At 34.6% G+C, this 72,089-nt stretch overlaps 4 protein-coding genes across 8 annotated transcripts in view; 2 read left to right on the top strand and 2 right to left on the bottom strand.

Moving 5' to 3' along the window:
* Positions 1-5,652, top strand: part of LOC142610134 (uncharacterized) — a 10,441-nt gene extending 4,789 nt beyond the window's left edge. Inside the window, exons 6-8 of the mRNA XM_075781859.1 lie at positions 110-241; positions 2,815-2,943; positions 3,037-5,652. Coding sequence (XP_075637974.1) covers positions 110-241; positions 2,815-2,943; positions 3,037-5,367 — 2,592 coding nt within the window. The 3' untranslated portion in view covers positions 5,368-5,652. The remainder of the gene's footprint in view (positions 1-109; positions 242-2,814; positions 2,944-3,036) is intronic.
* A 24,703-nt stretch (positions 5,653-30,355) lies between these two features.
* On the bottom strand, positions 30,356-42,992 carry LOC142611269 (uncharacterized). 4 transcript variants are annotated; one of them, XM_075783346.1, is made up of 6 exons: positions 42,085-42,992; positions 40,508-40,561; positions 40,322-40,419; positions 35,064-35,316; positions 31,411-32,186; positions 30,365-30,863 (listed from the first exon to the last, which is right to left on the bottom strand). In XM_075783346.1, exons 5-6 carry the CDS (start codon positions 32,012-32,014, stop codon positions 30,658-30,660), a joined length of 810 nt encoding a protein of 269 aa, XP_075639461.1. In that variant the 5' UTR covers positions 32,015-32,186; positions 35,064-35,316; positions 40,322-40,419; positions 40,508-40,561; positions 42,085-42,992; the 3' UTR covers positions 30,365-30,657. The 4 variants fall into 4 exon arrangements, with proteins under 4 accessions (XP_075639463.1, XP_075639461.1, XP_075639460.1 ...); XM_075783345.1 differs by having other exon boundaries at positions 40,322-40,395; XM_075783348.1 differs by lacking the exon at positions 35,064-35,316 and having other exon boundaries at positions 30,356-30,863; positions 31,411-31,698; positions 40,322-40,395.
* A 134-nt stretch (positions 42,993-43,126) lies between these two features.
* LOC142611270 (small ribosomal subunit protein uS8my-like) lies at positions 43,127-46,579 on the bottom strand. 2 transcript variants are annotated; one of them, XM_075783350.1, is made up of 4 exons: positions 46,419-46,579; positions 45,089-45,235; positions 43,666-43,826; positions 43,127-43,479 (listed from the first exon to the last, which is right to left on the bottom strand). In XM_075783350.1, exons 2-4 carry the CDS (start codon positions 45,216-45,218, stop codon positions 43,381-43,383), a joined length of 390 nt encoding a protein of 129 aa, XP_075639465.1. In that variant the 5' UTR covers positions 45,219-45,235; positions 46,419-46,579; the 3' UTR covers positions 43,127-43,380. The 2 variants fall into 2 exon arrangements, with proteins under 2 accessions (XP_075639465.1, XP_075639464.1); XM_075783349.1 differs by having other exon boundaries at positions 45,089-45,252; positions 46,419-46,563.
* A 10,406-nt stretch (positions 46,580-56,985) lies between these two features.
* On the top strand, positions 56,986-57,947 carry LOC142609363 (uncharacterized). The gene has a single exon (XM_075780931.1). The coding sequence runs from the start codon at positions 57,104-57,106 to the stop codon at positions 57,710-57,712; it is 609 nt and encodes a 202-aa protein (XP_075637046.1). The 5' UTR covers positions 56,986-57,103; the 3' UTR covers positions 57,713-57,947.
* Positions 57,948-72,089: the final 14,142 nt, after the last annotated feature.

Raw genomic sequence — 72,089 nt, 5'->3', positions numbered from 1 at the left:
CTAATAAAATCTTTGAATGCATTTAAAATTTGTTCCTTTTGTGCACAAATTTTCCAGGGTATTGCTTTGTGAGATTTAGATTAACCTTTTATGTTATGTATACTTCCAGGATGATGATTCCATGGACAAGGACGGAAATGAGCTGGATGGAGAATGCTCCCGTCCCCAAAAACATGCGAAGAGTCCTGAACTTGCTCGGGAATTTCTTCTGGATGCAGCAACTGTTATTTTTAAGGAACAGGCATGTTCAGTCTGCTGATCACTTTTGTGCTTTTCTAATCTGTCCATATGGTTCTGTTACCCCTTCCCCCCCCCCCCCCCCCCCAAACAAAGTTCCCACACTCTAGTGTGACATAGCTATAACAAATGTGAGAACAAGTGAAGACATTACAAGTGGGTTCCCTATAGGTTTGCATTAATCTATAGTGTGAGAACATGAAGGATCAACATTAATCTATATCTCTTTGCACAAGTGATTGATGAGCTTACTAAATCAATTCAAGAGGAAGTCCTTTCGTGTATGCTTTTAGCAAATGATCTAACTTTAGTCGATGACACTAGATGTTAAGTTAATGTTAGAAATTTGGACACATAAAATTTAAAGGCTTTTAGTTAAGTAGGAGTAAAATAAAGTACATGAATTGTAAGTTTAGTAAAAGTAGAAACAAAGATGAAGGAGTTGTTTTGACTTGATGATAAAGAACTTTGAGCAAGAGTTTTCGACATCTTGGATCAACAATTCACAAAGATGGAGAAATTCAAGTAGATGTGAATCTAAAAGCGAGGTGAATGAAGTGGAGAAGTGCATTAGGAGTATGGCGGTTTCTGTGATCATGGAATATCTATTCAGTTGGGAATTTTTGTAAGACCAGCTATGCTATGTGGTACTGAATGTTGAGTTATTAAGAAGCAATATATTCATAAATTTAATGTTGCTAAAATGAGAATATTAAGATGGATAAGTGGAAATGCAAGGAAAAATAGGATTCACACTAAGGAGATTTTCTTAAAGATATGGGTGGCCCCTATTGATGAGAAGAAGAGGGAGAGTTGTTTGAAATTGTTTGTTCATATTTAGAGGAGAGTGATTAATGTTATTTTTTGTCTTCCTCTACCTCCTTTTTGTATTATTATTTTTACTTATAAAAAAATATATAAATAAAAGGGAGGAAGACAAAAAATAACATGAATAGAAGTAGTAGTTCAAAAGGACATGTTAGTTACAAAAGTAACAAAGAGTATGGTTTTGGAATTAACTGAATGGAGAAAAAGAATACATGTGGTCAACCCTGACTAGTTTGTTGAGGCTAACCCCAAAATCTTGGGATTAAGGTTTTTTGTTGTTGTTGTTGTTGTTATTGTTGTTACACATATGATTCTGTGTATATGGAGACAATGCGTGAGTTGTGGTGAGTGTGGATGGAGGAAAGACATTTATGATGGGGAGGTAAGTAGATGTTAGATGGTTTCCAATTACAAGAGGTGCATCAAGAGTTGGAAACTAAACCTTTGGTTGTTGAGAGACGGGTATTTTGTCATGTTGCTTGCAGATGGTTGCAACTTTAGCTGCCTTGAAACAAAATTCTATGTTGAATTGATGGAAAGCTTAAGAATATAAAAGGTTGTAGGATAGCAGGACTTGAAATACAAGGATTCTAAGTTTAGTGACTAGTCCTAGAAGGTCAAAAAATGAAATATTTACAAGGGGATACCTAGTCCTAGCGATCACTTTTACTCATTTCTAAATGGCTTAGCAGCTCCCCTTAACACTGTAATTCATTACCCATGATTCTTTTGGGGATTAAGTTGCAACAAAGTCAAAGCAGGCACCTTTTTTATTTGATTTTTTATATGTAAAAATATTACTTCATGTTCAAGATGATGAACACAAAGAATCATACAACAAAATGAAGTGAGTCTTGAAACTTAAAAATAGAAAGTCAAAGCAGGCACCTTGGTATTAGCAAGCAGTGATATTGTTGAATAGCAAGTGAACAAGTGTATCCATTTGGTTTGGGAGTTCATAAAGGAAAGTAATGAACTAGAATGGAATATAAGTTGCAATGAGTATAAGGAAAGAAATGAAACTAAGCTATCTTGTTGGGATGTATTAAAAGAAAGGAATGAGAAGTTACTAAGCTTGTTTGGGAGTACCATTAAAAAGAATGTAATTGAATCATTTAATAAAAGTAAGCAGTTATCATTTGTTATTATTTTTATTATTGATGAGAGACCAAAGCTATTAAGATAGATGAGAGAGAGTTGCTAGCCAGAAGAGAAAGAAAACCTAGATGAGAGAGTGTGTATATGTGAAAAGAGTAAAGTGAGGGGTATTACAGGAACTTTGTAAAATATGGAGGGCTTTATGAGGATTTTGGTCAACATTTCATTAAACTCAATTCTATTCCTTCTAATTCATTTCAATTTTAGGGGAACAAGAAATTGGGGTTTTAAGTGAAAAATGAGAAATTATTGTTCCCTCAGATGCCCATTCTATTAACTCATACTTAAACTTCCAAACAATGGAATGGCTCCCCATTCCCTCCTACTTAAACTTTCAAATCGTTAGGAATGGAAAGAACATACTTAAAAGATTTTTTCCTTTTCATTCCTTTCTGCACATTTCCCCCCTCCCAAACAGGCCTTAAAGTAATTTTTTGGTCCCAAACATGTTTTAGAAATTGAGAAGAGAAAGGACCAGAAGAGATGGCTGGCATCATGTACATCTTTCCCTCTAATGCTCGTGGAAGTGCAGTATTTGTGTGTGTGAATGTAACATGTTCTCCATCTCATTCTGTGATGTTATTCTTTCAGGTTGAAAAGGCATTCAGGGAAGGAACCGCCCGCCAAAATGCACACAGCATCTTTGTCTGCCTTGCGCTAAAACTGCTGGAAGAACGTGTTCATGTTGCATGCAAAGAAATCATTACATTAGAAAAGCAGGTCTTAATATTTTTTGGTACTTAAGCGTTGGATTTTATCATTAAAAGATTTCTTGAGGATATTTTTCTCACAAATATATGTTTTTCCCTACAGATGAAACTTCTTGAAGAAGAAGAGAAGGAAAAACGCGAAGAAGAAGAACGCAAAGAGAGGAGAAGAACAAAAGAAAGAGAGAAAAAGCTCCGAAGAAAGGAAAGATTGAAAGAGAAAGAAAAGGATAAAGAGCAAAAATGCTGTGACTCAAGTCAAACTACTGTTCCTACTGATGTCTCAAAGGAAGAATCATCACCAAGTGTTGATGAGGAGCCAAATAATCCTGTCAGCTGCCAGGATGCAGTTAGTGAAGTTGGTGATAACATTCTATCTAGGCCTGGATCTCCTGATATTCAAGAGGAGTTGTCAAATGGATATATTACTTCGATAATGCAAGACCACTCTTTTGATTGTCCCAATGGGGAGATTAACTATGTGAAAGATTGGAATGGTTCTTTTATAGCTGATCAATCAAATTTTTCTCGTCGGAGACCAAAATATCGGAAAGAAGTTCAACTGGATCCATCTTTGAAGTGGTCTGACAGACGCAGATTTTCAGCTGCAGAAAGTGGGGCAGTGGTTAGGTCCGAGCCAAGATATTATGGTGATAATTTTGAGACTCCTTCCAGAAGCATTGTTGGATCCAATAGGCAGTCGAGGATGAATGTTTCAAAGTCTAATGGTCGACATTGTGGCCCTAAGTTTCATGATAAGTTTTCCAGCAACAGAGTAAGTGACAGATATGACTTCCATTCTTGCAGCTGTAACCAGAACAATGAATACAGAGCAAGGGTTGATACACATGTTTCTACAATCAGAGTAATTCGGGAGACTAAATCTGTGAATAAGTCAGAGTCTGCATTGGATATGTCCAAGCAGTTTTATCGTGGTAACAAGTACAATCAAATGGAGTACTTGCGTGATGGTTGTGGAAGACCTAAAAGCAAAGTCATCTCAGGGAACAATCCTCCTGCAAAAGAACTTCATTCCAAGAAAGTTTGGGAGCCCATGGAATCACAGAAAAAGTATTCACGAAGTAACTCAGATTCCGACATTACCTTGAGGTCAATTACTTTCAAGGTTGAAGGGGTGGAACCTGATAATAACCTTATCAAGTCATCTGCTGACAAGTGTTGTCGTGAACACAGTGGAGATTCAGCTGATATTGATCAGGAAAATAGTAATTTGAAGGAATCAGGAAACTCTAGCATTGTAGTGGATGGGGCCTGTGAGAATGGACTTAATGTGGGAGCAAAGGGCCCTAGCAACTCAATTGCTTCTGAGGAAATTGGACTAAGTCCTATCAGTTCTGCGAATTCTGATAATTCTGCATCAAATGGGACCTTAGATCCCATTGTGAGTAGCACATCCACTTCTGATAACTCCTCGTCATGCCTAAGTGAGGGCGACAGCAATACAACCTCTTCAATCCATGGAAATCTGGAATCCTCTTCTACATCAGATTCAGAAGATGCAAGCCAGCAATCAGAAGGTAGAGAATCATGTGTTCAAAGTGGCTTCTCTGAGTGTCATGAAGTTAAAATGGAGAAAAATCAGAATTCAAATGGCGGGGAGGTTATTGGAAGTGGGGCATCAATTGGACTTTCATTGGATGGAGCAGGAACTGGAAGTATTTCTGTGGAGAAACCACCAACACGAATTTCCCAAAATTTTGACAATAATGGATTGTCTGCTGTCAGCATTGGTTCGCAACATCAAGGCATGCTACCTCCAATGCATAACCAAAATATACACTTTCCAGTGTTTCAAGCTCCTTCAACAATGGGTTTTTACCATCAAAACCCAGTTTCTTGGCCAGCAGCTCATGCTAATGGTTTAATGCCCTTCGCCCATCCCAACCACTATTTATATGCTAGCCCTATTGGGTATGGAGTGAATGGAAATTCACGCTTCTGCATGCAGTATGGACCCATGCAGCACATAGGTACCCCTCTATTTAACCCCAGTCCAGTCCCAGTTTATCAACCAATTGCTAAAGCTAGTGGCATAAATGCTGAGGAACAAATTCAGATCTCTAAGCCAGGTGCAGGACAAGAAGCTTTCAATGAAGTTAATACTGAGAAGGTGGCTCCCACTGGAGAACATCCAAAAGAAGCACCACCAAATGAAGAAGGTGGGAAAAATGACAATTCTGCCAAATTGCATACAGGCAACACTGGGTTTTCCTTGTTCCATCATGGGCCTGTTCCTATTTCAAATGGATGTAAATCAAATCTCATGCCTTTGAAAGAACGGATTATGGGGGATTTTTCTCAAGAATGTCCAACAGATCATGTTGAGAGTGACCATGTTTCAAATAAGAAAGAGAGTACAATGGAAGAATACAACTTGTTTGCAACAAGTAACGGCTTACGGTTTTCATTCTTCTAATATAATAATGAGAAGGTTAAAGGTGGCTGTTGTGGATTTCAGTTCCTATCTTATTTGGTAAGAGAGGTTTGAGTACTTTGTAATTCGGTACACAATAATCTTCAGAAATTGCAATTTTAGCTTACAGTTTCCATAGATGATTGTTTTCCAATTTGTCACATTGTTTTTCCTAATGTAGAGGAACCCAAAAAAAAAAAAAAGTTTGCGAGAGTGCATAATGTTTGAAGAGTTCTGTATGAGGTTAGCTTTTTTCATCAATGAAGCGTTTATCGGCATGAAATTTTATTCTTGGCTAGTTGGAACTGATATCATTTCATCTTGAACGCTAATAAATCATCAGGTAAATTACTTAGGGAGTTTGCTTGACAGATGAACATGGATGCATCTTCTAGTTATAAAAATTATATCTTCATTTTCTCGTTCAAATTCTTCAGGATCAACCGTATGCTGCTATGGGAGTATATAATTTTTTACCCACAGAATTTGCTCTCAAATGATTGTCATCTAAAATCTTGATGACTTGTTCTGGTGTCAGAAGACATTGTTACAAACTTTTGAATCCTGTTTTTTACTGCTGAAACTGATTTTCTGTTGATTCATAACTCTCGTCTTCTTCCTCTCAAGATCAAATTGTTGTTGATTCATAACTCTCGTTTTCTTTTATCATGTAGAAAATTATGAGTAGCTATAGACTGCAGCAAATGATGGGGAAGTACCAAGTACTGTCAATTGGATAGGTCAATTGTAGGGTTATATATGTACCAAATTGTTTATGCACGATAATACTTGATTGGGCAAAAAGTTCATTTATGTTCATTTGCAGGGTGAAACAAGGAGGATAGAAAATAAGTGAGAGAAAAGTGGGAAAAAAAAAAAAAATGATTTTATGGGTGTTTGGTTGGAGAGAATGGGAGGATAAAAAATTGGTGGGACCTAAGTGTTTTCTCTTTAGACCCATCAAAATTGTAGTTGCACAATTTGGGGAGAAAATAGAGGGGAGATGAATAGTTGCCGTCAATAACTGAACTACCCCCTCCTCCTTTTATATACTGGATGTTGCTTCTTCTTTTTTTTCTTTCTCTTGGGTCGTGAGCATGATAGTGCTTTGTTTTGCTTCTTTTTTTCTTTTCTTTTTTTTCTTATTTTTTATTTTAGGTTTAACTAGACATGATTTTTTTAAACTTTTTTTTTTCTAGGCATGATTTTCCTTTTTTTTAATAAATTTGGATGATTGTCTTTTTTTTTTTTTTTCATTATTTTGTTTTGACGGAAATACTATTTTCGTTCCTATATTTTCACGTGATTCTCACTTAGGTCCTAGTCTTTTATTTTCACCGCTTTTAGTTCCTAAAATCAAAAAGATGATCTCGTTTTTGTCCCTACCGTCATTTCACGAACGAAAATAGTCGACGTGGCAAACGGAGTGCATCGTTGGCACACTAAATGTTGACATCAGCATTAAAATAATAATATAATATTTTACTTTTTATCATTTTAAAAATGCCACGTCATCTTTTATAAACAAAAAATTAATTTATTAATTTTAACTAAATAAAAAAATTAAAAACAGAATTAAAAACCAAAAATCACATTAATTGAGATCTAAGTGTGTCTTAAACAAGAAAAACAAGAATACAAACACAAATATAAGAACACAAACCCAAAAATTAAAATCCAAAAATTAAGAACAACCTAGATCTAAGAACAACAAGAACACATACATTTTCTCTTTTTATTTTTCTTAGAAAACAAACACAAAACACAAACCCAAAAAACTGTGTTTGAATCCGTGTTTCCGTTAAAAACTCGGCCCCATAATCCATCTCCAACTCAGCCGAGTCCCCACCATCGTTGTCTCCTCAACTCACCTAACCAAACTCGTCCTCAAAACCCACGACCACGTTTTCGCAAGCTGACCGAACCTTCTCTCGGCTCAGCACCTCTCCTTCAATTGCTCAGACGTCACTTTCTCACCCTATGGTCCTTACTAGCGCCAAGCCAAGAAGATCTGTGTCACCGAGTTGCTTAGCTCCAAACGGGTCAACTCGTTCCAACTCATCAGGGACGAGGAGGTGAATCAGTTTTTGGGCTCCATGTCAGCTCAGTCTGGGTCGAAACTTGACTTAGGTAAGATGTTTTTCGCTCTAGCAAACGATGTGCTATGTCGCGTGGCGTTTGGGAAGAGGTTTAAGGAGGAGAGTGGGGAGGAAGAAGGGTAGAAGTGTCATTTGGTTGGGGTTTTGATCGAGACACAGGCTTTGTTTGCTGGGTTTTGTTTGGGTGACTTTTTCTGGGTTGGGACTGGGTTGACTCACTGAGTGGGTACACGAAAAAGTTGAGCAAGAACTTGGAGGATTTGCAAGTAATCTCTTATGTGTGTTTGAATCTGTGTGTTTTAGAAATTAGCTACCCTTTTTTTTTCTTCTTCTTTTCTTACTTTTGTGTTCTTCAATCAAATTAACAAATAATTGATTAAGATCAAACGATTCTAAAGTCCACTAGATGTTTTTGGGTTTTGAATTTTCTGGGGTTTTGTTCTTGTTAGTTCTTCCTCAAGGTAAAGCTAGATCTCAATTTATATGATTTTTGGTTTTTATTTCTATTTTTTCCTTTTTTTCATTTAGTTAAAATTCATAAGTTAATTTTTTGTTTCTAAAAGATGACATGGCATTTTTAAAATGCTAAATAAAATATTATATTATTATTTTAATGCTGACGTCAGCATTTAATGTGCCAGCGATGCACTCCGTTTGCCACGTCGACTATTTCCGTTCGTGAGATGACGGTAGGGACAAAAACGAGATTGTTTTTTTGATTTTAGGGACTAAAAGCGGTGAAAATATGGACCAAAATGGGAATCGTGTGAAAATGTAGGGACGAAAATAGTATTTCCGCCTTTTGTTTTAATTGAGCATCATTTTTTAACAAAGACATTTAAGTAAATTTGTACAAACTTACATTTTCCGTCCCTCTACTTTTCCACTACCAACCAAACACAAATGAGGGAAATTAAAATATTTTATATCCTCCTACTTTTTTTTATCTATTATCGAGTTTCTATCCTCTCACTTTTCATCTCTCCAATCAAAAAGACCCTTAAGGTCTCACAATTTTATATATCTATATTCTAATATATGTTTTTTAAATTGAGTTTAGATTCTATTCTATATTTAAACCTTGTTAAGGGGATTTTGTAACGTGGGCTAAAACACTAAAATGAGCCCAAATTTGTCGTTTGATTCATTGAAATGTGATTGTATTTAGGGAGTCAATCCAAAATTCCAAATATTTGATGAATAAAAGGTTGTTGGTGATATGGAAGAGAAGAATCAAAAAGCGAAGGGGTTGTTTAGATTTTGATGTTTCCATCACTCATCACTCAAAAATGGTGAGACCCACGAAGATGCAGCTTGTTTGGATTTGATTTCAAGTTTTATTTCCATCACTCAATTCTTATATTTTTTTAGTAATGAGATACAAAAACTGAAAACAAGTTTTAGGTGTTTTTGAGTTATGGAAACTGAGTTATGATGGCATTTTTGTAATTTTGCTTAACTTAGTGGTCCCACCTACATGTTAAGTCCCATCCATGGCAGAGCAATAATGCCCAACCAACAGCTTCAACACTATTCATTCTCAGCCTCCCTTGTTTTTGTTTTCGAAAGGTGATATTGCTCTCTAAAATCTATTGCTTCAATGTATCTTTTTTTTCTTCCTTTCTTCACATCTATTGCTTCTTTAGCTGAAATACCATCTTCCTTTAAATTCACCAAGTCCTTGGTCACCATAATGTCCATCCAAAGATTCACAAAACCCCAAACACAAACCACCCCCCCCCCCCCCAAAAAAAACTCTCACCTGCACTGTGGCCACTCTCAAAGAAGAAGACACTGACAAAGAGAAAGAGTCAATTTTTTATTTATTAAAAAGAATGAATAAAGAAGAAGACATACCTGTGGAACAATGGTAGCATGGGCAAAGGGTGGCTTCCACGTTTTTGAGTTTTTAAAGTTGAAAACAGAACTAAGTTTTAGGTGCCAAATTGGGTTTTGGAAATAATTGGGGATTATTGAGTTATAAAAAATGAGTTATAGAGTGATGAGTGAGCATTTTTTTTTTCACCCAAACAACCCTTAAATAACCGGTACCATAAATGCTTATAACACCATGTCTGGAATTGTTTTACACATATAGTGGAAGGACTTAGAAGAGAGAGAGAGAGAGAGAGAGAGAGAGAGAGAGAGAGAGAGAGAGAGAGAACTCTCTAGTATCTCTACTTTTACCCTTAAGCTTCGAAACGATGTAAATCTTAAGTGGTTGAGAGGGTTTTGTTCTGAAGTTGTGGTTTTCTAAGGTTGAACGTTAATGCCTTTGCTTTGAACTGATAGGGGGAATTTATATTGAGTTTTGGGGTGTTAATGACTGGTTTTTAGTTAATAGATAAGGCTTTTGACCTCCTAAGTGTTGAACAAAAGGTAATTGCAACTGCCATTTGTTTGGATAATAGAACGACTTTGCTTTTAACACAAATGGGGAAAGACCTTGACTAATTTTGATTGGGTGCTTTTTTTCTAGTCCCTAGGAATGGCAACGGGCCGGGTTTTTTCATACCCAAGCCCGACCTGCAGGCCCGGACCTACAACCCGGACTTGGCCCAATTATTAAACAAATTTTTTTATCGGGGCCCAAACCAGCCCCGGCGGGCCCCATTTTAACCCAACTAGATTTGGCCCCAAGCGGCGGCCCAAATCGTGGCGCAACCAAAAAAAAAAAAGAATTAAAGCCCATTAAGATTTACCTAGAATCAAGCCATATAATGTGGCCTAAATGCCAAAATTTGGCATTTGGGCCACGTTATATGACAGCCAAACCATAGGTTAATCATAAATCAATAAATCACTTGTTAATTATAAATCAATAAGTCATTGCTAATATCATAAATCAATAAATTACCTGTTAATTATACATCTATAAATCAATAAATCATAACTAAGATTATAAATCAATAAATCACCTAGCTAAAAGAACCTGTGAGGTTCCGAGGACCCAAGAGCCCGAAGACCCGAAGAAGGGAAGGTCGACATGCAGTAGGTAAGATGGAGCAAAGGAGTAAGGGAAGTTACCTGAAAATACCCGAAGATGATGTGGCATGGGCATTGCTGACATAAGGGTTACAAATATCCGAAGGTGGTAGGCTCATTTAGAGGGATGCATTAAATGCTCGGCAACAACCATTCTGGCCGCATTAATTGGAAGATACCAGTTCAATCCGTTGCATTAATGTGGATATGACCTGAACAGTGTTGAACGAAAAGTTAGAACTCTGCTCCATTACCGACAGACAGGTGTCAGAGGGAAAAACATAGTAGATTGTGAGGTGTAGGGCCATGATGAAAGGAGCAAATAGTATAAATAAGAGTCGGGACACTATAGAAAAGGGAGATTTTTGTTGTTGAACCCTCTCTACCAAATGTATTGTCTGAGGACCTTAAGTGAATAAAGAAGCAGCCACGTTTTTAAGCTAGTTTTATGAGTTTTTGGTCCTTACAGAACCATTTAATCATAAATCAACAAAATCATAGCTAAAATCACCTGCTAAACATAAAAATTAAATAAATCCAACAAGTCTAAGAAATAAGTATCACAAGTCCAACAAGTCCAAGAAATTAAAAAGCTACAAAATAAATTCCACAAGTTTAGAATAATTACAAACCAACAAATTAATCCATTAAGTCTAAGAAATTAAAAAGGCTACTAAATTAATACAAAAAAATCTAATCCTCAACAGCTATGACAGAACCCCCATTCTCTTCATTAGGCTCCCCATCATCAAGAATTGATTGTGAATTAAAAAAAGGAATAAACTTCATCAAATTATAACTAGCAAATATAAAAATACAATTTTGATTTTATAAATACAAATTAGTCAATTACTAACCGTTGATTTCACTCCATAACCAATTTTGAGCACACATAATTGCCTCTATAGTCTTGGGATGTAGCCTACTATGGTGTGGACTTAACAGTCTCCCACTAGTGCTAAAGACAAATTTTGAAGCAACAGTTGTGACATGAATGACTAAAATATCTCTTGCAATCCTTTGTAAAGTAGGATACTTGAGACCATTACTTTTCCATCATGCCAAAATATCAAAATCTTCATTCCTTTTCAACAATCCCTCATCAATGAAATGATCAAATTCCATTCTAGCACTCCCATGTTTCTTTGAACTATTTGAACTATTGTTCACAAACAAATCAAAAGATGACATTGCCCTACTCAACCTAAACTTCATTTGTGCCACATAATTTGAAGTACTTGTAGGAATATGAGAACTTCCTTCATTATCTACAGGGGACTCATCTACATCTCCATACTCATCAAGCAAATCACAACAAAGATTCTTAATTTTTTCAATCTCCAAATCAGAATTATCACCATAAATGTTAGGATAATAAAACTCCAATAACTTCATCTTATATCTTGAATCTAAGATAGCAGCAACAACCATAACAACATTAACATTAGCCCAATAAGAATTAAATTTAGCAAGCATGCTTTCTGCCATTGTACTTATCATCTCATTTTGAAGACAAACTCCATTCATTCAATGCAATTTTCAACTCACATACTAAAGTAAAATACATATTAGTTGTGAGATACTTATGACTAGAGAAAAATTCAGTCACACTATGAAACAACTCCAACCTCCCACAAATATCTTTGGCTACCTCCCAATCATAATCATGTGGCAAACAAGTATAAGATGCTTCACGTTTAGCCAAAAAAGAGAAAACATCTTTATAAATCAATGCAGTAGAAAGCATTAAGTAAGTTGAATTCCAACGTGTTTTACAATCTAAGACCAACTCTTTGGTGCATTGAACACGCAATTGACGTGCATTTTCATCAAATTTCTGCATCCTTTTTGGTGATCCGATCCAATAAATCACATTATCATGAATCCTTTCAATACCATCACCAATAAGAGACAACTCATCTTGAACAATCAAATTCAAAATATCTGCAACACACCTTATATGCAACATAAACCCACCCAACATAAGAGAACTAGTATCAAGCTTGTTCAAGAGAAGTCTTATCATGACATCATTAGTACTACAATTATCAACAATTATTGTGGATAACTTCCTATCAATGTTCCACTTTAAAAAACAATCAACATGGACAACTTTCGTGTGTGGAGAAGGAACATAAACAAGCCTAGAAAAATAATAGTAATAATTATAACATAACTCAATAAACATTCAATTTAACATACAGTCCAAAAATTCAATTTAACATAATTCAATAAACATTCTAAACATAAAGTCTTTAACATTCAATTTAACCCAATATCATAAACTCAATTCATATGGTTTAATATATTTAACATTTATAGATCAAAAAATTACCTTAAAACCGCTTTGCAACGTCCAAGTATGATCGATAAAATGAGCGATAATGACCATAAACCCTCTCTTTTTTTGTCACTCGAAGTCCACATATCAGCTGTGATTGTCAGTCTGTCATCTTCAAAGCTTTCTCCCTCTCATTATCATTAATTTTAAGAATGTCACTCTTCAAAGTGTTTCTTGAGATCGTCCAAGTATGATCGATAAAATGAGCGATAATGACCATAAACCCTCTCTTTTTTTGTCACTCGAAGTCCACATATCAGCTGTGATTGTCAGTCCGTCATCTTCAAAGCTTTCTCCCTCTCATTATCATTAATTTTAAGAATGTCACTCTTCAAAGTGTTTCTTGAGATAAGTTTAAACAAAGGTTGAAGAGAACCTACAAATTCTCTAAACCCAATGTGGTCAAACATTGAAAGGGGGTATTCATATAGGATGACCATATGAGCAAGATCATTCCTCACTTTGACTTGATCAAATTGGTAAGCATTTAAACTCATCGTTCTATCCACCTTATTTTGTTGTTTAATTAAGACTTGTTGTCGCATATCCCTTATATCTTTAAAATTCAACCGTGGACATTTTGCTAAATAATTTCGCAAATGGGTTGTACCTTGGCTAAAATCACCCAAGTAAAGCTTGCCACAATGATGGCATTGGGCTTTAAATTTTCCATCAACTTTCTTCCTTGTAAAATGCTCCCAAACATCTAAGGTAGTCTTTCTTTTTCTACTTGTATCCAAGTCCTCATTTGTAAACTCTTGCTCTCCCTCTTCCTCTATCCCTTCTTGTTCCTCTACCTCTAAATCTTCTCCCACTAAGTCCACCATCAGGGATTTCGGACTCCTAATTAGTTCAGAAGCTTAGGAGTTAGAATCAAAACAAATATTCACAAATTCATTATTACTCATACTCATTGAATAATGGGCACAAATTCATAATTACACAGATTCACAAATTCTATCAACCTAATCATAATTAAACATGATTAACTACAAATTCAAACACTTACTCGTTGTTTAATGGGCATAAAGGTGATGGTGATCTTGAGGGTGAGCTGCCAGGCGACAATGACGAGGGTGATCATGAAAATGGCGAAGGAGACCGCATAGCTGGTAAAGGACAATGTTCGGTTCTTAAGGGAGAGCCGCTTGGCGAGGGAGAACCAGATTTGTTTGTGTCTCCCATCTATGTTTTAGGCTTTGCATTCCCAACAAACACAAAAAAATAATAAACAATTTCTTCCATTAACACAAAATGGTTGAATTTTTAGTTTTTCAATTTAACGAAATATCCTAGTTAAATCAATGCAGCAATAAGGATCCAAGCATACACATTTCTTGATAAGAAGACTCAAGATAGGATAGTAATTTGAAGATATGTAATCAAGAAGAGACAGTCCAATACACATAGAAACTTATTACCCTTATTATATCTATTCATAAACCATTGAAAACAGAAACTTCCTCCCACGGGTTGCTCCTACATTTTCACTTTATGGATGGGTCCAAGCATGATAAAGAGAAAAGTTTAATTTTTTTTAATTGTTATTAATTTGAGAGAAGTAACAAGTTGAACTTTTAGGAAATGAGAAAAGTGGTCAATTGTTCCAAAAACCTTAACAAACATAGACATAACAAATTAATTTTAATTGGTTTACATGCCATCAGAAAGAAGAAGAGCACAACTATTTCCAAAAAATTAAGTTACAATGAACATAAACTGAAAATACATGTCTTAACATTATTATTGCAATTAACCTCCACACCCCTTTTTAAAAAAAGAAATACTTTGCATATAGTTTCTCTCGTGGAACCATCATTTAACAAAACATAAAGACAGTAACAAAATAGTCCTCACACACACAAACTCAAATTCACAGAAGAACAAAATCCAACCAAACACTCAACAAAGTCAAGTATGTAACAAAAACGAACTACTCTCCAAATATGGTTGCTGCCGTGTCACAATTGCAACAAAATCATCAAGAAACCAAAATACATTTGCAATTTTAGATAGTAACCTTATTTGATCTCATCTAAAAAAGAAAAAAAGAAAACATTTTATGAAATACTTAAGAAAACTATGGATTTTCTTTGGTTTTTGGATTTACAAGGGAATGTGATTATGAAATACTTAAGAAAAAAAATTGAAGAGAAGTAGAGAACAGACCAGCAGTGACAGTTGGGGATGGCAGTGAGACCTTGGACCGGCGGTGCAGAGAGCTTGGACCAGCGGTGAGAGGCAGAGAGCTTGGGTGGCGGTGCTTGAGAGTGAGTGAGATAGAGGTCGTGTGACTATGTGGGATGTGAGATTGAGACCGGCAGTGAGTAATAGAATGAGGCGGCTGTGGCTGTGCTGCGAGTGTGCTTGTGTGAGGTGTGAGACGTGAGACGATGAGCATGCTCTAGTGAGAGGCGTGAGGTGAAATGAGATGTGGGCGGGTAGGGTTTATAACTATGTATATAAGGGGTTTTTAGTAATTTCAAAGTAACCTGATCGAGTCCAAGTCTGGGTTCGAGTCGGGTTTTGGGCCGAGTTTTTTATAAAACCCGGACCCACTTCGGGTTTTTTTTAACCTATACCCGACCCTATTCTTTATCGGGCTAGGTAAAACCCGGCCCATTAGGGTCAGATCGGGTACCCGCAGGTCGGGCAGCAATTGTCATCCCTACCAGCCCCCTCATCTCCTTTGGAAGTTGCTCTTTGTGGTAGCCAGCAGCCCAAGACAACTAAGGTGGTCAGGCATGATTTAGGATCCTAAAAAAGGGTCGATTAGGACACTTAGCCACATACAACAAAAAAGAGAAGCCTCTATTTAGGTGAAAGTCTTGGGTTCCAGATCCTTTTCAAAAGCCCTTGATGCTGCTAGCATCCCTAGCCAGCTTGGCAGCATGTATAGATTGGGGCTCATGTAAAAGGACTAAAAAGAATTAGCTCATGCCCCTCAAACACGCTCTCTCAATTCTCTATGGGTTGCACAAGCTTGAGCTATGCATATGCATTAAAGGATAAAATAAATTACAATATATGAATTGGGATTGCAAGGAAGTTGGGCTCGGCCGAATTGGACTTGTTAAAAATTTGTCACGAAAACAACCATCAACAAACCCTCAATTAGAATCTTAACGCATAATATTTTCTTAAAGGGTAAACTACATATTGGATCCTTATCCTTTACACCATATTTTAATTTGGTCCCTAACATTTCAACTGTGTCGATTTGGTTCCTAAACGTTCAGTACTATGTCAATTTAATCTCTGTCGTTATCTCTTGGATGAAAATTGTTGACGTGACAAACAACCAAAATAAAAAATTAGTTTATTGCTACATCAACGGAAACTTTTTTTTTTTTTTGCCACTAGCCACATTAGCAATTTCCATCTGAGAGATAATGGCATAGATTAAATTAACACGGTACTGAAAGGTTAGTGACCAAATTGAAATATGGTATAAAGGATAAGAATCGAATACATAATCTATCATTTCTTAAATAATTTCATATTCAAATACAAATTTAATAAATACCTATTAATTATTATCATAATTATATAATTAATAGTTCCATATTAAAGCATAATCATAATAAATACCTATTTACAAGAATGATTAAATTTCATATTTAATATTTCATATAAAGACACAATCTTAATAAATGTCTATTAACAACTATTATAATTATCAAACTTCACACAAATAAAAGAGTGGAAATATATATTTTTTTGAAATAATTTTATATTTTTATTAAACATTCTTATGCATTGCATGAGTTGCTAACTAGAAAAATAATATATTTATGAGCAAACTTGTGAATATGGGGTTCCCTAAAATCATACGCAATGCAACCCAACTCATGCCCTAAAACTATGATGAATTCAGACTTAAGAGAAAAGCTAAGGGAGGATAAATTTGGCAGCTAAGAGCATTCACATCAAATATGTGAAAAGTGCTAAAATGTTATTTTATAGCTCAAAAGACAAAAACATGCTCTACATCAAAAGTGTCAAATCTCAAAAGTTTTAGCAACTTGCTACAGTAAGTGCTACAACTAACACCTTATTGTAGCAAGTTGCTACATTTTTTACTATTATTTTCTCTTTCTTGCACTCTTTTTGTCTCTAGGTCTCTTTGTCTTTTTCTCCCTCTACCTCTTTGACCATTTTTCTTTTCTTCTTTTTATACTGAACTTTGTTCTTCTTCTTCCTTTCATTTCTCTTTTCTTCCTCTTAACTCAGGCGATCCTCTTAGGTGAAATTGTGGCTCACGAGGCTTCACTAGATTATGGTGTGTGATTTTTGTTTTTTTGTTTTTTTTGAGATTATGAAGCAAATAGTTTTATATTTTGCTTGCCTTTTCTATTTTCTGAAAACACTATTCTGGGAAATACCATTTTTTTTTTGCTTTGCTTTCAGTCTATTAGTCTTGCTTGTACTGTGTGTTTAATTAATTTGGATCTAAAATTAGTTCAACAAGATGTTTCTTCTAAAATGTAATAACAAAACCAATATATGTTTTTTAAAGGTGGGTTCACTTTTAGTGTCTTCATTTTGTGAATTTGGTTGTTTTGTGGGTTTTTTTTTTTTTTTTTTGATTTCGGTGGGTGTGATTTGATTTGTGATTTGGTGGGCTTTTGGGTCTTTGTTATGATTTGATTTTGGTTGGGTTTTGGCTGTGGTGGTGGTTGTGATTTGATTTTGGCTAGGTTTCGGCAGTGGTGCATGGTTGGAGGTGATGAGCTTGAATCCGGCCATGGAGGTTTAGAAGGAGAGCTTGGTGGTCAGCCATGGAGCACGGGTTTGAGAGCAAAAGATTAGAGAAAGGGAGAAGGTTCTAGATCTGTTGGGGTGAGAAAGAGAGAGAGACAGAGGGAGAGAGAGGAAGATTAAAAAATGAATAAAAAATAATAAAGAAATAATATTTTAACTGGAGTGGTAAACAAATAGAAGTTTTGATGTAGCTTGTATTGTAAAGTGATGTGTTAAATGTTATAAAGTTGGTTTTTTAGATGCTAAATGCTAAAAATTTTGCAATCTTTTTTGAGAATGCTCTAATGGTTTATATGACTACCATGCTTATTGTTTAACATTGTTAGGGACATATTTGATGTAATTGGATAATCCTTTAACAAAATGCACTTTACTTGTAATTGGGTAGATTTAGGATGGTTTAAGACTTCAAGAAACATGTTGTTCAAGTCAAGTGTTAAAGCCATGCAAATTTGTTCACAAAACAAGTGAAGAAGTGTTGTTCATTAAAGCTCAACAGATGTCTTGACAAAAGCCTATCTATCGAGATTTAATGTTGAAGCTCGACAAAAGTTGTATCTGTCGAGAATTACAAAATCAGACTTCTCAGATATAATTACATGCATATCCTTGAGTATTTGTGTAGGGTTTCTTTTCTCACAACCCTAGACATATATAAGGATTAATTTTAAGAGCCATCACAAGGGATGCAAGGTTATTGAAAACAAAATACACGCATATTGTGACAAGAGACAAAAATTGCCTTAGTCATCATTCTCCTTGTAGAAGTTACTGCGTCTTTGTGCCAAGCATTTTGTAGAAGCTACTGGGTCCGTGCATCATTGGTTAGTCATGTACTGGGATTCCTGCATTGAATGGAGAGATTGCCGCTACAATACAAGTCCAATTGGATATTGGGGCAAGGGTTCAACTGTAGGTTAGTATTAGGTACTGTGATTCCTTTTACTTGTAACCGCTTATGATTGATAATAGTGAATTCTTGGGAGCGCTGACTTTAAATTCACCTGGTGGGGTTTTGCCTCGGAGGTTTTCCCCATTCGTAAACAAGTCACCGTGTCAAATTTATTTTTCGCTGCATTTAGTTTAGTTGGTGATTTGTTTGTACTACCACGCTATTGCATGTTAAATTGACTTAATTAATTAACTTGGATAATTAATTAATTATTTTTCAAAGGGATTAATACATTTTTGGCCTATCAAGTGGTATCAGAGCGGGCACACTTTGATTAGGGTTAATCTTTGTTGTGTGATCCATTAACCCCTGTTTGTCATGGATAAAGGACAATCTCTTATTATACATCCTTTATTTGATGACACTAACTATGCATACTAGAAAGTACGCATAAGAGTTTTCTTGCAGTCTTTAGATGAAAAAGTGTGACAAGCTGTGGAGATTGGCTGAACTAAGTCAAAGGAAGTGCCAGCTGATTGGGATGATGCAAAAATCAAAGCGGAAAACTTCAACAGTAGAGCATTGAATGTCATTTTCAGTGCAGTCAGCAATGAGGAATTCAAGAAGATATCCTCTACTGATACTGCGAAGGAAGTATGGACTATCCTCCAGACAACCTATGAAGGGACTAAGGCTATCAAGAATTCAAAGCTCCAAAGGCTCACTACTAGCTTTAAAGAGATAAAGATGAAGGAGGATGAGTCGTTTGATGAGTTCTATGCCAAACTCAAGGACATAGTTAACTCAGCCTTTAATCTTGGGGAAACTATTCCCAAACCCAAGGTTGTGAGAAAGGTGCTCAGATCTCTCCCTAAGAGATTTCATGCCAAGATTACAGTAATTGAAGAATCAAAAGGCAATGACTCAATTCCTTTGACAAAGTTGATTGGCAACTTGCAAATCTATGAATTGAGTTTGACTAGACTTGGGAAAGGAAGTAAAGGCAAGAGCATGGCACTGAAGGCCAAGAGTAATGAGACAGATGAGTCTTCAGATGATGAAAATTATAAGATGAAGTCCTACAACACAAGGCAATTCAAGAATGATACGTATTAACCCCTTATGATGAATTAAGTTGATTAATTAGCCAAGTTATTAATTAATCAAGTTAACATGCAAAGCGCATCGTAACATAAACAAATCACCAATTAAACTAAGTATGCAGCAGTAAATAAAAGACACGGTGATTTGTTTATGAATGGGGAAAACCTACACGGCAAAAATCCCACCGGGTGAATTTAAGGTCACCACTCCCGAAACTCCACTATTATCACAACAAGCGGTTACAAGTAAAGGAATCCCAAGTACCTTACCAACCGACAGTTAAACCCTTACCCCAATACCCAATTGGACTTGTTTTGTAGTGACAGTTTCTCTTTTTAATGCACGGCTCCCAAGTACGTGACTAACCAATTGCGCGGATCCCAGTACGCGACTTCAATCACCAACTAGAGAAGATTTGTTGGCTGCAAAGTTCTTCAATTCATCCACACGATGAAGATCAAGAAGATGCTTGGTTACAAAACCCTACGGTGCAAAGACACAGCAACTTCTTCACAAGAGAGATGAACTAGGGCAAGAACTTCGTTTCAAGTTACAATTTGCATGAACAAGGAATTCTCAATGCTTGTGCAACTTGCCACACTTTGACGGCCCTTAGAATAATCCTTTTATATGTCTAGGGTTAGGAGAAAAGAAGGCCCAAAGACACATCCACAGATTAGAATCAAAACAGAACTTACAATCTATTTTTCTTAAATCTCGACAGTTACAGGTGTCGAGGTGCTGTCGAGCAGCTGTCGAGCCTCGGGGCTAGAACAGCTTCTTAAAACTCGATAGATGCAGCTGTCGAGCTTTAATAAAGAGCACTTCTTAACTTGTTTCTTGGACAGACTTGCATGGCTTTAACACTTGATCTTGAAACCTTGTTTCTTGAAGCATTAACCTCATCCTAAATCTACCCAATTACAAGTAAAGTGCGTTTTGACAAAGGATTAGCCAATTACATAAATAATAAATGACATATGTTCTAAACAAGTGAAACACATATGTCCTAACAAAGAAGTTCATGAAGAATGCCAATATGAAAGGCTTTGACAAAGACCGTAAGCAATCCAGTTCCTTTCAGTTTAAAAGTCAAGACAGAGAGAAGAAGGATGCTAAGGATGGCGGTTAGTACACCATTCCCTCTGAACCAAAGTGCTTCAAATGTCAAGGTTTTGGACACATGAAACAAGAATTTCCAACATATTTCAAGTCGATTGGGAAAAGCAAGGCTCTTGTTGCTACCTTGAGTGACACCAAACCTGATACCGAGTCAAATGACAGTGATGATGAGGGAATCTTGAGTGCTTTCACTACTACAATTGATCCTACTAAGGGGACTATGGAAACAGTGGATGAAGAAGAGGATTTGGTGGATTCAAAGTTTGAGAAAATGGATGAACAAGATGACATCCATACAGCCTATGCTAAGTTGTACAAGATTTCAGAAAAGCACGAGAAATTGTATAGGTTGGCCACCAAGAAGCTAAGTGATGTGGAACTAGATCGAGTGGAACTAGATCGAGAGGAACTTTCTACCAAGGTTGATGAAGCCAATCAAACCATTGGAGCACTGTGGTTCGAGAACAATTTCTTGGTTGAAAGGATAAAGAAGCTTGAAGCGGAATTGTTCCAGGTCAGAGCTCAATTGGAGAAGACTTTCAGTACAAAGCTCAATGAGGTGCTAAGCTTTCAGAAAGCTGCTTCTGATAAAACTGGTTTGGGGTGTAATTTTTCTTCTCCTAATATTGTCTCATCTAGTACAATTGTGTTTGTCTCGCTTGCTGATAATGTTAATTCTGAGAATGGTGAAGCTAAAACTGAAATAGCTAGTAAAAACTTAGATAAAGGAAAATCTATTTTTGGAGCACCCTCTAAGGTTGAAAATAAAGAGGATAGAAACCCTAGGACTAAAAGGGATAACAACAAAAAGTCTCAACAAAAGAAGCCGCATTTTTTCATCACTTTGGAGCTTCAGGGCATACTCGTCCAAATTGCTACAAGTGGTTAGTCACTCAACAAAGCAATAGTATGCTCTCGTCCGGAAACCAGAATCAGTTTTCATCCTCTTTGGCCTCTCTTGGAGATCTTCTCAAGGCTCTCATGTTCCTTTCAAACTTGAATGGTTTCAATTCTTCCCCCTCACCTCCAGACCAAAGGTTCGCGCAAAGGAAAGGCCAAGGTGTGGAAGGAAAAAGGCTCAAAGTGATTCAGTCACTTTTTTTTTCTCTCTCTCTCTCTCTTCTTTTATGATTTGCATTAATTGTTTGTTTTGATTTCTAGCTTTTGAGTCAGTCTAGTTTTATGTTCTGTGTGTTTCTTTATGTTTTTGTTTAGTTGTTTTCATTTTTTGTTTTATTTGTTTTTCATAAAAATTAAAAAAATTTGAAAAATTAGAAAAATACAAAAACAATGTTTGTATATGTATATTGGTACTTGGGTACCTTGGATGGCCATTGAAACAAAGTTTTTTAAATTTTGTATCTCTTGTAGCTTAGATGAGCACTTTAATAAACAACTAAGCAATTAAGTTTTGTGGCTCGTGTTTGTCATGAGTACGATTAAGTTTGTCTCTTTTACACTTAATACTCATATCACTCTTTTTGACGGGAAGGACTAGAAAATCCTAAGAGAAATGCATAAATAACCATCTCACCACTAAAGCCCGTCAATTATGTATCACATCTGTGTGCTTCGGCATAGGAAAATTGTGATGTTTTGGCTTACATAATTTGGTATTTCTTCTCTCTCTATATATGTCCATGCATGATATGTTCAAAAACAAAATATGCAAAGAAAAATAAAAGCAAAAAGAATCAAAATGCTTTTAAATATGGTTGCAAGCGTGTTTCTAGAAGATGTGGGAGTTATGAGATGTTCCTCGAAGGTGATAATCCTCATCAAGCAGTTATGATTGTGTGTGAGTGTATTTGATTTTCTCATATCTCAAATCATCATAATATGAGACACTTATGCACTCTTGCTATGTTTTTTACACACAACACGCAAATTCTTTGCTACTTTTGATACATATGTAGGTACAATGTGATTTGGCCATCACAAGAAATACATGTGTTGATATATGCTCACTAAATTGTTTTAACTTGTTTTTGAAATATAGAATTGGTTAGACTTGTTTAGTGTGTGTGTGCGTGTGTATGTGTGTGTGTGTTTAGATCTCTAAATGCTTTGCATATATGTTGAGAGATGTTTTGAGAGCTTAATATGTTGATTGGATCTTTGTCTAAGTTGCTTGCTTGTTGCATTCATCTTTATGTGTTTTTCCTTTCTTTGAAAAACTCTGTTTCCCAAACTCGACAGCTTCTCAACAGATTCTTGACAGATTCCACTTCTATTGAGCCCTTCTTTCTCTTGTCTCGACAGATCTTAATGCATTCTCGATCCATCGAGATTTTCGGGATTCTTCTCGATAGAATATCGACAGCTTCTTCAATCCATCGAGCCAATTTTCTGAGCTCTCTGTTTGGCCAATAGATTTTCGACAGTTTCTCGATCCATCGAGGTATTTTTTCCGTCGATAGCACCTTGACAGATTCACTTTTGTCAAGATTTGGTATTCGACAGATCTCAACAAATACTTCGATCCATTGAGCTGTGATTTCCTTATATAGGCTAAGAGCAAATTTGATTTCATCTTTTCAGTTCTCCTCGATAGAAAATGTTTTTTCCTCTTCCAAACACTCTCTCCCTCACTCAAATCCTTCAACCCTCTTCCTTTTCAGCCTAGATCAAGTCTCAATCCCTTGGTAAGTGTTCTTAATCTCATCTTTACATGCATTTAGACCTAGGTTTTGGGGTTTTTCAAAAATTTTGGGGTTTTTGAGTTTTTCTTGAAATTTTTGGGTTAGGGTTTGTGAATTTGATGTTATATGATCAAGCATTGCATTCTCATTGCATTATAACCATGTTACATGCATTTTAGATGTGTGTTTGATTAAATGTGGATTATGTGCTGGTAGGTTTGGATTGGGATTTGCCCATGATGCACTTAAATCTTGCACGTCACATGTTCATGCATATTTCATGCATACATATTTTTTCTTTCCTTTCTATGTTTGTGTTGTGATGTGTTTCTATTCCTTCTCTCTCTCTCTCTCTCTCTCTCTCTCTCTCTCTCTCAATAGACTGCGTCATGGCACCCAAATGCAAATTTACTCCGGCTTAGAACCCTCTTCGAGGTTCTGGGTCATCATCTTCTTACGATCCTCTTCCCCCTCTTCACGTTTGGTTCCGTGATAAGAATGCCAGAAAGGACTTCTTGGAGAACTTTTAGCGACGTGGCATTCATCCGGAGAGCCAAGTCATTCTGTTGGACTTTGCCAACACTCCTCTCCCCTCCATCATTCAAACTCGAGGCTGGGATTCTCTATGCGAGAAACCCTTGAGGTGTCCCACCGTGTTTATACATGAGTTTTACTCCAATATACACAGTATTGATACCACTGTACCTCGTTTTGCCACGACATTCCAAGGTACACGTATCGTAGTTACCCCGGATCTTATACCCGAGGTACTACATGTCTCACAGGTAGCGCATCTTGACTATCATGGCTATGAGCATCTTAGGACTGTGTCCAGAGACAAGCCTCTATCTCACTTTTATGAGACACCTTCCATATGGGGTGGGAAGCAAATGACCCCAAGCATGGACTTTGCAAAAGGTCCGCACTTCCTTAACATGGTCATGCATACGTATTTTTTCTTTCCTTTCTATGTCTGTGTTGTGATGTGTTTATGTTCCTTTTCTCTCTCTCTCTCTCTCTCTCTCTCTCTCGATAGACTACGTCATGGCACCCAAACACAAATCTACTCCAGCTCAGAACCCTCTTCGAGGTTCTGGGTCATCATCTTCTTACGATCCACTTCCTCCTCTTCATGTTTGGTTCCGTGATAAGAAGGCCTGAAAGGACTTCTTAGAGAACTTTCAGTGACGTGGCGTTCATCCAGAGCGCCAAGTCATTCTATCGGACTTTGCCGACACTTCTCTCCCCTTCGTCATTCAAACTCGGGGCTGGGATTCTTTATGCGAGAAACCCTTGAGGTGTCCCACTGTGTTTATACAGGAGTTTTACTCCAATATACACGGTATTGATACCACTGTGCCTTGTTTTGCCACGACATTCCAAGGTACACGTATTGTAGTTACCTCGGATCTTATATCCGAGGTACTACATGTTTCACGGGTAGTGCATCTTGACTATCCCGGCTGTGAGCATCTTAGGATTGTGTCCAGAGACAAGCTTCTGTCTCACTTTTGTGAGACACCTTCCATATGGGGTGGGAAGCAAAGCACCCCATGCATGGACTTTGCAAAAGGTTCGCGTTTCCTTAACATGGTGATGACATTTGCTTTTACTCCATTGTCTCACTATAACTCTATCACAGAGCCTCGTGCTCGTTTTCTTTTATCTCTCTTAGAGGACCTCTCTATAGACTTTTCCTCTCACTTCATCACTTCTATCCTTGATGTTTTTCAGAATATGGCTACACTTGATAAGCTCATATTTCATTTGGCTATCACACGTATCCTCCGACACTTCTTTGTCAAGATTCCTGATTCTCCTCACTTCTTCACCATTACAGGTGCCATCGACGCCAGTTCTGTTCGACGGAGCGAGGCTCAGCTTCGACTGAAGTAGCCACATGTGACGACTACAGATCCTATAGCTTCTGTTGTTCCTTCCACCTCTGCACCTTCTTCCTCGTCTGGTGGTATGACCCTAGAGGCCATCACGGCACAGCTTCAGCACATGGATGCTCGGCTTGACACTTTCACTGATGAATTGTGTCAGGTGAACACCCATGTCAGTCGTATAGCAAGTCGACAGGCTCGCCTTGGTGGTTTCGCTGCTTCTCCATCTCCTTCTCCAAAGGCTTCGGCAGATGAGGATGGTGATGATGAGGATGAGGATGAGGACGCTAGCTCTTCCAGTGATAATGAGATGACAGCCTCTCAGTGACTTACCCTTTGTCATTCGTGACAAAAAGGGAGAGTAGTTTTGGGATGAGAGTATTCTTGTACTTAGGGGGAGAGTTAGTATAGGACGTTTTCTTGTTAGAGGGAGTGTTTATAATTTTTGAGGGATGTAGCGATGTTTACATGTATTTTTTCTTTTCTTTACTTACATTAGCCTCTTGTATACTGGTCTTGTGACCATTTATTTACATACATTGTGATGATGTATGTTGTCCTTCACCTATCTCTTCATGTGTTGTTTCTTTTCTATCTTTATACACATGTTTCTTTATATACGCAATCTTTATTTCTGTTTCATATATGATGCCTTGATGAGTTTTGTTTAAGTGTTTCAGAAAAACAGATTATGAAAATCTATCTTGTCATGAACTCTCTTCTTGCAAAGTTTTTCAAAAGTTTATGTTAAGGTTATTTTGTAATTCAATAAGTGATTATAAGTTTAGTGATTTAAGACTTCTCTCATGATTCATTTGTTTGTTGTGGTTTTGTCATGGATTGTCAAATGGGGAGATTGTTAGGGACATATTTGATGTAAATGGCTAATCATTTGAAAAAATGCACTTTACTTGTAATTGGATAGATCTAGAATGGTTTAAGACTTCAAGAAACATGTTATTCAAGTCAAGTGTTAAAGCCATGCAAATTTGTCCACAAAACAAGTGAAGAAGTGTTGTTCATTATATCTCGATAGATGTCTCGACAGAAGCCTATCTATCGAGATTTAATGTTGAAGCTCGACAGAAGCACGACCGAAGCTGTATCTGTCGAGAATTACAAAATCAAACTTCTCAGATCTGATTATATGCATATCCTTGAGTATTTGTGTATGGTTTCTTTTCTCACAACCCTAGACATATATAAGGATTAGTTTAAGAGCCGTCACAAGGTATGCAAGGGTATTGAAAACAGAATACACGCATATTGTGACCAGAGACAGAAATTGCCCTAGTTCATCATTCTCTTTGTAGAAGCTACTGCGCCTTTGCGTCAAGGGTTTTGTGACTAAAGAGCTTGATCTTCATGTTGATGAACTGAAGAACTTGCATCCAACATCTTCTTCAAGTTGGTGTGTTAGTCACGTACTGGGATCCGTGCATCATTGATTAGTCACGTACTGGGATTCATGCATTGAACAGAAAGATTGTTGCTACAATACAAGTCCAATTGGATATTGGGTTAAGGGTTCAACTGTAGGTTGGTATTAGGTACTGAAATTCCTTTTACTTGTGATTGATAATAGTGGATTCTCAGGAGTGGTAACCTTAAATTCACCCGGTGGGGTTTTGCCTCGGAGGTTTTCTCTATTCGTAACTAAATCACCGTATCAAATTTATTTTCCGCTACTTGTAGTTTAATTGGTGATTTGTTTGTACTAGCACATTGTTGCATGTTAAATTGACTTTATTAATTAACTTAAGTAATTAATTAATTAATTAATTTGTCAAAATGGTCAATACATTTTTGGCCTATCAAACATATAAGCTAGCATTAGAGCATTCGTAGCAGATGTTGCAAAAAAAAATGTCATTTTAACACACCAAAAGCCTACTTTATTATTTTACCACATCATTTTACAACATCCCATTTATCAGATGTTTTATTCTTCAATTCTATACATTAAAATAATATTTACAACACATTAAAATAATATATTAAATTCCTCCCCCATCATCATCATCAACAACACCAACAACAGCAACTACAACAACAACCAGAAAAATTGTTGCGGCTACAATCACCAGAAAAAAAAAAAAAAAAAAAAAAAAAAAAAAAAAAAACACACACACACACACACACAACCACCAAAATCAACCCACAACCGCCGCCGAATCCACCATCAAATCACAACCACCAAAACAGGAAAAAAAAACAAAAAAAAATCAAAACAAAACAAAAACAAAAAAAAACAAAAAACAAATCAGAACATAGATCAGCACTACCACCGATTCGCCCATCACCAACCAACCCACCCACCACCACTGATCCGCCGCCCATCACCATCTCAACCCACCCACCGCCATAACCCACACCCATGAAACTCAACCCACCCACTGCCATAACCCACCCATCAAACCACAGCCAAAAAACGTGAATAAAAAAATAAATAAATAAAAAAACCCGAAGCGGAATAGAGAAGACAGATGGTCAACTGCATCGAGTGGTGGTCTTTGATGAGATCGGCGGCGTCAAGTGGTGGCCTTTGGTGATCGGCGTGTTGTGGAAGACGAATAGAGAAGACAGAGATGAGAAGACGGAGAGAGAGAGATATCTGTGATGAAGAGAGAGAAAACGGGAATAAAATAACAATATATATATATATATATATATATATATATATATATATTGCCATTGTTTGTTCATACCGTGACAAATTGTGAGGGTACTCTAGCATGTTGCAAAAATCTAACACATTTAGCACATCTAATAAATGAGATTTTTTATGTTTGGTGTGCCAAATATGTCAAATATTTGACATTTGGCACATTTGACACATTTGGCACATCTGCTGGAGATACTCTACTCATATGAAGTAAGAAGCTGACCCCAAGCTACCTTCCTCCTTGCCCAGGAATAGGATGTTGACATTACTAATTTTGCCTCGGCATTGGTCACATCAGTGGGAATCAGGAACATTTCCCCTCGTGTTTATAACCAAACATTGCTTTCACCTTTGCGAGTTACCTAATTAGGAAATAAAGTAACGTCAGCAAAGCTCAAGGTAAGCTCTCCACCCCAAACAAAAAGCAATATAAGCACTCAGACACCTTGGAAAACACATCCACCGTAGAATTATAGTCATAAAATCGCTATTGAAGGGGAAGACTTGTATAAAACACATCAACCAGAGCAAGAACAAGTGGGCAAACAGCATCAAAACTCCTTGCCTCTTATAATTTATAAAACGCATTGCTCTTTTGTGTTTTATGCCCTTTCATTTAGCTTTATCAACCATGCACCCTTTAGATATTCTCACTCTCTTCCTTTTAAATAAGTTTTTCTCATGCTTTATCATCTAATTATACATAAGACTTTATTCCTTTCATGACTTCTTGTCTATGAAGCACGGGTGCGGGTGCGGGTGCGGGTACGGGTACGGGTGCGGGTACGGGTGCGGGACTCGGCAATTTTTGAAAAAAGTGGGTGCGGGTGCGGCGGGACTCGGCAATTAAAAAATTATTAAAAATATTTTTATTTATATTTTCTATATATTTTTACTATTAAAATATTCTTAAAAAACATATTACTAATTTACTATGCCTTGATTCACAAAACAAAGAAAGAAAAAAGCAAGAAACACAAAACACAACACAAAACCAAAAAGAAAACACAAAAGAAGCAACAAATATTCAAAATAAAATTAAGGAAGGATAGATTTAGGGTTTTTGGGTCTCATTTAGAGCTGATTTCGGCGGTTGAAGCATGATTAGAGGCCTTTTTCGGCCTGTTTCGGCCGTTTCGGGTCTGTTTCGGCCGTTTCGGCCGTTTCGGTCGCCGGCCGATACGGACCGATACGGCCGAAACAGGCCGATTCTGGCCGAATCGGCCCGAATCTGCTTGAATCGGCGCCGCGTCGGCGCGATTCAAGCCGCGTCGGCGCGAGTCGGCGGGAAAAAAAAGATGCCACGTGGCCGACTCGGCCGGACGCCGCACCGACGCGCGAGCAGCGGCGTCCCTCGCGCGTCGGCGAGTCCCGCCGCGTCGGACGCGGGTGCGGCACCTCCGGTGCCGCGTCCGTGCATCCCAGCTTCTTGTGCTCTTGCTTATTTAGTTCTTTCTAGTTTAACATTGATCTATTTATAGATTATAGAGCAACTCTTCCTGACGACTTCCACAGATATTTCAAAAGTGTTTTCATCATGAGATTTTAACTTTTAAGCTACTAGTCGTTTGGAGGTTTAAGATGTTATGGTCTCTTGAGACTGAAAATGTTTTATTCCCATAAAAGGAAATAGAACACTACTTTCAGCTTTTTCCAAAAAAATATTTTACGCTGAAACAATTATGGTCTTAGTTTGACAACCAAATTATGTTAAGCAATCAGATTTTAGTCACAAAGTAGGGAGTTAGGCATTCCATTGAATCGGTTAGTCTTCTAACAAATTAGCAATTTAGATCGATTATCTAGGAAATATATAGGGTAGTTGGAATTATTATTGGAATGGCATTTTTGTTGAAAATAAAAAGGATTTTTAACTGAAATTTAAAAGAAGCATGAATTAAGTTGAAACAACCAACTTTTTGTAATCCATATGCTTTCAAGCTAACAGTACAAAGAGGTTCAAGTTATAACCCAGTGGTAATGCATATTTTGGGGTGCTCTGTGTTTGCAGTCTCCACCCCTTCCCTACTATCTACCCAAAAAAAAAAAGCTGACACGAGGTCAAAATTGGGGCCACCACGTTAGCAAAAACTACTCACGCTCTCCAACTAGACTGTTATCCCTTGGTTTTGAGTTTGGTTTTCGTTTTCCCATGGGCTAAGCTTCACTAAATTTAATGGGCTAAAGTTTCTATTGCCTAGCTTGGTGGCCCAATTAATGTGACCGTGTCTTCTTGGGCTGTTTGGGCCAATGGGCCTCTTGCTCGTTTGTGAATCCCATTGGGCCTCATCTCGTCTAGTTGGGTCTAGGCTGTAAAGCCCTATTGTAAGGCCCAGAAAGGCCCTAAGCAAAATTTAATGGTCTAGATGACATAAGATGTGGAATTTTTACCATAATTTTCTAGAGCTTTGATCCGGTTTTAGAAATATTCTCATCAGTGAATATAATGCAAGTCCCAGAATCAAATGACCGAAACTCGTTACAAATGCCTTCCTCGCGAAAGGCCACTAGCTGAGCGATACATGAATGGAGTTTACCACAAAGCTTCTAGTATAGAAGTTGGTACATGAGCAGAAAGTAAGCTAGCAGGTTGATACAATTGTTTATATAAAACAGAAGACAAGGTATGTTGAAAACCCAAGACAGATTGGGAGGAGAAAGCAAACAAAGAGATTTAGCCAAACAGCTCAACTTCTTCTCAGCTCTTACAGTTGCACAAATTGTCACATTAAAGCTCTTTCTTAACACGTCAAATGAAGTTTGGTTTAGGTATAAAAAAAAAATCTGCTCTTAATTTCTTGCATCAGAGAACTTCAAAACAGCAAGATAAAAACCAGGTTCATCTACAAATTCAGCCACATCAAAAGAATGATCAGCTGCCACCTTCTGTAATGTCATCTTCTCGGGCAAATCAGAAATTATGACATCAGGATTTTGTTGTTGCTGCTGCTTTAAGATGTCCCTTCCTTGGGGATGGCTAATAACCACCCTTGCCCCTGTAGAAGCATCAGAAAAAGCTCAGAATTGCAAGTAGTAACATAATAGGAAGCAAGAGCAAAATCTAAGGATCCACCCCCACCCCACCCCACCCCACAAAACACGCCCTTTTCCCCCTTTTTTGACAGACACACGACATTATGATTTGATACAGTTTCAATCACACCATCTCATCATCTTTACTATAAAAGATGTTTCCACCAGGGTAGCGCAATCTGAAGTAACCTATATATATATGTGTGTGTGTGTTTCTCAAAAAAAAAAAAAGTTAACAAATTGTATTATTAACCAGTTATAATTTCAAGGTTAAACCTTTTTAACATACCAAATTAATAAAACTTCACTAGGTTGAACTGAGTCAGGTAATCAGATGAAAAGAAAAAATCCAATATTTGTCCACATTAATTATTTTTCCTATCAATGAATATATTTAGATATCTTGGGCGAAATCCTTTACCCACAAATAGAAAGAGTCCAATGCTACTTTAAAATGAAAATATTAATTTAACATTAATAACACCCCAACACTATCTAATAAAACGTTACCTGGCAAACAAAGTTTTGCAAGAGCTCCAAAAACCTGGTCAAGATTAAAGGACAAAGCAGGAAGAAAATAGAGGAACACAACATCTAGTGGCCTCCACTTCTCTGGCACATATATAAGTTCTCCTTGCCAACATTTAACCCTGTCATATTTTTCTTTGATGCCAGCTAACAGAAAAAGTGAATCATGGACGACAAGCAAAAGTTGGCATTTTGATGAATCAACCAACTGATCTAAAAATCCTTCGGAACCAATTGAAACCAACACTTTAGAAGTTTCTTCAATCTCCCCTGCAGAAATAATGCGATCAATATTTTTGTTAAGCTCCTCTCCAGATATCAAATTATCTGAATCAAGAAATGACCAATCTTTTTCAACAAAGTCTTCGAAGTTAATTACAGATACTGCTCCCTCATTTGGGGGAATTGTAGCACCAATGGATGCCTTATGAGCACGTAAAGGACAGTTTGATTTTAGTGCAGAGGAGAGAGAAAGTGGCAAGAGGCGGTGAACATATAAATTTTGTGGTTGTACTTGAAGACATGGTGTGAACTGCCATCTATGTGATGGAAGGAGGAAAGAAGTAGGTGAATAGAGAGAATTCATGGAAGAAGATCTATGTATTCCTTTAAGAGACACTCTTGGTCTAAAATGGATGCTTTCAGCTCTATGCGTGTATATGATAATGACAAAGGAACCAAAAGCTGTTACAGCTAATATTTCCAAAGCTCATCTGTTTAACCTCTTTTCCACTTATTCTTGTAGCTCAACCATGCCCCTGAAATGATAAAGACAAATGTTGATGCTCAAAGTACGAATGACTTCAATTGTACTCAAATAACTTCAAAAATTCAGACCACTAAATGGTAGTTCACTGGTTATATATCTTCCCAAAGTAAAAGACGATTTTAACTAAATTTAATTACACACTCAACATAGGCCAATCGCAATTATTAGTCATTGAAAATTTAACCTATAACCATCCATCTACAAATTACACAAACACAATATCGCAAAAAAAAAAAAAAAAAAAAAAAGAAGAAGAAGAAGTTAAATTGCATACTTGGTCCTCAACCTTTGAATTCTGTTTCAAAACTTACCTTATACTCTAAAATTTTTTTAAAATTTTCCTTCTTGTCATTTAAAGGATCCAAAATGATGGCTTAGCAAAAACAATTCATGAAATGAGGTCACTTTGATATGGCATGAATCTTGTTTGTCAAGTCAACAATTTTATTCATCACATGACAATAAGAACTTTTTGGAAACAATTTGGAAAGCATAGGACTAAAAATGAAACATTTTAAAATATACTGATGATTTTGAAATAAAACTTAAAGGTTGAATCTTAAGAAATAATAATAATAATCAAAGGTTGAGGATGAAATATGCAATTTAATCAAAGAAACAAGAAGTAAAGAAGTGGGTGATTGTCACACTAAGATTGACTAAGTGGATGGACTCCAACAATCAACCAAACCCCATTACAAATAAGTTGTTAAAGACAAATCTAACACATCATCATACCCCATTATGACGCTTTCTATATGTATTAATAGTACTAGTTTCAAAATGAATATGTTTCATTTTCTATTCATAATATGGCTCGAAGCATATTATGATTTTCTTTTTCTTTTTCTTTTTAATCAAGAATAGTGCAGAAAGTTATAATATCAAGAGAATACGAATTGACTAAAAAAGGATGAAACTTTTAGCAAATTTAAGTTAACAAAGAACATTTGTGTATATAAATCTTTCCATTTAAGAAAAATATAAAATAAAATAAAATAAAAAGTCAATTAGAAAAACAAAGTAATTAACCCAACAAAGCAAGTTGTTGAAAATTGTTTTTGTTGAAAGTAAGTAATTAACCTACTGAAAGAAATAAGTTTTTGTGGACATTTTTCCTTCAGAATAATTTTCATAAACTTAGAAGAGTAGGTCTTTATTCGCTTGCACATTTCTTGTAGGAACACTTTGTGGCATATCTGTCATTGTGCTATCCACCCTCAAGTATTATATATAGCACATTTCATCTAATGGTCAATTGTTTTGTCAATGTGCCAGCCAACATTAACGCCTATATATAATGAAACTAATAGTAACCATCTGAAAGAAACAAACCAGCAGTGTATGTTGTTTTCTTAGCACAGAGATAGCCAACAAATTAATTCATTTGAGATTCTAATTCAAAGTCTCACTTTAGCCACTGCATTCCATCAACGATCAATAGAATCTTTTTAAATAAAAATCATGCCCAACAGCTACATAAAGATGGCCAAATCCCAATAACACTACCATAAATAACCTGTAATTATATATAAAAATTACATTCCCTTTTTTTGACTGACCACACAAAACTCATTACTAAAAATAATAATAATAATAATGTAATGATACAAAAAGAGAGAGGGGGGATGAAACATAAATTTGACATAGACCCCAGAAGGTAATATCGAAAACTGAAAGCATACTCAGAAACTTAAACTTCAAAGAGTCTCTCAAGTATATAGAGCCCCTAAAACAATTGGGGTATAAAACCATTATAGAGAGGGGAATATATTCTTAGATCCTTTCATAAATTAAAATAATAAACGAAATAAGCCTTTCACAGTCATCTTTATTATATTTCTGCCGAAACTAAACATGAAAATCACAAAACAAACTACAAAATTTTTACTAAAATTATAAACTTTGACACTTTCAATGATGATAACTATCGAACAGGTACAGGAAAAATTAAATTTGAAATCATAATGGAGATTAAATTATGAGCTTACTATTTCGATCAAATTTAACAGAAGATTGGAATAAATTTTTTTTTTTTTTTTAAAGTACCTCTCAAAATATGATTTTGAATCAAATTTAGCACCAACTTAACAATAAATTAAGGGTAATTAAAAAATAAAATTTAAATAGTAAAGTCATTTTGGAAACATCATATAGCCAAGTTTCAACCAATATAATCAAATCCAACGACACCAATACATATTAAAAAAATTCATATAAGGTTAGCACAAAATGTTGCTTAGATAAGCATATCAAAGCACTCTGCAAAGTAGAAGTTTTGGCAAAGATGTGAAAAAGAATGGCTTACTAAATGGGTTGATAAAGTCACCTACTTAGTATTATTAGGTTGCAGCCAATTTGATCAACAGAACATTGCAGAATAAAGCTGAAAGAAGCAATAAAATCTTAAATTTTGGGCTATATAAGTTAAATTTAATATTTTGAAAATATTTACAAAAAAAAAAAAAAGTCACTGAAACTCTGGTCTTAGATTTTTCATCATCTGAACAAAAAAATTTTAAGTTTTGAGTATAAGTAAAAGATCAATTATACAAGAAATGAATAGAAAATTTAAAATCCATTGCTTGGGTATTAGGTACTGAATTTCATCTCGTGTGAAACTAAAACCCACACCAAAAACCCCAGCACTGAACCGAACCCTACAATTTTACCTCTCACTCGTGTGAAATTTAGCAATGAGTATTTCATCAAATTCAAACCTAGGAATGAACATGAACCTAGCTAGTAATGAACATGAACATGAACCCAGTGAGCGAAACTACATTAAACAAGAGAAGAGATGGGTCACTGATAGCCATGGCAACCAATAACATCATAGAGGGAAGCAATCCAAAAGAGAGCTAACCTTCAGGCTTCGGCAAAGCTCATGCTCATGCTCAAGCTCGAGCTCAGTTGAGACTCTTTCAAAGCAAAGCCAAAGATAGAGTACTGAGAGTGATAGAGATAAAGACGATGAAGAGTCAGAAAAACCTCGCCTTGTCTTGTCGTCACACCTCACTCGTCACTTAGCTCTGGGCCTTTGGCCCACTTCACTTGTGCTTTTTTTTTCTGCTCCATTGTCTTATGGGTTACTTCTTAATTCTTATTATTCAACCTGCCTGCATACTTGCGTAGAAGATTTATTATTAATTCCATCATTTGGTATTTTGGGCTGTTTAAATTATATTTTTTATTTTTTTAAATCTTCAAATAAAATAATAATATTTTAAATTTTATTAATTCGATTTTTCGAAGAGTCGTCATTGTTAACTGAAAATAACAAAAGATCTACTAAATTAAGCATGAAACTTTTTTCACATGCTAAAATCATATTTTCCTTAAGTTTTTTTTTTATTTATTATTACTAAAATGTAAATTGCACCCTTTGAGTTCAGTTAAAATTCATTTAAGACCTCTAATATTATTTTTTTCCAATTGAATCCTCTAAATTTTAAATTTATTCAAATAAGGCATTTCATCCAATTTCGTTAAAAAAATTGCAGTAAAATATCCAATTAAGTTTTTTTTTTTTTGAAAAAGCAATTTCTTATATGAAAAAAATATATATAATTCATTAAAAAAAATCTTAATTTTATTAATAAAAAATTTCATCAAATAAAGTTAGAGATCTAACATAAACTTCAATCTAAAAATCCTTAACTTTGGCATTTAAAAAAAAAACTTTTTTTGTACCAAAATACTATAAATGATTTAAATGGAAATATTTTTTAACGTTATAATTACAACTTATATGATTTTTTTTTTCTTTTTGTCAATGACCTCACTTGGGGGGTAAATTGAAACTGCATAAAAAATTATGTTTTACTTGAAATTATTTTAAAATTTTAGGATTTAATTTGAAACCATCCCTAAATTATATAGGAGAAATTTTGTAATTTATAGAAAAGATCATTTCATTTCATCTTTGTCCTATTTAAGTGGTTGAGTGCAACAAAAAGTCTTGTGTCTGAACCTGTACTTCTTGTTGTTTTCAATAAAGACGTTTAGTTACAGATTAAAAAAGAAAAAAAAAGTTGGTGCAAAAAAAGTTACAAATAAAAAGAAAGAAATGAAAAGTAAGTGCATTCAGCTATTCACTAATAAGCTTTGACTACACTGTACACATATTATAATTGATGAACTTCTGTTATAACTTGAATGGAAAAAAAAAATTATGATGAATTTCTTGGCAATCAGAGTTTTTGGGGTTCAATATACTTTCTTGATCTTTACTTCTGGGAGCAAGATAGCACATGTTGCCTTAAAGAACAAATGAGAAACTTTAAAATGTTGTAAAATTCCATTCCTGTGCAAGTTATGTATCCTGGAATCTTATGTTTATAGTGTACCTACTTTCATAGATACGATTTGCTCCCAAACGAGGAAATCTCTCTAGTTTGATAATGTTGCACGAAATTAACTTCTTTTTTTTTTTTTTTTTTGCTGAAAACGAAATTAACTTCTAATAACGATCACTTCTTTTCTTTTCTGGCCAAAATGAAGGGAGTAAAAGTAACTCCAAAGATGGTATTGCTATTTTAGGACTAACTTCCATCTTGTTTCGAGTTTTGATGAATGGGCATTTACGTCTACCACTTAATATTTTCCAAAGTAGAATCAAAATAATTGAACACGAAGAAGTCTAAATTGTCATGGTGACAATACTGTACTTGTAGCCATGAAACTGACATGTTTTAACCCTTCAGTAGAGAAAGCTCAAAGTTCAAAATCCAGAAACTTGAACTCTTAGAAGTAATCACTAATCAGGCCACTCACACATGCAACAAACCACCAAAATACGCTTGTTTCTATCACAAAATATTTTTCTTTCTTCAGCTAAACAGTCTATTGAGTAAACGCCACCCTTTTACTTCTTTATATATCTAAAGACATCAAGTATCTATAAACGAAGGTTTTTTTCCCCTGTTATAATCACAAAAATAAGAAAGCATAGCATCATGGAAGCTCAAAATCAAGGCAGGCTGCTTGGAAGTCTGCTAAGAGCAGAGTGCTCTGGCTTGTGTCCACGCTTAAAATCTAGATGAATAAAAGCCTGTTCAATTTCAGAGAGCTCCTCAATCTTTATTTGCAATGTTTTTCCAATTGCATGGGCTTCTTTCAATGGAAAATCCTATGGCAGTTCGTTCATTAATTTGAAGAGAAAAATTATACAACACTATTTGAACTGAGGTGAGGCACTCGCTCTCTTTAAGAAAATTCAAGCCTTTGGTTGGCTAATCTTTGTAACCGGTGCTGATCTTCTTTGACTTGTCTCCCCTAGGAACAACATTTGTACAAAGTGTTCAAGCTCAAAACTCTACCCGAAATAACACTCTTCCATGGCTAGAACTTCTCTATTTTATTAGTGTATAACAATGCTTGTAATTGTTGAATTTTTTTTGTATATTATGGAATGGGTCTAAATGAGCCTATTTATAGGCTCAACGAGCCTTACAAAATTATTACCCAAATTAATCTGATTAATTAGGTTTATAATTTTGATGTAATGGGTGTTACAAGATTAATTACTGGACATAAATCTAATAGGCTGGAGTTATACAATTAATGGACGAGATAAGGAATTTTTAGAGAATGAAAAAGCCCAAACGGCTAGTCTATTAAGTGGGTTAATGGTTCTTCATTTTCCATAATAAAAATAGAGTATTAATTTGGGTCATTTACTTACCAATGGATATGGTAATTATTCTCAATGGGCTGTCAAGTAGGAGGATCCAAGTTAGTTGATTCATTTCCATTTTTGACACCTCTCACTTATGCACGTATCTAGCCCAATATCGGAATCAATACATATTAGCCCATTAATCACCACAATTGACAAGAATAAAAGAGTCTCTCTCATTTTCAATGTGGAATTAAACATTTCACTTACTTGTGGGTTTCAGTTAGCTCAACTAGTAAAGTCTCTGATGGTTGAATAAGAGACCTAGAGTTCAATCCCCACCTACATCAAAAAACTAGTTGGTGTCTTGGTCTGATGATAAAGAGCTATTATTAGGAGTGGACACCATAGTTTAAAACTCTCTAAAAAATAACATTCCACTAACTCCTTATATTCTATATTAACTCCCACATCTTTACATTTATATTGTAATATAAATTCATTTTAATTAATTAATATTAAAATGCTCCAAATATCTCACTAGATCCAGTGAGATATCCATCGAGTTTGGCGAGATCTCATCGAATCTTCATTGTTTTCTGTCGAAATCTCAATCATCTTATCCTCTATCGGTTTTGACCAAAACCAACTCAATCTGACCTGTTAAATGTTATTGATCAATGAAGGGGAATTTTTTTCTAAATAATCAAATCCATCAAACAATTTCATTAGTTAGTAAGGTTTCAAAACAATTTAGCAATCTAACAAATCGAGCCCTTGAGACTCGATTTTGCTCGAGTTTCATATTTGAGGGTGAAACACTCGAGTTCCTTGCTCTTTCGTTTTCTCTTCATTCTTTGTTCTTCCTTCTTCGTTTTCGGCCGAAATAGGAAATTAGCAATAATTCCCAAACATTATAATTAGTAGTTATTGTTTACAAACTATATTTTTTACTAGCATCTCGAGTCTAAAAGACTCGATTTTGGGCCTATAAATCGAGTCTTTGAGGGTCGATTTTTATGGTCTGATTCCCACCTAAAAATTGAGTCTGTGAGACTTGATTTACAAGCCAAAAATATATATATATAGTCTAAGTCTTTTACAATCTATTCCCAGAAATACACAACAACCACCAAAACCCACATTTTGCCTATCCCACGTCAAAATCCACCAACCACCATGGGTTTGTAGAAGATCATGACTGAGCAAAACCCACTACAAAAAAAAAAAAAAAAAAACCCAAGGCGAGCAAGCCCAGATCCACGTCTGCCTGGGCGTGCGGCTGCCTGGGTCGCGGCGTGGGTCGCGTGCGGCCTGGGTCGCGCGGCCGCGTGGGTCAGTGTGGGTCGGCGGCTGGGCTTGTGCAGATTAGCGTGGAGGAAGCAAGAAGTGGAGGAAGAAAGAAGCAGATGGAGAGGTAGTAAGGAGAGAGACGAAGAATAGAAAATAAGAAAGATAAGAAAGAAAGACTAGATATAAGATATAAAGACTCGATTTCCAGGTAGATGCCACGTGAAAAAAATGTCACATCAGACGGATCAGACTATAAAAATTAACCCTCAAAAACTCAATTTTTTGGCCCAAAATCGAGTCTCTTAGACTCAAGATGGTGGCGATGATCGTCGGAGAAAGAGCCGAAGAGCTCGGCCACAGAAGTTCAGAGAGCAGAGGAGTGGGTTCGTTGTTTTTGATTGATCTGGGTTTGTTGCTTCCTTCTTCTTTGTTGATTTGCTTTCTTCTTTGTGATCTGTGCTTGTGAATTTGTGAAAGAAGAACGAAGAATGAAGGAAAACGAAGAAGGAAGAACGAAGGGAAAACGAAAGAAGAAGGAACTAGAGTGTTTCACTCTTGAGTATGAAACTCAAGTGTAAAACACTAAATTTCAAAAATCCCTCGACGAAGGGCCTTTCATTTTGCCACCTGCTGGGATCAAGTTAAGTTTGGGTGGAACCCAAACCCAACTTGTGGACAGCCCTATAAACACTCTATTTTGTATTGGCCAATAATAATCTTCAGTTCTTGGTTCCAATGAGTTCATGTTTAGGGTGCTCACAAATGTAGTTTCACATATGGAAGCGAACTAAAGAGAGTAATGAATTTTAAGGAAAGAGGTGAGCACTATGAAGAAGAATTGATAGAAGAAAAAAAATTAATAAGGGTAGGAAATGGAGTGTGAGTTTTCTGAGAGGTGAAGTAAGGAAGAAGCGGAACTTCAACGGAGTATGAAGAAGGTTAAGGAGGATTCTAGGAGTCCTAATGATGCTATGGGTGACTCTTTATCTAAGGGATCGTATAGAGAAAAGCTGGTTGGGGCTATCCTTGGGGGATATGTACAGTCTTTTGATAATCCATACTAAATTCACTTTTCAAGTAATAAAAAATAAATGATCAACTAAAAAAGCAATTCCAGAACTACCAAATAGAATAACTAGATAACTGGTGCAAATGCATAAAAGTAGATGAAAATTAATGGCATTCAAATTCATTAAATCAACAGCATATACCTTGCCAACAATAACTGATGATTAGGGTTGCCTGTACCAAGTCCAGTGGGACTCCATCTGATAGTATATATCTCCTGCAAAACAATTATTCAATGTTTCTGAGAAAAATCCAGTCAGAACAGAAGTACAGATGCTGGGAGGCAAACACATTGAGATAAAAAAAGAGAAACAAAATCTCCACAGTACCTTAGCATGATCCTTTAATTCATGAACAAACTTTTCTTGCTTCATACTCCATATCTACAACATTGCTATATATTAGTTGAAATTGAAAACAAAAACACACCAAAAAGAAAAAAACCAACAAAACAATATCTATTTTGGAGTGACAAGAACCAAGATAAGCCAAGAAGAAATGTGATTAAACTGTATGAAATAGGTTAAATTAATTTGTAGATTGAAATACAAGTTGAAGATGGCATGCGCGCGCGCACACACACAAAGATAATGCTAAGAGCAAACATCTATGTCAATGGAACATAAGATGCAAATCAATGTACTACTAGTACCATAAACAACCCTTGCAGTGACAAAAGTGCAGACACACAAACACATGCACATATATATAATGCCAACAGTGAAAATCTATGTCAATGGGACATTGGGACATAAGATGCAGGGGGGTTTGGTGCTCTAATTCTGTGCAGGGGCCCGACAGAGTTTGTCTTTGGAAGAGGATCAGGAAAGGGTGCGACACTTTTTATCATTTTGTTAACTTTAAGGTGGGAGATGACTCTTCTATAAAATTCTGGCATGACCCTTGGTGTGGGGGGCTTCCTCTGAAAGACAACTTCCCTGAACTTTATGGCTTTGCTTGTAACAGGGATGCTTCAGTGGCAAACTTGTTTTCTCTTTTAGAGGAAAGTTATCATTGGAATGTCAGTTTTGTTAAACCAGCACAAGATTGGGAATTGGAATTGGTTGTCTCCTATATGGATTTGATCTATTTTGGCCTGGGGAGAAAGAATGTAGTGGATGAGCTTTGCTGGATTCCCTCCTACAAGCAGACTTTTGATGTTAAATTTTTTTTATAGGGCCTTACAGTCTTCTACTCAACTCTCTTTTTCTTGGAAGTCTATATGGAAGCCGAAAGTACCTACAAAGGTTAGTTTCTTTCTTTGGATTGTGGCATTGGGGAGGATTTAAGTAGTGATAATTTGAGGAGGTATAGAGTAATGGTGATCGATTGGTGTTGCATGTATAAGAGAGATGAGGAGACTATTGATCATTTACTTATGCACTACCCTGTTGCTAGAGAGTTGTGGAATTTTGTGTTTTCTCTATTTGGCGTTCTGTGGGTTATGCCAATGGGGTTGTGGATCCTCTAGCAAGCTGGCCAAGTAAGTTTAACAGATATAGATATGCAGCGATTTGGGCCATGATCCCTCATTGTCTCATGTGGAGTATTTGGCAGGAAAGGAATACTTGCACTTTTGAAGAAAGCAAAAGAGGTTGATTCATGATTTGAAGCTGCTATTCTTCCAGACCTTATCTGAGTAGACCAATGCTTCGGGTGTTTTTACTTTTAACTCTTTGGCTGTATTACTTGATAGCTGTAATTTATTTGCTCTATAATTTTTTTTTTTTTGTTGGCCCCTAGCACACTGCCTGTGTGCTCTGGTCCCTCTGTACTTTTTTTTTTTTTGGTAACTCCTTCTGTACTTTTGTTTTTTATTTGATGAAGCAGTAATTACTTACAAAAATAAAAATAAAACATAAGATGTAAATCAAATTTCCTAAAAGGAAGGAGTAGCATCAACAACCTTTGCGGTGATATCATCAGAGCAAGAGGCCAACAAAGAACCTGTTGGGTCCCATCTGACACAGTTAACTTCACCCTGAAATCGCACAAAGTTCATAATTAGCTTTAAAAAAAAAATTTACAATGAAATCTTTTCATAAGTCAATGCACACAGTTTGATCTAATGCTTTCCAAACATTCAGAAGCCAATCAAAGTCAACAAGTTTCACTATTTGATAGTCAAAAAGAACAGATTTAGACACAATGAGGCAATTCTAGTAACTACTACCACTAATGTAGGCACTACGCTGGTAAATACATGTTTTGCTACTTGATTAATCTTAGGGTCGATGTATAACTTGAGTAAACTGAAACATTCCTAAAGGTGTAGCTGGCAATTTCCAGCAAAAATGCACATGGTTTTCTCATGACTTGCTTTGCATGCTGCTCATAGTATCTTTCCTTTGCACAATGATTGAAATTCTTTAATAGTGGTTGAAGAGTTCATTTTTTTGTTTTATCGTTTATTGTAGATCACTTCATGGCTGCTGGCAGCACTGGTGATATTGATTAACGGGTATCTGTTGCTGGACTTCTTCTCCTCTGAAATGAATAGTACGTTGTTTGGCACAGTTTTGTGTGCTTTTACAGCCGCATATATTGCATTTATAATTTACCTTGTTTCCCGGGGTGTTAACTGTTAACTTTAGAAGTTGGTGCAACTTAGGGCAACCCAAGGTCGTAGCAGACACAGAATGTTGAGTAATCAATGGCCATTGTTGGCTTCAATTGCAAGATGTTTGAAATTAGAAAATGCCAGATTGCGAAAGTGCTGTCAGAGTGCATTTGCACTGAAATTTTCTGATTTAGATTGACCTTCAATTGGTAATCATAGATCAGTTGTGTACAAATTTTACAAATTTGAAATCAATAGCTTAATATCGTTTATCTGTGCTGTAGTAAGCAGCTCAAGGTTGTTGTTTCTGTATAATATAACTCGTTTATTATCTTTGGTTTTATAGAGGGAAGAGAAATGCAAATTAAGATACTTTTAGGTAACTATATGACCAAATTCTCAGGTAGATCTAGTGAATTTGTACCATCATGTTTCAATACTGAACAGACAATCAATTTAGGAAGAGAAAGGAAACAAAGTCATGTCCATCATCTCATTCTTTAACAGAGACAAAATTACAACTGACTGAAGAAGAAAAGTAGACAACATAACAAATGCTTGCTAAAAAAGGCAAAATGTAATCATATGGGCAACTCTATGCCCCTTTCCCTCCAAGCATGTCAAAAAAGGCAAGTTGGAAGTCTAAAGAAAATAACCCAAAACCTGACCACCCACATTCTTTTTAATTGCCTCTTCGTGATCCAAAACACCATCTGGAGTTGTGATTACGACATAACCCCACTGCACGGAGATAGGGAAAGACAAGTAATAAGATAAGTCAGAAGAAGAAGAATTTCATTCTTTCATAAACAAGTGAGATTTCATTAACAAGACAAACACAGCCCATTCTTCCCCCAAGCCTTTTCCAATATAAAAAGGGAAAATGAGCATCCATGACAGAATGTTGAACATCAAAATGTGACAAACCTGATGTGTTGGTAGCATACGCAATCTGTAATTTTCAATATCCCTTGCCTTGATATCCTGCCTGTAAGTGAGAGCCTTGCAATCTTTAACCCTGCCTTGTAGTTCAACTGATATCCTCCCCACTCTATGCGGATCATAGACCTGATAATCCTTGATGTACCCTACAAGTAACTATACCAAGTTATTTAAACTGTGCGCCCAGAAAACCAAGCTGTTCATTCTGCAGCATGCAAAAGATAACCAATAGCCTTTCAGAACCCAAACCCAAAAATAGAAGAAGGAAATGCATATCTGTAGTAGCTGGTCCAATCCATGGGTAGCAAAGCTTTGCTGGTCTAGAGAAGATGGTTTAAGAAACTTCCTAAACTACCCCTCCGTAAGCATGGATTCATATAGAAGCAAAGGAACTATCTGAAAATGCCTAAGACTAACCTTTCATAAGCAGCTAGAACTGCTGTGAGGAAAATTAAATGAAATCATACTTCTGATCCCAATGAAACACAAACAGCTATCCAATTAATCAAATAAAATACAGGCACCTCCTTGTCTCCCATTTTTGTTTATTTATCTATTTTCTAGTAACTTCAGGTTTCTAATTATGATAGGGACCTCCCAAGGGTTCTAAACTAAATTATCTCCCTCTTACTTTATGGCAATTGTTTCAACCTCTCGTCTTTTAAAAATATTGGACAAAGAATAAGACTAAAGGCACCAGTACTTAAAAAATAATAATAAAACAAGTAGAATTTTGGCTTAGACCCAGTATATGAGCTACTTATAAAAATAATAAGTATATGAGCTCTAAATCTAATAATACTTCCTCCTCCCACAATAGGTGGAGGATACGACAACGGGTTCAAAATTCACCAGATGCAAGCATAATCAAGAATCAAAAAAGCTTAAACCTATATCAGTTCAGAGTAGAAACATATACAAGAGCAATGAAAACACACACACACACACAAAACCTTGAGTTGAGTGTAACAGCACTGGACTTCACACTATACAAACATTGAAAAGAGAATCTAAAATGCACTGAAATTCACATGAAATGAAACAGAACCATGAAGCAATCATTCATCACTCTATTTAGAGTACCATTCTTTTTCAATCCAAACACTCCAGTAGCTCAGTGTCTCACTATTTCTGCTAGCTCCAACATTATGACACCAATAATTTGAAGTACCCACCAACCTTTTACCACTTCAGCACCAAAGACCAAAAACAAATATTACATTACCTCAAGATGAATAGAAACTAAACCATTGAAGTTGCAAAGATTCTTAATTGATACAACCCACCACTATTTCAAATAATAAGGGAATCCAAAAGTATAAATGGGAAATTTTGATTGAAGCAATGGAAAAAGTAGAACTATAAAGAAAACCCATATCAGCAAAGAGGGGGAATAGTACAGATTTACCTCGATCTTTCATGATCTTGAGAAAGGAAGAAATGACATTGGAGATAGGCTTCAACTCCACAGTTGCTTTTCCTCTCTTCTCCGCATTCACTATCGATCTCAACGCATCGTTCAATATCCTCCTCCCCATCTCTCTCTCTCTCTACCCTGAATGGTTAAAACCCCTAAGTCAGACACAGTCAAACAGTGAGTTTAGCCAGATTTGGTGGTCGACTTAATAAATAGTTTAATTAATAATTTTTTAAATTATATAAATAAATAATAAATTTTTAATATACTAAAACTCTATAAACATTTCGTTAATACAAAATCACAAATAAATAATTAACAAACTCTATGTTGTGGCTGTTTTTTACTCTTTTGCATTTTGCAAAAAAATCTTTGCCTATAAGCATTATTATACTTTGTTATGACAATGCACAATGATGAGTAGTTTAGTTTCTTAAACATTTGTAATTGATCTGGTTTGTATAATTTTTCATTGGTCTTAAAAAGTACTATTTATTACTTTTCCTTTGATTTGTTGTATATAAATTCAAATTATAATGTTTCTCATAGCGCCAAAGTTGTTCAAAGAATCACAGGTCAACCATTACTTTGGCATGATGCTCTGCATTGAATCTCATGTCAAGCAATCTGCCCATCCCAAGCGTACTATATTCTAACGAAATTATGTTATGAACTAGACAAGTATGGGTGTGATATAAGGAAATGATGGCATGAAGGGAGGCTAAAGAGTATTGGAATGCAAAACAGATACTGTTGAAGGAGTCCAATGTAGAGCAAGTTAGCCAGGGTTATCAAATAGAAGATAGAGATTTAGTTGAATTAGTTCTTTAGTTTATTGATAGGCTTATCAAATAGAGGCTTCCTATCATTTAGGAAGAGTTACTTGATTGTTAACAAATTATTTTTCAGAATGTAATTCTTTGTTGAATACTACTCCATATGGAAACATGCCCACCACAAACATCCATATGCATTTTTCTCAAACACCTCATATGCAAAATATTCTAAATCCCCTTCCCATGGCCCCGCCGCCCCAACACAGCTAAAACATGCCCAACACAAATGACACCATCCATCATATACCCATACCCACCCACCCACCACAAATGAGAGAAAAAAAATGCCAAGAAAATAAGCATATTTCCACTGACACCAATCTTTCAAGAAGTCAATAATATGGAATTTCAATTTGGAAGTCCATTTGCGAATATTCAGTAAGTAAACTATCAACCTCAAATACATGTATGTAATACTTAACTACAATGTGTTTGGACTCACGAATCAGTAATAAAGGTAAATATTCAAGAGAGAGAGAGCAAACCCAAGAGGAGGGAGATCTGTAAAAAGCGATCTGAGAGCTGAAGGAGGTGAGCTATGGCAATTGGCAATTCGCCATCGTGCTCGTGTTGGCTGAAATGCTGTAGCCGAAGGATTGATGGGCTCACCACTCAAAAATTGCTCGCCACGTGCACACGTATGGATTCATTAAAAACTAAACACAATTTTTGTCATAAAAATATAAATAATTAGGCAAATTATTTCTTAAAAAAAAGTAAACCTAAGTAGTCACATATTAAAATTCTTACCTAAATTTTATATTATTTATGATCATTTTTTTTTCTAATTTTTAATAAGATAGTGCGTGTGGTGATCTTTGTTGTGTGGTGATTTTTATTAAGTATATGTGATTGGGGGTTTTTTTTTTATATAGTCATTAATATTAGATTCTTAGTATTTTGCACTAATTAACTCACTTGGCACAAAAATTAAAAAAAATTTAAGTGGACACATGACACAAATTTAAGTGGATAATTATAATATGGTCCCCACATAAATTTAAATACATGGAAAAATTGGATTTCATAAAAATATAAATAATTAGTTAAATTATTTTTTTTTAGAAAGTAAACATAATTAGTCACATATTAAAATTCTTACCTAACTTTAATATTACTTATGATAATTTTTTTCTAATTTTTAATAAGATAGAACGTGTAAGAACTCGAAAAATAAGGGTCCAAGCCCACCTAGAACAATGATACCTTGTCTCTCAAATCAAGCCCAAACCATAGAATTTTTAAGAGAGTGGGTCACTAACTCAAGTGCAATACAAAAATAAGTCCAAGTCTAAAACCAAAGAATCCAAGGTAAAAGATAAGTGCAATTGGAACAATAATTGAGGGTAATATCCTCCTCGAGCAAGTTCGAGAATCAATTTCCTGCATATAAGTTTAGTTCTGGTTTCTTACAAGGTAATCCTAAATTCTCCTTACTAGTTTCTTTTTTCTTAGAGTTTGTTTGTCCCCTTTTTTTTGGGAGGTTCCCTTCCTTTTATAGTCCCTTCCCTAGCATCTTAGTCCTTTATCTATACGCTTCAGGTGATTCCTTAAGATACTTGTCTCATCAGGACCTTTCTGGAGGTGGTAGAGAGAGCTGTTAGCTGTGATATTGTTGTTCAATGGTTATTTCCTTATTAATGCAGCTGATAAGGTTGGTGTAGAGCATTCAATGCGGATGTGGGAGGTATCTCCTTCAGAAAACTTCCTTCCACCAACCTTGCTCCAGTCGCTATTTCTTCTCCTATCCTTCGGCCTCCAAGGGATATTAGTTGTCTTGATTCTCTTATTTTCCTCGAGTAGGCGTAGTCCTCGGAGTTTGCTTACCCATCTTAGCCTAGATTGGGCGAATCAATCCTCAATTGGGACTCCTCAATCCTCGAACCCCCCACAGAATGTATGACGATATTTGTTGTGTTGTGATTTTTATTGCCTATATGTGATTAGTATTTTTTATTATAAAATTTATAATTCATTAATATTAGATTCTTAGTATTTTGCACTCATTAACTCATTTGACACAAAGATTAAAAAAGAGTAATGCTCGGAACACAACTTTATGACACAACTCACCACGTGGTAAGTTATGAGTGGTGGAAGTGTGATGGTGGGCTGTAGGGACACACTTTTACCACTCACAACTCGTCACGTGGCTACTTGTGCACAAAGTTGTGTCCTAAGCATTACTCATTAAAAAATATAAGTGAACAACAAACTTAAGTAGGTAATTATGATGTGGTCTCCACATAAATTTAAACACATAGCGCAAAATTTGATTCCATAAGAATATAAATAATTAGTCAAATTATTTTTTTTTTTAAAGTAAACATAATTAGTCATATAGTAAAATTCTTACATAAATTTAATACTACTTATGATTATTTTTTTTATTTTTAATAAGATAAAAACATGTGCTGATTTTTGTTGTGTTGTGATTTTTATTGAGAATATGTGATTGATTTTTTTATTATAAATTTTTATAGTTCATTGATATTAGATTATTAGTATTTTATACTCATTAACTCACTTAACACAAAAATTTTAAAAACATAAGTGGTCATATGACACAAACTTAAGTGGATAATTATAATGTAGTCTTCACATAAATTTAGACACATTGGGCAAAATTGGATTCCATAAAAATATAAATAATTAGTCAAATTATTTTTTTTGAAAAGGTAAACATAATTAGTTACATATTAAAATTCTTATCTAAATTTAATACTACTTATGATAATTTTCTTCTTCTAATTTTTAATAAAATAGAACGTGTAGTGATCTTTGTTTTGTTGTGATTTTTATTGGGTATATGTGATTTTTTTTATATATAAATTTTATAGTTCATTAATATTATATTTTTAGTATTTTACACTCATTAATTTACTTGGCACAAAGATTAAAAAACTTAAGTGGAAAAATACCACAAACTTAAGTGGCTAATTATGATGTAATCCCCACATAAATTTAGACACATAGCGCAAAATTGGATTCCATAAAAATATAAATAATTAGTCAAATTATTTTTTTAAAAGTAAATGTAATTAATCACATATTAAAATTCCTACCTAAATTTAATACTACTTATGATCATTTTTTTCTTCTAATTTTGAATAAGATAAAACGTGTGGTGATCTTTGTTGTGTTGTGATTTATATTCAGTAAATGTGATTGGTTTTTGTTATTATAAATTTTCTAGTTCATTAATATTAGATTCTTAGTATTTTGTACTCATTAACTCACTTGGTACAAAGATTAAAAAACTTAAGTGGGCGCATGGTACATACTTAAGTGGATAATTATGATGTGGTCTCCACATAAATTTATATACATGGCACAAAATTTGATTATAATTTCAAATTTTAATTGAACTTTCTCTGATCTTTGCCTATTAATATATATAGATTGGCACGTAGATATTGACATTATCATTTGAATACATTCAAGAGTTTCATTTGATTGGTCATGTTTATCCAAGGGCGGAGTTAGGATTTTTTGTTGGGGAGGCCAAATTTTGATACTAATATAGGAGTCATGAGTCAAGATAAATCATCACATATATGCTCACATACACATATATAAACAATTATATTTTGATACTAGAGTTGGTCATAGTTTATAAAATATAGTGTATATAAAATTAACAACTATCGCAAATGTATCTTCGCAAGATAATATTTAAGGGAATTTATCATCTTTTAAGCTCTAATGAGAATACAAAAGTTGTCTAATTTGATATTAAAAATGTAAAAATAGGAATTTGTAAAAACAAAAACTACCTTGTTTCTATAATTACTAAATCGATTGACAAATTCTATTGGTTTTTATGAGCATCATTGGACTAACTCAAACATTTGAGGGGCCAAATTCTATTCTTGTAGTTAAATATTTACAGTTTTTAGTACATACACGTAATATAATAGTATTTTTTAAAATTTTGGGGGGGCCAAGCATTGCTGAGTTTATCTATATTTTATTAAAATTAAATTAAAGTAATACAAATAATGTTAGCCACTACAAAATTTCATCAAGATCAAGATTTTAAAATATTTTTTGTCCACCATATAAAGTAAGTTGCTCAAGTGCGATCATATTAACCATTGAGTATGTAGTAGGATGAATTCTATAGATAGATAAAAAAAAAAAAAAAAACATGCAAAGGGTAATAGGGTTATCGAAAACCAACTAAAAATAAAATCATAAAAATTTAGTTCACAATCATATTCTATATCATATTTTATTATTGCAAATCACTTTTATATTTCTAATTATTTCATAGAAGATGAGAAATATGTTGTGCAGAGCTTGTATGATTTGATCCGAAATGATGTGCAATTGGAACATTAAAATTAGTGTTACTTTGAGTTTTATCCAACACATTTTTGCCTCTAAAAGATCATGTCTTGTAATGAGTTGTGTTTAACAATGAAACATAGGAGTCTATTACTTGAACTCATTGTGGGGTCTTCTGGTGTCACATGCATATTTGTGTCCTGGCATTTGAATAAAATGATCATATATTTATTTTGTGGTAAAAAAATGCTAACAAATGGATATTAGTTAACATTTTAATCTACAATCTTCATATGAAATGAAAATTTAATTTTTTGAATCATACATATAGGGAAGCAATTTTTTGTACAACTACAAAATACCTTCAAAAGTTGCTACAAAATCATATGTCCATATCTATATGTGCTTACGTTTTAGTAATTGGATTTTGAAAACTATGATAACTCTTAAACTTCATGGAAACTAAGTAAAGAAAACACAAAAAATATATAATACAAAAATATCAACCAAAAAAAAAAAAACTAAATAGAAGGGCAGAACACAAATATTTAAAAGAGAACTTTAAAAGCTCAAAATAAAACTGCATAATGCAACTCCAATATGGAGAAATATACATACAAACATACACACACACATAAATAAATAAATAATTAATTAATTAAAAAAATGAAAATTTAACAACAATTTTTTTTCTAGTTCATCATTTGTGTTGCAAACTCATTAATTGTTTCGACAATTTATTTTGGGTAAACTACGTATTTGGTCCCTAACTTTTACACTGAATGTCAATTTAGTCCCTAACTTTTTAAATGTGTCAATTTGGTCCTTAACCTTTTGGAACTGTGTCAATTTTTTCTCTGCGGTTAAGTGATGGATGGAAAATACTGACATGACTAACAGCAAAAACTTTTTAAAAAAAATAATGACACATACGTGTACAGTGTACTGCCATGTAGAATAAAAATGAAAGAATAATAGTAAAATAAAAAATTTATATTAAAAATTAGGATCTCATCACGAACAAACAAATTTCATAGTGCTCCATCAACTAAAAATTAACAAAACCTATTTAGTTACAGAGAAACTGTAGGAAAAGGAAGTAGAATAGCAACTGAAAGACCTACAATCATTTCAAAATAAAAATTTTCTGATACTATAGGAGATGGAGGTGGAGAGAGCCGAGAAGAGGATTGTGAAGGGTTAGGGGTATGATCAGAATTTAGTGAGAAGTCAGGGAATATGGTGTAGAAAATAAAACGATGTTGTCTGGGAACCTCGAGTTCTTCTAGGATAATACAAGCCATGGTCTCTAATCAAGACTGACGCTTGCTTGTTTCCGAAGCTCAATGGTAATACAACAACATATTTTTTAACATATTTCCTTTTCTTACGGTTTCTTGCCAACCAAATAGGAACTTGTTAATTTTTGGCCTTTGTAGAAGGTTAGCAGCGTGAAACTTTGATTGTTTAGGATGAGATCCTAATTTTAACATAAAGTGGTTTTCCTTTTTTTTAATTATTATTATTATTTTTTTTTTCATGTTGCAGTACACGTGTCATTTTTATTTTAGCTGTTAATCAGGTTAGCATTTCCATCTATCACTTAACGGCAAAGACTAAATTAACACAATACCAAAATATTATGGACTAAATTGACATATTTTAAAAGGTAAGGACCTAATTGACATTCAGCGTAAAACTTAGGGACCAAATATGTAGTTTACCCATTTATTTTATACCTACATCTAAATTTGGTCAAAAAGGTCCAAAGATTGCTCAATGCACTTTGATATTATACCTTCCATGTCTATATGCTTGGATATTACTTTCTAAATGGTTGCGTTTGGCACAAATTCACATTAGTATCCAACTCATCAAATAATTGATACCGAACTTAATATTATAAACCTTCAAATTTTGTATCCCTTTATTAAAAAAAGTCCTCAATTAATCTTCAAAAGTTCAAATTAAAATTACATCATATCAAAACACTAAAATTGTATAATTCACCAAAAAGCTAAAATACTAATACCAGATAAGGGAGGAAAAAAGAACATAAAGAAATCTTAGACCGCAAATCATTAAATTATACAATTAAAATTAATAATATTACTTTTTGTCATTTAAATATTTTTTTTGAATAAATTCGGATTTAAAGTAGGTTCTCTTAACTCAGACCTATTGTTTCTCATTATTAAGTAAGTGCACTAAAATGGACTAAACTGGACCAAAGGGAATTACATAAGTACATGTATTTTTGGGTTCTTGAAAAAAAAAATCAATACATCTATTTTCAAAAAAATAAAAAATAATAATAATGAAAATTTTTTAAGAGTCCACAAATAAATTTTGTACATAAAAATAATTAGAATACTAGAAGGCAAATATATTCAGATGATTTAAGGTAAATATTTGGAGAAAACATTTTGTTTCAAAAGTCTTACATAAATAAATTTAATTAAATAAGTATGTAGCTAATGCAATTGAATTCATAAATTTTGAAAAATAACACTTGGTATGAATTTCAAATTTCAAATGTATATAGCACTCAATACGCTATCCACAAAAATACGTGTTGTCTTACAAATAGATTTTCTTTTAAGCCTATTCTAAACAACTAAAACTATAACATCTATTGTGATGGAGAGAAAAATATATCTAGAAATTGAAAAAAAAAAAATTCAACTAAAGAGAATGGTGTGATCGTCCTTCCTTGGAAGCAAATTGGTGGGGAAGCATGATTGTTGTTCGTCATAATAGTTCTTTAGCTAAAGAAATTGAACAAATGAACCTAAGTTTTAAACAGGATAAAAAAATCAAAGAGATTTAGACATCAAATTTAGCACTAACTTTGATAGGAAAATTTTAATTATAAAAATACAAACCAACCTCAAGAATATCTCATCATCTCCCAATCCAAATAAAATTTGCTTAATTTAATGTGCATGGTAGTGGATGAAAAAATCTTTGGTTTCTACAATGGTGAAAGAATAATGATTCCACAATGACATAAGACTTGATATGCCATATTAAACTTTACCTTGAAACTATCCAACTACTCATCTGAGTCCATTTTTTCACTAACAAAATAAACATTTCCAAGATGCATGATACTAAGAAAAAGTACGTAGTCCTTTCCTTGCCTAGCATAGACTATAGAAATACCTTTAAAGTTCAAATGTAAATATAATGTAAAGCGAAAAGTTCATCATAGTGAAGTGGTAAATAAATTTAAATGTAAATATAAAAATTATACTAGAAGGGGTTGGGTAAGTACACTTTGGTGTGTGGAGCTATGCGGTTTTGGCTTTAATTATCCACCGTTTACTAATCTCTCTAAAAATCTACAAAAAGAAATATATTTAAAGCATTTACTAATTTTCTCAAAGTAAGAACCTACAAAAATAAAGAGATTCACAGAAACAAACTAACCTAAGTAAATAACTTAACACCACATATAAACTTGAAACACACCAAATATGAAACCTACCAATTTTGGCCTACAGTAATGTAATCAGAATGTCATCTCTTGTAGCCTACAGTAATGTAATTAGAATGCCATCTCTTGTAGTTGTACTTTGGTTATGTATTGTATTATAAACTCGATTTAAAACACTAATATTACTATTTTTATGTGTGTTATAATAAGTATTACTGTTTACTATAAAAAAAAAATTTCATCTCTTAATTTTTTTTTTATATATAAAATCTATAAGCTAACAATCTAGAACACCAATCTACCATTCCTAGGAACCACAATGAATCAAACCATGAGACAAAAGAACATTTGACAACAAAAAAGTTTAAAACCCAAAAATGGTTACAAATTTATGAAATATAAAGTTAGGGGAAAGTATTAATTTGAGGTATCATAATTTGTGCAAGAGGGTGTGAAGGAACATATAAAAGTTGAAATCAAAGAGATCTTTCTTAATGTTTGTGATTAAGCCCAAGTTATTACCCCTTAACCCGCATCTCCTTTTCTATTTTGGGTACTATAGAATGCATTAATAAATTGAAGTCCAAAACATTCTAATAAACTAAACGTAATTTCTTGACTGATGGTACCCCCTTTCAACAAATATATATTCCTCCAACATAATTTTTGATTTTGATAAAAAATTATCATAATATATATGCTTTTTTTAATAGAAGAAAGACACCTTTGTTTTTTTTTTAATTAATAGCAAGAAAATCTACAACATAATAGTCATAGAGGTTTGGTGGAACAAACTCCATCCAAGCAAAAATCCAAAAAAGAAATTCTAGATCTCTTAGTTAAGGCAAGAGCTAAAGCATTGCCTTGCCGAAAAATGTAAGAGAAAGAGAAACTTAGGTGTACAAAATATGCTTCCACTAAAAAAAAAAAAAATTGGGAGTAATTCTACTACATAATATAGGAATTTTTATTGTTCAAATTTGAGGGAATGAAAAAATATAGAGGAATTCTAGAACTTACATTAATAGAAATAGAAAAAAAATGACATGTCAACTAAAAAAATAACAAAGAGTATGACATTTTTTTTTTTTTGAATGAAGCTATAAATGTTATTAAGAAACAGAAGCCAAGTCGACTTGAAAAACAGCTGAGATGTGTGGTGGGGCAAAAGAGTATGCTTATGATGAGGTACAATATTAGAGATGGTTTATTTTTTGGTTACCCATCACCATCTGATATAATAAAATGGTGGAAAAGAATATTTATGGCTAACTTTGCTTAATTTGTTGAGGATCTATAACTTACTCTTAAAATTATGGGACTAAAAATTAGTTATTATTGTTGTTATATTACTTAAACATGCTAGTTTATGACTATTTTTTGTCCTTATTTTAAAATTTATTAATAGCCCTTAACCTAGGAGTCTTTTGGCTGAATATGGTATAAAATAAGATTTATTTGTGATATGGATACTATTCAATCTTATCTGGGAGGAGAGATACAAATTTCAACAATATCATTGCTGAAATTCTGAGAAAAAGTAGGAGAGTGGAGAGAGAAATGATGTGACAGAAGGGAGAGAGAGAGAAAAAGAAATTTCGGTGATGTGGTTGCCGAAATATGTGCCCAATTTTTCAGCTGCCCGAAAAAGAGGAGAGAGAAGAGAAAGAGAAAAAAAGGAACTGTGGCAATGGAATTGCCAAAATTGGAGGAGAGAAGAGAGAGGAAAAAAAGAATTGTGGTAATAGCAGTGCTGAAATAGATGGGGAAAGGAGAGAGAGAGAGAAAAAAAATTGAATAGGAGGAGAGAGAGATAAGCAATTAGGTTTTGTAGATTGTAAAAAAAAAATATTTTACAGGAGATCTATGTAACTTCATTTCATCTGCATCATTCGTCCTTTGCAAAATAGGTACATAGATTCTTATTCCTTCTGCATAAAACCTATTATGCATAGCATTAATATCACAACACAATTTGGTGCTAGTGGTTTTTTGATCGAATTAGTTTGGTGCTTTTGGAAAAAAATTGTGCCAAACATGTATGTCATTGTAACTTCATTTCATCACCGTAAAAGTAACAATTATTTGCCTCATTTGTGGGGGTTATCGTAAAATTCCAATAATTTATTTATTGCTATCAAATTATCAATTATAAAAGTCTAGTGCATCCATTGGTATGGATTTAAAAGAAACATTCCAACATTGGTATTAGTAGTTCTTAGGCACTAATCATCAAAAGGGGGAAAGTTGTAAATTCAGATCTAGCTTATTAAGATCCTAGTAGTTTGATTGTATTGTCAATTTGAGACTATCACAAAAAGTTTAAAAACAACAACTTTCATAATATTTTTCATAATTATTAAAGTGGTAAAGAATAGTAATTAATCTTTTTTTTTTTATAGTAGATAGTAATTAATCTTTAACAAAAAATGGTTTTTAGTATTGCTCTAAATAAAAATTAGGTTACACTAATCATAATTCCTCGTTTTAATAAATTTCTTAGCCCGTTAGTGGATGAAAAACACTTTGATTATCCAGTAACTAATTCTGATGGGTGGGATCGGTTACCCTTAGATGTTTAATTAACAATGAGGATTGTTCTCAACGCGAACCATCAGCCCTCATAGGTTACTTCTCGACGTGCTCAGGTGTCTTAGTCTCCGCTGACGGAATCGGTCTATAAAGGAAACTTTGATGCGGCTTTCTTTGACAGTTTAGTTGTGCAGGTGTTGGAGTGGTATTTCGTGATTTCCAAGGCCAAGTGATTGCAGCTTTGAGTCAAAAAATCCCTTTGGTTCAATCGGTGGAGCTGCCAGAGGCTATGGCTGCTCGTCGGGCATTGTTATTTGCCAAGGAGTTGAGTTTGTTTGATGTGGAGATTGAAGGGGATTGTTCAAGGGTTCTTGCTGCTCTGAACATGGCGAGGAGTTGTAGCACTTTATTTGGTCATGTGATTGATGACTGCAAGAGTCTAGGGACGTTGCTTCGATCTTGCAAGTTCAGCCATGTTAGGAGGGAAGGGAATTGGTTGGCGCATGCTTTAGCTAGGAGAGCAGTTATATCTGCAGACACGGATGTATAGATAGAATCTCTACCTAGTGATTTGGATATTGTATTCCAATCAAATTTGATTCAATAAAATTTCCTTACTTTCTTTCTAAAAAAAAGGGTTAGAGGATTGTTTATTCATTATTGAACCCCAAAACGACACCAATCTCAAGCTTAAAAAAAAAGAAGAAAAAAAACAAAAAAAAACAAAACGACATGAGAATGAGATGAGATTCGAAGCTGAAATCCGAAGGTAGAGTTCATTTTGACTTATATATCATCCTATACAAAGATAGTCAATTACCTGTAAACAAAACTCAGATCTCTCAGAAACACAAACACAAACACAAACACAAACGCAACTCATCGCCATTACCAAGCAAGCTTGGAAACATGTCGACATCTCAACTCTTCAATTTATCCTCATACAAATACTCAGACAGCCTAACAGTGGTGGGCATCTCATTCTGCACCGCCATAGTCTGCGAGGCCATCTCCTGGCTCCTCATCTACCGCACCAACTCCTACAAATCCCTCCGCTCTTCAATCGACAAAGCCGCCAAAAAACTCGAGACCATGAAAACCGAAACCCCAAATTCTTCCTCCTCCGTCGCAAAGGTCAAAATCAGCAACAAGAAATCCAAGACCAAGAAGATCGATCGCGTCGAGACCAGTCTCAAGGAATCCAGCCGCGACCTTTCTCTCTTCAAGTTCAAGTCCGGTGCGGTGGTCGCGCTTGTTCTCTTCGTCGTTTTTGGCCTCCTCAACTCCTTGTTTGAAGGCAAGGTTGTGGCCAAATTACCGTTCAAGCCCTTCGGGATTGTCATGAAGATGAGCCATAGAGGATTACACGGCGACGATGTCACCGATTGTTCGATGCCGTTTTTGTACTTTCTTTGCTCGATTAGCATTCGCACCAATTTGCAGAAATTCTTAGGGTTCGCTCCGCCACGTGGCGCGTCGTCCGGCCTCTTCCCCATGCCTGATCCCAAGACCAATTGATCTCATCTGGTTTGCGAGTCTAGTCCCTTTTTGTTTTTGTTTTTATAATTTTAGGTTTTGGAATGGCTATAAGGAACTGATTTTTTGTTTATGAATATTCGGCTTGGATTTGAAATTCCTTGACCTGAAAATAATTGGTGCCATTTCCTAATTAGTTTTTTGTTTTTTTTAGCTTATTGATTTTGCTCTTAAATTATCTTTGAATGGAAAATTCAATGTCTTTTACTGTGGATTATTGCTATCAATGTGACCTGAATGCTAATCTCATTTATGTGAGGTTAAGAGGTGTTTCTACTTATTACTAAAACTAATTAAAGCTTCTTTAGCATTTATTCATTATTTCAATTTTCAAGTAAGCATTTCATTGTACTTCAATTCTTGTGAGGTGGCTAAGGACCGGGGTCTAAGTCTCCAACTAGAATGCATAGGCTCGGGTACAGATATGATACGATGACATGAGTAATTTTTGAAAAAAAAAAAAAATGTCACTTAGTAGAATTTCTATATATAAAAAAAAAATGTCACATGTATTCTTTTCTTCCGTTCTATTTAATTGAAACTACTCCTACTAATGTTATTTTTGGTTTTCCTTTGCCTTTTTAAGTTCCCTCAACCTGAATCAACTTACTCTTTCTTACCAGTGCATTAATCTCTCTCCTTTGCATATGACCAAATCATCTTAGGCAGCATTTCCTCATAAATTTATGCTATAATTATTGAAAAACAATAATGTTAGGATTATTTGGTATCTCATTAAAATACATTGGCTTTTATTATTAATTTCTTTAAGTTGAGTTATGCTGAGAGTGAGATTTATGGAAAGCTTATAAATTTTATGTCGGCTCTTAAAACTTCCTACTTAGGATTCCCACATTGTTTAAATTTTACTTAGATTGGATTTTGTCATGTAAGGTTGATAAATTGAAATATAAATTGCAATGTTATGTTGTTCGGATGTTGTTGCAGAAGATTGAAAATTTAAAACATAAATTGCTATGTTATGTTGCCATCTAAGAATTAGAAGCTCATGAAATGAGCATGTAGTTATCTTGAAACATATCAAAGATAGAGAAAATCTGATGTTTAAGACGTGAAGCGCACGTTGATTGGTAATGTAAAATGGTTCTTGAAGGTCATTTACTTAATATGCTGTTATTTACTTATTTACTTAGAAATGAGTATTGGAATATTTGTTACTGACTTTTGCTACTAGATTTTTAAACAACATAGCCTTAGTCTTAAAAATATGTGTTGGCTGTGGTCTACTAATTATTCGTGGCTATTGATTTTTAAAGAAGTTAAAAAGTTGTTGGATGTTGTAATTATAAACAATCAGTTCTGAGATTGCACATAGATACATGGTTTGGGTCCAATATTATATTTTAATGCAATCAGTTTAGGGTTATTTGTGAAAGTGGAGTAAGTGAATGCTGACATGATGTCATATTAACCAGTTCTAAAAAGGTATTGTTTTAACCCAAAAAAATTGTCCTCAACTTAAAGAAACCACACCAAGTTGAGGGAACCAAAAAAGGTAGAGGAAGACCTAATACAGCATTAGTAGAGGTAATAAAAAAGGATATGTCAATAGAATGGAGGAAAAGAATACATGTAGCCGTCCTTAGTAATCTGTTGAGAATCTATAGCAAACCCCAAAATTTTGGGAATAAGGCTATGTTGTTGTTGTTATTAAAGAAACTACACCTTGTCATCCCTAAAAGTACATGGACAAACTCTGGTTTGATTTATTAGAGTTGTATATAAATATAGTTTAGCGTTCATGCTCATTTGACTCATTTTGATTTACTTTACAAAAGAAGATTTGAGTGGAAATTTAGGCTTGTAATTCTATAGTTACACCTTTTAGTAACCCTTCTTGATGGTCAAAAGGAAAAGGAGCTATAATATATAATGTTTTACTAGAGGTGTATGTATAATATAGAAAAGTAAATTGTATCTTCAAATAAGGGGACATCTCTTTTTCTTGTGTTTCTTCCATTACTTGGTCATATTTTAGTCTTACATGAGTCTTTTTTATCTTTAATAAATCCTTTCATAATTTGTATTGTTGGGTTTGACCCCTCTCAGTACTCGCAACCCCCCCCCCCCCCCCCACCCCCACCCCCCCCAACCAAAAAAAAAGAACCTCTTTTTCCTCTTTCCCAAGATCACCAAGCATTATTTTTTCAGGCCTTCACTTTTAGACCTCTGTGATTCCATTTAGATATATCAAGATATCATTGTTTACCTGTGTGTATAGATGCTGATTCCAATAATTGGTTGAGAATACTTTACTGCCTATTTCTTTTGTTTATGATGCTTTTCAAAGTTTGAAACCTGCGCGCCCAACTTTAATTTTTCAGGCATTCATAAGGAGGAAGTATATGTTGGTTGAATTTCTTTTTTGCTTATACCTGTATGGCACTTCATAAGAGTGGTGATAAATTTATTTAATAAAATAGAGGGATTTGAAGTTTATGTTAGCCCAAGAGCTATTGAGAGTTGATCATTGTAAAATTCGGGTGGAAGAAGTTTCAGAATTAATTTAATCTCTTTGGTTTGAAAAGTTATTGTAACGGTTAATTTATATTAATAAATTTTTCTTACGAGTTTCCCATATTTACTATTATTATTTTTTAGGAAGCTCTACATATTTCAGGGGTGATCTTGGTATCACAACCCCTCCATCCCTCCTTCCCCTAATGAGGGCATTTCAGGTGATAATATGTAATTATAATAGGTTTCTTGGTTTGCAGCTATATTTTGGGGATAATATATTAGCATTTGTCAACAAATTCAGGGAGAAATGGTTTCGATTTGTCAAAAAAAAAAAACTCCTGAGAGTGGTACAGGGCTATCGTTTGGATTTAAATCCACTTTTTAAGCATTATGTCCGTGGTTGTAGTGTCAAATGATATGAATGTTAATGTTTAGGAGATAATACATATGAGTGTATAAATTTAGTGATTCAAATATCAGCTCTGAAGCCAAACATTTTCCCCCTTTTGTGCTACAGGGAAAACATTGCATTCCATTTCAAATTTTCAATTACCAAAAGATGCATATAACAGTACATAGGAATCATCAAGACAAAAAAGTTGGATAGTCTCTGACTCTCCTAACTAAAGCATGAGCCATAAAATTACTTATTCTATGAACATGAGAGAATTTATGGGCTATTAACCCCTAAGCTAAAGCTTGGGCCTCTTGAATGATGTGTCCAAACTCCAAACTGTGAGAAGTGAAAGGTGTCTCTCTTGACTTGATTCATCACTATCTTAGAATCTCCAGCAAAAAGGGTCATTCTTCTAGCTGCAAAAGATTCTACCTCCTTAAAAATTTTGGCAATGGAATTGTTAAAGAAATTAGGTTTATGTGTATAGGCCAAGAGGCTCATTTATATTATTCAACCAATGTATACTCTTAACTCTAACTAGTAACTCCTAATCTATAAATATACCCTATTTAGTGTTCATTGTAATGGTTCGACCTAACAACCTACGTTCATGGAAAAAGTTTTTGACAGCTACAACTTCAATAATCTCAATTTTATGATTACAATGAACTCTAAATAGGGTATATAGAGGGATTATGAGGTGGAGTCAGGTAAACATGGGCTGAGAAATATAATTAAGTTTCTTGAGGCTACACACATAAACTTAATACATCTAACAAGAATAATTTTTGACATTGCCACCATGACTTCTTGTCCCTATGAGTTACAAACCACCATGCCAATGTCAGCCCCATCAGTTTCGGAGAAGAATGCCCCATCAACATTTGTTTTATACCATTACTGTCTAGGTGGTTACCATGTTGCTGCAATTTTGATGGCTTGTCAGCTGAGCCCAAATTGTTTATAAAAATTTTAGTTCATTTATAGCTCCACTTTTGGTTAAGATTTAAGAATAGAATTTTCATTCCCTCTATCACCATTAAATAAACAAAACTTACTATTAATTCAAAATCAAAGACAAGGTTATCAACTAGCATGAACTTTCTAATGTTCATGCACTTTTTTTTAATTTTTTAATAATTACAATAAGATTATGTTTGGTTGGAGGTGGAATATGTTGGTTGGAAAATAAATGAGAGAAAATAAAAATGGGTGTTGTTTGTTAAGGAGAGAAGGGGAGAAAATTTTTTGGTGGGGGCCCAAGAATTTTCACCAAGGCCCACAAAAAATCCATCTCTCCAAATTGGAGAGAAAACAAGCATAAGCTTGTTGCTTGCCCAATTACCATATTGCCCCTATTTAATGAGTCTATCTCTCTCCTTACTTCTCTTTTGTTTCTTCTGCACAGCCATAAGCAATCACATGAAACAATTAAACAACATGTCCAGGTTTATTTTCTGCCATTTTTTTTCTTTCTTCGAGCTACTAATATATTACATGTATTATATTATATTATATATATAATAAAGGAAAATAATGTAATGAGTAAAAAATAATTAATATATTATATTATATAGAATGTTATTTTATTAATTATAATTAATATTTTCTTCTTATTTAATGATTACAAAGAAATTATATATATTTTGGATGAAAAAGAAATTATATTTACATATTATGTACCAAGGTTATGATAGTAAATTTATATAAACTAAATTTTTTATTTTCTCACTTTTCTCCAGAACCAAACAAAAAAGATTTACATCTCTCAATTTTTTCATTTTTTCAACTAAACACATTTTTTATTCTCCTACTTTTTTATCCTCTCACTATTTTTTATCCTTCAATTTTTTCATCATCTCAACCAAATGGACGCTTAGAGACATTTGCAGTCGTGAAATTTGGCTGAATGGGTAGTGTAATTTCGTTGTATTATTTTGCATTTCTAGTACCATGTAATCCGTTATTTTGACTTGGGAATCATTTGTAGATCCCATGCAATGAACCCCAATTGACTTAAGCTTATACCAAGGGCTGGACTGGGTTCAAACCATAACCTAACTTGTAGAATAATTTGTTACGAACGATTTTAAAAAAAAAAAAAAAAAAAAATTTCTAAAACTTAGCCATCTCTAAAACTAGTACATTTTTTAGATATTATAAAATTGTGATTTACAACTATTTTGTGTTGGCTTTAATTCTGTGTCAAATTTGATTGTAATTTTATTCAATCATTTTCCCTGTTTTTATGTGGGGTTTTTATTTTTGATTTTTTTTTATTATACAAGATAGAATTTTTACTCTAACCTAATCTAAGTGTATATGTGTGTGAAACTCCCTCCTGGAGACTTGAACCTTAGCCCTTACCCCTCCACACCCCACAAATATTTATGTGAGGTTTTTAATTGTAAGGGTTGTGTGTGAGAGAGTGTGAAAACTCAAGCTTAAAGTGAAGGACAAGTGGATTTTGCGAGAAGATCATATTGTTTTAAACCTACAATTTCAATGGTGTCAAAGATATGGTAATAGCCTTCCAATCGAGAGTGGCTTGTCCACCTTTGTGGATAGAGGTATTTTTTGATATTTTCAATAAATTTATTCAGAGTTCAAATTTTCTTCCTTATTATAATTATTGAATGATTAAAAAAAAGCCATAATCAAGTATTTATTTTCTCTGTGTGGCAAGAAGTAACACTTTTTAAATTTTTTTTATAAAGTGGTCACTCTTTAAAGACTCACATACATTTCGTAATTTCTACATAGTTAGAGATGGTTTCAAATTAAACATTAATTTTAAAATTTTGTTAAAAAATTAAGACTATAAACCTTTAAAATTATTTCAATTCACAAACACAATGAGTCTTTATTAACTGAAAGTCGTGGCTAAAATCTATCTTAATACAAAATATTATTCCATATGAAACTAGAAGACCTTTGGTACACTATATGAGAATTGTGAAATCACAAATAGTTAGTCATTTAGTTATGGTAAAAAAACAAATTCCTATACAATTATTATCATATCATTACAAAATTTAATAATAAAATTTGGGTTTATATGACTTATTTATGTACATTAAACTTATTAATACAGTTTGCTTTAAGTGAAATTATATTACCTAAGTAAAATAAAAAGTTAAATTACTACTTTGATTTTAAACTCAACTATAAAAAATTCCACAAAATTAAAAAAATATTTTCATTTAATCCAAAATAAAATACTTATTTGGTCTGAGCAGTAAAATTTTGTCTAAGATCCTTTATATTTTTTCAACCAAGTTCCTACAATGTAATTTTCAAACCACATTTAATGTTTTCGTAATTTCTATATTTTTTTAGTGCTCAAAAATATTTTTTCAGTTCAATTTATTTTTATTTCTTTATTTTCTTTTGTTTTGTTATAGGAAAGAGTGCAAAGTGACATAAGATTTCAATTTGACAAAGAGAATAAATTATATGTATAAAAAAAAAAAGAGAATAAATTATTATTATTATTTTTGAGATTTATTGCAATGATAGTTTGCTAAGAATCTAGTATATTACTTTAGTTTGTTAGTTTTATGGCCTGTGGGTGGTAATTCAAGTTATGTTTTCGAAATAAAATTTAAATTTTTTAGAGGTAAAACTAAAAAGTTTCAATAAAGAAAAATATGTTTTCATAATAATAATTTTTTTTAAAACGGGATCTTATAATAACTTAATAAAGGTACAAATATATTACAGATACCATATAAATGCTCAATTTGAATTCATTTTTTATATCAAAATTATAAATCTTTTAATCACTCTATAATAAATGAATAATTAAATTTTATATGGGAGATAGTCTTTGTAAAGTTTATGATGTTACCGCGCAACCTTGGTGCGGTGGTCACTGCACAAGTATAAATGCTTGTGAGGTGTGGGGGGTAAGGGCCGGGGTTCAAGTCTCCAAAAGGGAGTTTCACACACATATACACTTAGATTATGCTAGAATAGAAATTCCATCTTGTATAAAAAAAAGAAAAGAAAAAGTTTATGATGTTAAAAATATAATAAAGAAATTGAAATAAGAATTTCTCTATAATTTTTGTTTAGTTCTCTCTCACAAAATATGAAAATTTTTACAAATCTTTTCAAAGAATATATACACATACATAACTATATGTACAAACGTTGTTGATATGTGTATATGTATTTGTGATTCAAATTTCACATAATTTCATTGTGATCCTAGAGGCTAGCCCGACCCAACCAACCTCAAGTATGCCTTTGTCGGAAGGTTGGACAAGCTCAGTGTGAACTCAGGATCTGCACAAATGGAATTATTCAATCTGTATAAAATTGTGTAGGCCACGTATCTCATAGTGATAGTAGGGTAGCAGTGTAGCACACGTAGCAAACTGGAGCCCTAGATGATCACACACTTGGGTATCACCCTTCCATGCAAAAAGATTGTTATGACGCCATTAGGTGGTTTTCAGTTTTTCTTCTTCCTGAGGTTGCCAAAACCACCATAAGATTTACAGGATATGGTTTTACCATCCTATCAGATATAGCATTTATGGTGGAAATTGAAGCTTAATAAAAACATATCTAGTGTGTTTAAGAGAGAATCCAATTAGATTTGCATTACCTAAATTTGAAACTAACTTTTTCATTCAATCAATCAGCCAATAGGGTGGCCATTCTTGTCTCTGCAACCAATTAAAGAACCAGACATTTTGAGTGGAAGTGGAGATTAAACGCGCTTGAAATTGTTGTACACTTGGGTTTTGTGTGCTCTAGTACGTGGCTATATGTTCATGCAGAGCCAGGGAGAAGAATATGTGTGTTTTATGAATTTTCTCTAACGTATCTGTTAGTACGTGTGCTCTTTAAATGTTATTATATGATATTATGTTATGATTAATAGAGTTGTTTTGTTATTATCTAAAATAATGGTAACAGGAATATTTGGACATTATCATATAGTCCATGAGATGCATATGTGATTTAGTTACATAAAATATAAATCGCAAGTTCTTTGTAAACTTAGAATTTTAGTTTGTAGTCAGTGATGAAATTGAGCATTTCATTTGCGAAGACTATAACATATCAACTAAGATGATTTGTCTTGATCATGAAAGTGGAGATTTCTAATTGATATGTTGATATGTTTTAAGAGTTAAGACATATTAAACTGGACTGTTATGAGATTTATTATTCTACTAACGACTGTCAAATGAATAATAAATCTCACGACTTATATTTACATGAACTCTCAATTCTGAAAGAATAATGAACCTAATCATGAAATGTAAGTTACTTTAATATATTAGGAGTGAGATCTAAAGTCACGATCAAAACCTCATTATGTTGGGCAGCCACATGTAATGTTGAAGGAATATATATTCTCAAGATGGAATTCATAATCTCTTAACGGAGATATAAAATATTCTCTTGAAATAAGTTTAATGGGTTTGGTTATTCAGAGTGTTAGGCTTAACCACTTTAGTAAGAAGTTACTAAAATATATATTTATGAAATTGGATTTCATAAATATATGACGAATAACTTAAAGGATTACACCGGGTACTCAAGGATTAAGATGTAGTAATCTTCAAAATGGTAGTCAACATTCATGACTTTGTATTACTACGAATATTTTAATAAAGAGATTGCATGTATAATAAAGTCTTGAGATATAATTTATTAATAAGGCTTAGATTACAATTATATTTATATAATGATATTAAATATAATTAATAGTAATTTTGGACTTGTTAAGAGTTGATAGAGAAGCCCAATGCCCATTGGAGTTAGAGTCTTATTTGTTCCCTTTTGGTCCCACTCCGAGCCACATACTAAAGCCCAATTGGAATAGCTCAAAAGGCTAATCCTATTAGATAATCAGTTAGATATAAGGAAAGAAACATACTGAATTTTGTATTGAATGAAATAGTATGTATGTGAGTGTAAGTCACTATCTTATTTTCTCTTGAACACATACGTGTAAATTGATTGAGAGACCACACTTCTGGGGTGGAAGTGGAATTTCACTGCACCAAAATATGCTTTTTTGTTCTTAAATTCTGAAACTTATATAGTACATGTTATTAATTGCGAATGAAGTAGATCCGTTAATTTTCCGTATGTTTTGTATGCAATACAAACTATGTTTTTCCAACAGTATCAAATCTAACGAATGCTGAACATAAAAATTGATCATGGTTGGTTGATAACAATACATCCCTATATCAAACATTTTCCCTTAAAATTAAAGTACGTACTCTTATAACAACTTTCAGTTGAATATTGGTCGCGCGACACTTGACAGTTTGATTGGTACTGCAGTTGATGCTTTAGAAAGGGTATTAACGTTAATTAAGACTCAAGCATAATATTAAATAGGATTAATCTAGGATCACATTCTACTCAAAAGTCCAAAACAATCGCAAAGATAATTTTAGAGTTATACCATCGACACAAACTATTTTACAATTAATATTTTTATAAATTGTTAATTGTGGTAAATTTTTATTGGTTTTTATGTGTTTACTATTGACATCATTTTTCACTTACCAATTACTAATTAGTATATCAATAATTTGTAAAAATATTTGTAGTTGTGTCATTTTCCATTATTTCCATATATTTGTGTACTTAATGCCAATAAAGCATAATGACTATTGACATAAACTTGTATTTCAACGTTTTAATAGCTAACATATCTTTATGCATACATCAAAATAAAAGGTTCTTTATGTATATATCAAAATTAAAAATTAAAATTAAAATAATTGACAATAAAGAATTCGGAGCATGGTGTCTTATACATAATTGGTACAAATAGTATAATCATCCTCTTAATGTCACTCTCTTAAATCAAAGAAGCAAATGGAAATTAAAGTCACATAAAAAAAATTTAAATCATGGTTTTTTTATTGAGAAATTTTATTTCCAAAATGCACATTATGCACATTTTATGAAAAAAAAAATCAATTCATATATAAAAATTTGTTGCTTAACCTAATATTAAATTTCATTCATCACAAAATCCAGATTCGATCACATCCTTCTTGGATTAGCATCTTCTAAATTTTATTGTAGGTTTTTTATAATATTAATCATTTATTCATAAATAGGTGGGGTTTACAACTACTATTTTGATATTTAATCTAAGATATCGATGATCTGACGAAATCTGAATGAATTGTTAGAATTTCAATAAACCTACGATAGAATTAACTAAAAAACCCTAGAGAATCTTTATTCATGGATACTTTATATGGCTTTCGTTCTTCTTCAAGTTCCGATCTTATGTTGTCTGAAAAACCTGCTACAGAAACTACTGAGATAGAGAAAAAAAATACAATCAGTAGATACAAAATTTCAAGTGTAAAATCAAACAATGACCAAGCAGCCTATGATATAATTCTCATAGGTATTATATATAGTATCAATGTAGGGAAATTCTTAGTTATCCTCAGAGTATGGAAAAATGGTCATCAATATATACCTTTGATTGATTGTATTTGATCCAATCCCAAAACTTCAAGTTCAACGAAATCTAAATGTTAAGGCGAGTATGCCTTATTTGTTGATGATTTAGTGCTCCCCTTCCCTCCCGAACTAATACACATTCCATTTTAATGAAAGATGAACTATAGCGAACATAGTAAGGATTTAATTCCCTTTTTACTCAAGGATATATTAAATGTTGGCATATAAAAAAGCTCAACCTTATCAAAGGCTAGCAATGTCTCCATCATAGGTGATGTGTTATTATGATCAATAAAACTACAAAGTTGAGGTGCTCCTACTTTAGTTAAAGTATTTGCACACTGGTTAGCATTGGTCAAAATCGAGCAACACCATTTATAGGCCTAGCAAAACTGGGCCCAACCAATTAACTCACTTTAACCCAAAGGATAAAAAGTAGTACGGGTTAAGATTTAATGAGTAAACCTCACCATAAATGTGAGAGGAGGAAGTATCATTCTCCATATTCCAAAAATACCTAAGAATTACTCCTCAATATATACCTTTGATTTATTGTATTTAACCTGATCCCAAAACTTCTGGTTCAACAAAATCTAAATGTTAAGGTCAGTATGCCTTATTTGTTGATGGTTTAGTGCTCTCCTTCCCTCCCGAACTAATACACGTTCCATATTAATGAAAGATGAACTATAGCAAACATTGTAAGGAATTATTTTTTTCCCTTTTACACAAGAATATATTAAAATGTGGGCATATAAAAAAGGTCAACCTTACCAAAGGCTAGCAATGTCTCTATCACAGGCGATGTGTTATTATGAACAACAAAACTACAAGGTTAAGGTGCTCCTAGTTTAGTTAAAGCATTTGCACATCGGTTAGCATGGGTCAAAATCAAGAAACCCAATTTATAGGCCTAGCAAAACTGGGCCCAACCAATTAACTCACTTTAACCCAAAGAATAAAAAGTAGGGTTATGATTTTTTTTCCTTGTAAAAAAAAGAAAAAAAGAAGAAGAAGCTTTTGAGCGCTAACATGGCAAATTGGGTAAAGTTAACCTACAAGTCAAGTGAGTTTATCCATTTTTTTAAGGAAGAACCCCCCCCCCCCCCCTTTTTTACATGTAGTTCTAGATTTGTTTAAATCACAATTTTTTTTTCACTATCAAATATATCTCTTTGATCTCACTTTCGAAATTTCTTCTCTTAAATATTTTCAATATTCGCTTTATTGAGTCTTGTAAGTGTCAATTTCCCTAAGCCAATATTGCATCTCAATTTCACCTTGCTGGTCTTATATTCTCACTTAGAGCATTAGCATTAGCAACCTAACCCCTCATCAAATTGAGCTTAACCTGGGTGTGGATTGCTAAAAAAATTTAGCAGTCATGAACAGTAATTAAGTTTGTGTTTATACAACCTGGTGATGCCGAAAAAATCACCAGTAAGCTGCAAGCACTCCCACACCGAGACAACACCTGCAAAAAGAAAAGAGAAGACCTAACAGAGAGCACCGGTGTGGTGCCAGCCAAAAACCCTCCGAAGGTCAAGTTAGAATCTTTTTCACAACCCTAGAGTGCCAGAGTCGAGTTAGTTATGCGTACATTGGTTTATGAGGGTTTTGGGGTATTTATAGTAGTGTAGGGCCGAAATATGCACCTTGGCGAAGAAGTACTTTCCTACTAGGAGAGTAATTTGTGGATTTTGCGTATCTCTTAGAGTTCGTTTCCTTATAGGAATCTTCTCAATTAGGGCTAAATGTGTAGCTCAAGAATTCTCCTTATGGCGTATGTGTGGAGGTCAAGCAAAGCCATATCAAACTTATCGTGAGACACAAGTTGATTCCGACTAGGAGTGTATGAATCCTTATCAATACCGACGGAGACCAAATGCTACAACCGTCCACTATACGTCCTTGTAGCTTTTACCCGTCGACCCTCCTTATATTAACGCCGCTCCGTCGTGATTAATGAAGACAGATCCGTCTCATATTTGATCCTCTTCAGTTGCCCCCTCACTCATTGGGTCTGTCGCTACAGACTAGACGGACTCATGGAGTGGCAGTCTTCCTTTCTCATGGACACACATCGAGACAGACGGATCAGGGTTATTTATGACAATGGACACGCGGCCTGCATTGATTGGCTGTTCACAGTAAGCGAGGCGTCCCCTCGTATTCCGTTCCCTTTGCTCTATAAAAGCTTGCCTTTTCTTCCTTCATTCTCACCTTCTTATAAAAAATTTGCAATCAGAGCGCCACCGTCATTTATATTGCGCATTTGTTTCGTCCTGCTAGCACATTCGTCATATCATGTTGCTCGACTTCGGTATGTGCTCTGAACTCTTTTTTTTTTTATGCATTTTCTGTAGATCCGTCAGTGTCTTAGGTTTTACCGTCATATGTAGGTAATGTTTAGTGCGTCAAGTAATCAATCGTTTGTCCGCGAAGGTGCGGGCTACGATGAAGGATTCCCGTCGAGTCAAAAAGATCCTGACACTTCAAGTGAAGAAAGGAATCTGTCCGCTTCTTCTCCTTCCTTGGATGATGAAGGTTTGGAATCAGATCGTTCAGAGTCTTCAAGTGATGGCCTAGACGGTGTCGATCCCCCTGTTCAATCTGTAATCGGTCCTGACGGCCTTAGAGAGTTCGTCATGCTACCCCTGTGGACGGTCAACGATTTTAGGTCCACGGTCACCGAATCTCATTTCAAAACAATTAGGGTGAAGTACCAAATTCCTGGCAACGTCCGTCTCCGTCTACCCCACAAATCTGAGAAGTGTTATTATAGGGGTGTCGACGGTGTTGTGATCTATGAGCAAGCACTAAAGGCCGGGCTCAGATTTCCTCTAAGTTCTCTCCACCGTCGACTACTTCAATATCTTGGTCTATCCGTCACACAAATCTCTCCAAACGCCTGGAGAGTTTTCATAGGCGTGGAGGTCTTGTACGGGGCTATGTTAAACGGTGCGCGAAGGTTGACGGTGGAAGAATTCTTTCACTGTTACCGTCCTACGAAAATTGTAAAATCAAAGGGTATGTATAGCTTCGTAGCTAGGAGCCCGTTGTTAAGGCTTGTCCGTGATACACCCGATTCCAATAGGGACTAGAAGAGTAGGTTTTTTTTTTTTGGAAGGGGATGAGTGGATGTGTCGTCCAGGGGATAACACATATATGCCCGTTGACACAACATGGGGCATAATGCCTCCGTCGGGTATGCAATTGCTTTTAGTTCCCCTATGTTCAAACCTTTTATTTTTTGTAAGTTATTCTAACCGTCTTCTTTTGCAGCTTGAGATCGTCCGCAAGTTACCTTGGAGGAGTGGAGCTTCCTGGAGAGGATTTTTAACAAGACGAAGCTTGAGGAGAGGACGTGGGCACAATTAGTTACCCTCGACACACTCCATTGGTATTATGAAGGCCCCGAACCCACTTCTGCCGCCCGTCGATACGACAATCGAGTTCGCAAACGTAAGCCCGTTATAAACACTTTCAGTTTCACTTACCTATTCTTTTCTAATGCTGCATATCCGTCTTTTCTTTGCTGAAATGGACGCTACCAAGAGAAGAGCCTTCATCAAGCAGCAAGCAGCAAAGAAGAAACAAGAGGCCGGTCAAGTTAAGGGGACGGGTCCATCCGTTCCATCCAAATGGAACCAACTGGAGAAGATGGACCGTCAGCCAAAAAAGCAGAAGACCACTCCTAAGCCCGTTGTAGCGTTGGAGGTTGAGACCAAAAGAACGGTCACTCCCATGGGGCATGGGAAGGGCAAAGGTCTGATGAAAGGTCCACCTCCCACTGGTGAGAAACCACCCATCCTTCTGCGAGAGGATTCTAAGTATGCCTTGGAAAAACTCTCGTCTATACTTACCGTCGATGATTATGAGGACCTTGGCAACCACGCTACGGAGGCGATGGGAGAGACGGGCCTTTTTACTATTGCTCAGGTACTTAAACCCGTCTTGAACCTTGAAACCGTCCTTATTTATCCGTCGTTTACATCATGTTTATTTTGACTTTGT

This window comes from Castanea sativa, chromosome 9 (assembly GCF_040712315.1).
Source record: "Castanea sativa cultivar Marrone di Chiusa Pesio chromosome 9, ASM4071231v1".
Lineage (NCBI taxonomy): Eukaryota > Viridiplantae > Streptophyta > Magnoliopsida > Fagales > Fagaceae > Castanea > Castanea sativa.
Note: the sequence above shows the minus strand (reverse complement) of the source record. Positions and strands in the feature narration are given on the sequence as shown.

Coding starts and splice junctions, on each gene's coding strand:
- LOC142611269 (XM_075783346.1), bottom strand. CDS start 32,014: ATGAATTCTCTCTATTCACCTACTTCTTTCCTCCTTCCATCACATAGA. Junction 30,864..31,410: donor TGCAAAACTTTGTTTGCCAG/GTAACGTTTTAT, acceptor ATGCTTCTACAG/GGGCAAGGGTGGTTATTAGC.
- LOC142611270 (XM_075783350.1), bottom strand. CDS start 45,218: ATGGGGAGGAGGATATTGAACGATGCGTTGAGATCGATAGTGAATGCG. Junction 43,827..45,088: donor CAAGATCATGAAAGATCGAG/GTAAATCTGTAC, acceptor AGTTACTTGTAG/GGTACATCAAGGATTATCAG. Junction 43,480..43,665: donor GTATGCTACCAACACATCAG/GTTTGTCACATT, acceptor ATCTCCGTGCAG/TGGGGTTATGTCGTAATCAC.
- LOC142609363 (XM_075780931.1), top strand. CDS start 57,104: ATGTCGACATCTCAACTCTTCAATTTATCCTCATACAAATACTCAGAC.